Source organism: Myxine glutinosa, unplaced genomic scaffold (assembly GCF_964187855.1).
Source record: "Myxine glutinosa unplaced genomic scaffold, kmMyxGlut1.1 SCAFFOLD_479, whole genome shotgun sequence".
Lineage (NCBI taxonomy): Eukaryota > Metazoa > Chordata > Myxini > Myxiniformes > Myxinidae > Myxine > Myxine glutinosa.
Window position 1 is genome coordinate 86,394 of NW_027616576.1, and position 72,089 is coordinate 158,482.

General features: G+C 46.9%; 1 protein-coding gene and 2 pseudogenes across 1 annotated transcript; 1 reads left to right on the forward strand and 2 right to left on the reverse strand.

Annotated features, from left to right (window-relative positions):
- The first annotated feature begins 8,249 nt into the window (after positions 1 to 8,249).
- On the forward strand, positions 8,250 to 48,215 carry LOC144888992 (uncharacterized). The gene is made up of 11 exons (XM_078768795.1): positions 8,250 to 8,388; positions 15,886 to 15,951; positions 16,056 to 16,115; positions 16,204 to 16,269; positions 16,375 to 16,434; positions 24,077 to 24,171; positions 30,760 to 30,848; positions 42,793 to 42,879; positions 43,633 to 43,674; positions 43,936 to 43,984; positions 47,529 to 48,215. The coding sequence occupies exons 1-11, from the start codon at positions 8,357 to 8,359 to the stop codon at positions 48,044 to 48,046; spliced, it is 1,164 nt and encodes a 387-aa protein (XP_078624921.1). The 5' UTR covers positions 8,250 to 8,356; the 3' UTR covers positions 48,047 to 48,215.
- Positions 19,088 to 19,918, reverse strand: LOC137434392 (uncharacterized; annotated as a pseudogene).
- LOC144888995 (uncharacterized) lies at positions 21,230 to 22,246 on the reverse strand (annotated as a pseudogene).
- Positions 48,216 to 72,089: the final 23,874 nt, after the last annotated feature.

Sequence of the window (72,089 nt, forward strand, 5' to 3'; positions counted from 1 at the left end):
GGCGGTAATTACACCTTTTGGCCTCTTCGAGTTCCTTCGCATGCCGTTCGGCCTTAAGAACGCGGCCCAGGCCTTCCAGCGGCTGATGCACAGCGTGCTGCGCGACCTCACCTTCCTTTTCGTCTACTTGGACGACATTCTCGTCGCCAGCACTTCCCGGGCAGAGCACCTCATCCACCTGTGCATGCTTTTTGAGCGCCTCAGCCAGCACGGCCTCATCATCAACCCGGCGAAATGCCAGTTTGGCATAACGGCCGTCGACTTCCTGGGGCACCGCATCACGAAGCGCGGGGCCGTCCCGCTGCATACCAAGGTGGAAGCAGTCACAAGTTTGCCGCGCCCCCGCTCCATCATGTCCCTAAAGGAATTTTGGGGGATGGTAAATTTCTACCACCGGTTCGTGCCTCGCGCCGCCCAACTCATGCGCCCCCTGTACGAAGCCCTCCAGGGCAAGCCGGCCAAGCATGACGTCGCCTGGACCACAGAGATAGATGCGGCATTCACCGGCGCTAAGCTGGCCCTCGCCAACGCGACCATGCTGGCGCACCCGGCACTTGACGCACCCATCGCCCTCACCACGGACGCTTCCGACTACGCGATGGGCGCCGTGCATGAACAGTGGGTGAACTGGGCTTGGCAACCGCTGGCCTTCTTCAGCCGGCAGCTTCGCCCTAACGGGCGCAAGTATAGCGCTTTCGACCGCGAGCTCCTCGGCCTATACCTGGCCGTTCGCCACTTCCGCCATCTTTTGGAGGGCCGCCCGTTCACGGCGTTTGTGGACCACAAACCCCTGGTCTTCGCCATGGCCAAGGTTATGGAGCCGTGGTCGGCCGCCAGCAGCGCCACCTCTCCGCCGTGTCCGAATTTACGACGGACATCCGGCACGTCGCGGGCAAGGACAACGCTGTGGCCGATTGCCTCTCCCGGTCCGGCGTGAATGCCGTCCACCTGGGTGTGGACTTCGCCCGCATGGCGGTCGACCAGACCGCCGACCCCACGGTGCAAGCCCTCCGGACAGCGGACACAGGCCTGCGGTTGGCCGACGTCCCCTTCGAGGACACAGGCACAGTTCTCCTGTGCGACGTTTCCCTGGGCCAACCTCGCCCCATCGTGCCCACCGGATGGCAGCGGCACATTTTTGACGCCCTCCATGGCCTTTCCCACCCGGGCCGGAAGGCGTCGCAGAAGCTCGTGGCAGAAAAGTTCGTCTGGCATGGGCTCCGTAAAGACGTCCGCGACTGGGCCAACGCCTGTGTCGCCTGCCAGCACGCGAAGGTCCACCGGTGCACCCAGACCCCGTTGGCACCATTCGACGTGCCCCCGTGGCGCTTCGACCACGTCAATGTGGACCTGGTGGGACCCCTTCCCTCCTCGCGGGGCTTCACCCACCTCCTCACGATGGTGGACAGGACCACCAGGTGGCCGGAGGCTGTCCCGCTGGCATCAACAACATCCGTCGACGTGGCGTAGGCCTTCATTGGCACTTGGATTGCCCGTTTCGGTGCCCCCTCGGACATCTCCTCCGACAGAGGCCCGCAATTCACCTCCGAGCTTTGGGGTGCGGTCGCCCAGGCCTTGGGGGTCAAGCTTCACCGCACCACGGCCTACCACCCCCAAGCTAACGGCTTGTGCAAGCGGTTCCACCGCTCGATGAAGGCCGCTCTCAGGGCCAGCTTCCAGGACGACGGTTGGGCCGACAGGCTCCCGTGGGTCCTATTGGGCCTCCAAACGGCCTCTAACTAAAGAGGACCTCCAGGCTTCCACCGCCGAGCTGGTCTACGGCCAGCCACTGCGCGTGCCGGGCGAATTCATCCCTGATGCCACCGACCCCTGGTCCACGGCTCGCCAACGCTCGGTCCTCCAGGAGGCCGCCAGGAGATTTGCCCCCGTGCCCAAGTCCCACCACGGCTGCCCCCAACCCCACATCCCCCCAGCACTTCGCACTGCGGGGTACGTTTTTATCCGGCACGACGCACACTGGGGACCGCTCCGGCCGCCGTACGATGGACCTTTCCGGGTCCTGAAGAGGGACGACAAGTCGTTCATCATCGACATCGGCGGAAAGCCGATCGCATCTCCGTGGGCCGCCTCAAGCCGGCCCATTTGGACCTCGACCAACCTCCACGGTTGGCCCTTACTCCACGACGGGGCCGTCCCCCGTCAACCAAGCCCCCCGCCCGACCATCCACCGCTACGCCACCTACCACCCCCACACGAATCGCCAGGGGTCGTTTCCGGTGCATGTTAATTCTGGGGGGCACATGTAGCGGTTACCGGTCGCATGACACAATTACCTTGCCCCGGCCGATGACGCAACCGGCGAGCGGTCACGTGTCCGGACTCGCCCGGGCGTGTTCAGACTTGCCTTTCCCGGGCGAACACTTGTCTTGCATACCACGCCACATTGAGAGGCGTGGCTTACCTGTTTGCATACCACGCCCCACCTGAGAGGCGTGGCTTTTGTGTGTTTAGTTTCTCTTATAAATTGCTGCCCGTTCGATGGGCGGATTCAGTGCTTTTGAGTTATTTTGAGTGAGCTTGAAATAAATAGCTCAAGGAAACTTCATTCCTGGCGTCGTCCATTTTGTCCGGTTTTATCATGCGAGCACAGCTCCCACAAAATCGAATAAGAGCACTATAAAGTGCTTCTTACAATAGTGTTATGTTTTCATCTCTGTTGAAGCCTACACGTGTGTTCAGTCTTGGCAACCAAGATAAATAGAGGTTTCCTTTTTTTTTCTAAAAATGTTTTTGAGGCTTATGGCAGAGTATAAAGATTGAGTTTTTGAGGAATTCTTGCAGAAGTATATGAAACCCCAATACACACGGATAAGTGAAATAGAAGCGTTAAATACGTCAAAATAGATCCAAAGATAAATTCATGTCAATGGATATTAAAATGTTGGTGCACCGACACCTCATAAAGTAAATGTGATGCTGTGGCGGACACGAAAGCTCACTGGCGTGAGAACATCATTCCGCGCGCCAAGTGGGCGGCGGCCACGCCCGAGGGGTAGGCGTGGCCACGGGATATACACCGGGCGCGCAGCCCGGAACGCTTCAGTGTTACAGTGAGCTCTTGAATAAAGACTCTTACAAATTACCGCGTTGTCCGCTTCCTCCTTGCTTACAAGCAGCGCGCGTAACACCGCGCTTTATTGGTGACCTCGACGTTCTGGTCAGCCGTCACTGACCACCCGACCCCGCCACAGCCATGGCAACCAACGCGCTAGCGATGAAGCTTCCCGAGTTCTGGGAAGCTCAGGCGGAGATCTGGTTCCTGCAGGCCGAAGCCCAGTTCAGGCTTCGAGGCATCACGGCAGACGAGACACGCTACTGCCACGTGGTCGCCTCCCTCGGGGCCGGCACGGCCGCCCGCGTCGTGTCGGTCCTGAGGAACCCACCGGCCGACGACAGGTACGAGGCGATCAAGCATCTCCTCCTCGCCACGTTCGGCCTTACAGTGGACGCCCGAGCCGATCGTCTTCTGGACCTCCCCGACCTCGGTGACACGCGACCGTCGGTCTGTATGGACCACATGCTGTCGCTCATGGGCGGCGAAACCCCGAACGCTCTATTCCGGGCGTTATTTCGATGCCAGCTGCCGGCACGGGTCCGCCTCGCGTTGGCCGGTTCCGTGTTAACGGAACCCCGAGCGCTCGCTGCCGAGGCCGACAAGTACTACGCGGCGTTGGACACGCAGGCGAGTTTTGGCGCGGCCGTGGCGCATCCCGAGGCAAATGCGGTCCCTGATGCACACCTCGCGGCCACTGCTACGCCCCGCCCACCACCACCACCGCCGCCGCGGAGAAAACCGCGGCCGCTGCCGCCTCCGCCGCAAACCTGGTGTTTTTTCCACGACCAGTTCGGCCACGAAGCTCGGCAGTGTCGCCCGCCGTGCTCATTCAGCAAGTCGGGAAACTCCCGTGCCGGCGCTCGGTAGCGTCCCTGAGCATCGGCCGGTCGAACAGCCTGCTGTTCATCAAGGACACCTTGTCCGGGCGCCGTTACCTGTGCGACACAGGAGCGCAGGTGAGTGTCGTTCCTGTCGGTACATCTGACAAGCAAACCGCGGGCTGGGGTCCCGCGCTGCTTGTGGCCAATGGTACGTCCATACGCACGTACGGAAAACGCTGTCTCTCTCTGCGGTTCGGAGGGCAGGTTTTCTGGTGGTCCTTCGTCACAGCCGACGTGCCCATGGCATTGCTCGGCGCGGACTTCTTATGTGCTCATGCACTATTGGTGGATGTACAGCACAGAAGGCTTGTCCAGGCTGAGACGTTCAGCTCGCTCGCTTGCGCGCTGCCCCGCTCGTTGAGCAGCTCACAGAGCGGCTTGCTGAGCGGTTCTGTTCCGGCCAGGTTCATCTGTACGCTTCCGGCAGGGGACGAATTCACCCGCCTCCTCGCCGGCAACCCGGCCCTCACGCGGCCCACCTTCTCGGCGGGGACCGTCAAGCACGGGGTGGAACATCACATCCCCACCGCCGGGCCACCGGTCTACGCCCGGGCACGCCGCCTCGAGCCGACGAAGCTCGCGGTTGCTAAAGCAGAGTTTGCTACGCTGGAGCGGCTCGGCATCGTGCGGCGCTCCGAGATGTGCTTGGGCATCGCCGCTCCACATCGTGCCCAGGCCCGGCGGGGGATGGCGACCGTGCGGGGACTACCGCCGTCTCAACGACGCCACCACCCCCGACCGCGACCCCGTCCCCCATATTCAGGACTTTTCCGCCTGCTTGGCGAATATGTCCTTCTTCTCGAAGGTGGACCTCATACGCGGTTACCACCAGGTCTCCGTCAGGCCGGAGGACATCCCGAAGACGGCTGTCATCACGCCGTTCGGACTTTTCGAATTTCTTCGGATGCCCTTCGGTTTGAAGAATGCGGCTCAGGCGTTCCAGCGCCTCATGGACAGCGTCTTGCGCGACTTGGATTTCGTCTACGTCTATCTGGATGATATCCTCGTCGCAAGCGCGTCCCGCGAAGAGCACCTCCACCATCTCCGCACGCTCTTCGAACGCCTGGGCCAGCACGGCCTGATAGTGAACCCCGCCAAGTGCCGGTTCGGTGTCACTGAAATCGACTTTTTGGGTCACCGGGTCACCAGGCACGGGGCCGTCCCCCTACCGGCCAAGGTGGAGGTGGTGAAGGGGTTTCCGCGCCCCCGCACGATCAGGGGGCTTCAGGAGTTCCTGGGCATGGTAAACTTTTACCATCGGTTCCTGCCCCGCATCGCCCAGCTCCTGCGCCCCTTCCACGAGGCCCTCCGAGGGAAGCCAGGCAAAGGTGACGTTACCTGGACCGAGCAGATGGACGCGGCGTTCGTGGGCGCGAAGCTCGCCTTGGCTAACGCCACCATGCTCGCGCACCCGGCGCCCGATGCACCGATCGCCCTCCCCACCGACGCCTCGGACTATGCGGTGGGCACGGTGCACGAGCAATGGGTGCGTGGCGCTTGGCAACCGCTGGCGTTCTTCAGCCGGCAGCTTCGCCCGCCCGAACGCCGGTACAGTACCTTTGACCCTGAGTTGCTCGGGCTCCACCTGGAGGTCAGGCACTTCCGCCATCTGCTCGAGGGCCGTGCGTTCACGGCCTTCGTCGACCACAAGCCATTGGTGTTCGCGATGGGCAAGGTCGCCGAGCCGTGGTCGGCCCGGCAGCAGCGTCACCTCTCGGCTGTGTCCGAATACACGACGGACATCCGGCACGTCGCGGGGAAGGACAACCCAGTGGCGGATTGCCTTTCCCGGTCCGTTGCCCATGCGGTCCACCTCGGCATCGACTATGCCCGGATGGCGGCGGACCAGGCCGCCGACCCCGACGTCCAGGCCTTGCGGACCGCCGTTATGGGCCTCCGTGTCACCGAGGTGCCATTCAACGGCGCGGGCACGGCCCTCTGGAGCGACGTCTCCCTCGGGCGGCCTCGCCCCATCGTGCCCGTGGGCTGGCAGCGCCAGATTTTCGACGCCATCCACAGCCTCCCACCCGGGCACGAGGGCCTCCCAGAGGTTGATCGCCGACAAGTTTGTCTGGCGTGGCCTCCGGAAGGCCGTCCGCGCCTGGGCCAGGACGTGCCTCGCGTGCCAGCGCACGTAGGTGCACCGACACACCCAGGCCCCATTGGCCCCGTTTGTGGTGCCGGAACGGCGGTTTGACCACGTTCACGTGGACCTGGTGGGACCTCTGCCCCCCCGCGGGGTTTCACCCACATCCTGACCATGACGGACCGCACCACTCGGTGGCCGGAGGCCGTGCCGTTGGCGTCAACGACGGCGGCGGACGTCGCGCAGGCGTTCATCGCCACCTGGGTCGCCCGGTTCGGCACCCCCTCGGACATCTCGTCCGACCGCGGCCCCCAGTTCACCTCGGAGCTCAGCGGGGCGGTCGCGCGGGGGCTCGGGGTCCAGCTGCACCGCACCACGGCCTACCAACCCAGGCTAACGGCCTGTGTGAGTGGTTCCACCGCTCGTTGAAGGCCGCGCTCCGGGCGACCCTCCGTGACGGCGGCTGGGTCGACAGGCTCCCCTGGATGCTGCTGGGCCTCCGAACGGCGCCCACGGACAACCTGCGCGCATCCGCGGCGGAGTTGGTCTTCGGGCAACCGCTGCGGGTGCCGGGTGAGTTCCTCCCCGACTCCACGGCACCATGGTCCGCGGCGCAGCAGCGCTCGGCGCTGCAGGAGACCGCCCAGAGGTTCGCCCCGGTGCCCACGGCGCACCATGGGCACCCACCTACGCACGTTGCCCCGGAGCTTCGCACCGCGGAGTACGTCTTCGTCCGGCACGACGCCCACCGGACACCACTGCGGCCCCCGTACGACAGGCCTTTCCGCGTGCTGGAGACCGGGGTGAAACATTTCACCTTGGACATCGGCGGCACTCCTGACCGGGTCTCCATAGACTGCCTCAAGCCGGCCCACCTCGACGTGGACCACCCACCGCCGATGGCTCGGCCCCCGCGTCGGGGCCGCCCCCCGGCGGGCGGACCCCCGGCACCGCCCGGCCCCGCCGGCACGCCGCCCCCCGAGCCTGCACCCATCCCGGGTGCAGCCGGAGGCATCCCAGCGGGCATCCCTGCACCCCGGACGCCGCCAGTCGCCAGAGGGCACTTCGGCCGGGTCATACGTTTGCCCCGCAAACTGGCCCTCCAGGTGCGCGGGAATTCTGGGGGGGGGCACGTGTGGCGGACACGAAAGCTCACTGGCGTGAGAACATCATTCCGCGCGCCAAGTGGGCGGCGGCCACGCCCGAGGGGTAGGCGTGGCCGCGGGATATACACCGGGCGCGCAGCTCGGAACGCTTTAGTGTTACAGTGAGCTCTTGAATAAAGACTTTTACAAATTACCACGTTGTCCACTTCCTCCTTGCTTACAAGCAGCGCGCGTAACACCGCGCTTTAATGCCAATTATTAAGTATGTAAAATTTTGAAAATTGCTCCTCTTCTTCCTGTACTCTCCTACCTTTGCCCTCCCCAAACCAACCCAGCGGTGACACGTGTTCCGATAGAAACCCTCACCTGCTCGACACGCGCCGAATGTTTCGCATTTTGTTCGTCCATAGCCCACTGTAACTCGATATATTGCGTTTTTCTTCCGTTCCTCTTGGATGGCCAACCTCACCTCCTCCTCCTCCCATTTCACCCCTGCTGTCCCCCACCCCCAAGACCCTTTTATGTTCCCTGGGAACGTAAAACAATTTCATAATATTATTTTTGCAATGAGTGTGCAGATGACTATAAGTTAACACTGGGTTGTTCCCAGTGAACATAAACTGCCTATACACTGCCCAAACAGAGGGACAGTTTTCCGTGGAACCCTGTGGTAATCCAACATGGCGGATCAAGTATGGTGACGTCACATGCTGATTATCGCGGCAGCGGTGTTCCTGCGTGCGGGGCGGTTGAGGAGGTCAAATGGAAATAACATCTATTAAAACAATTACAATGTATTAGTTCAAGAAAGGATTTTAAAATCGACATTACTATTATTATGATTAAAATAGAATCAGAAAATCGACTTCCGGTGTCCCAAACTACCCCTAAAGCAACTTCCCGAAAATAAATATAAAACGATTGCTTTATTTTAAAAATTAATAAATAACGATGATGAAGACTTCAAATCTACCAATTAAACTTTACTCCTCATTATTTGAGGATGAGGATGGCTGACGTCACAAATGTATCACGTGGTAACGGTGTACGACGGTCGACGACGAAAACATCATATCAATGCACATTGTCGATGAGCTGGATGTTTTGTTTTCTCGGGAGCTAGCGAATTTTTCGTTGAAATTTTCTCAACACACTCCTCCTCCTTCTCCTATTCCTCCCCTCGTTCGATCTGTCTTTGTTTCCCAAGATGCGTCTTCGTAAGAAGACATCGCAACGAAGGTATCTTATCGTTATACGGGTTTTCACAACATCAAGTGAATTTTATCTCCAAGTCGAGTATTGCGTGCTAATCGATGTACGTCCGGCATCACCTCCTCAGGAAAATGACGCAGTGGCGACTGGCGTTTATTATTTATTAATTACGAGTATAAAGCCCGCCAAAAATGACGGGTTGGAGCAGTTTTTGACGGTGCAGCAGCGGCGTGAGCGTGTTGAAGTCTGGGCCAACTGGCCAAGTGGCGGTGTCAGGGCCCACGGCCCAGGGGTGCTTCGTAGGGTGCCTTTCTCATCTTTTTTTATTCGACGTTCGACAGACGTAAATGAACACTCGTTTTACTCTCCGCACTTTGCACGTCACTTTCAGCGAATGTCGTCTCCCTGTGCTTTGTATTTATTGTGATTTAAAAAAACGCTTCCATACACCGACCTTGAGGCTCGGTTTGCAAGCCACCGTCTACAATTCCAATGTAAGAGACATAATTACTCTTCTTTTGGGTCTTCAGAGTCCAAAGGGTCTCTTGGGTTGGGTCCTCTGGTTAATTTGGGTTTGTTGGGTGCCCAAGCTCTTTTGCATCCTTGGGATCTTCAGGTTAATTTGGGTCTTCAGGATGTTTTAGGTCATTTGGGTCCTTTGGGTCCTCTGCCTCTTTGGGGTCCTTGGGTCTTTTCAGTCATCTCGGTATTTTGGGTCTTTGGGTTCCACTGGGTCCTCAGGGTCTTTAAGAGTCTTTTTGGTGTTTTGGATTGTTTGGTTCTGTGGGGTCATTAAGGGTCTTCGGGGTATTTTGGGTTTTCAGGGACTTTTTGGTCTTCTGGGTCTTTTAGATTTTTTGGGGGTCTTTGGGATATTTTAGGTCTCTGGGGTCTTTTGGGTTTTGGGGTCTTTTTGGTCTTCTGGGTCTTTAAGGGTCTTTGAGATATTTTGGGTCCTTGAGGTATTTAAGGGTCTTCTGGGTCTTTTGGATCTTTGGGGTATTTTTTTAGTTTTCATGGTCTTTTTGGTCTTCTGAGTATTGAAGGGTCGTTTGGGTCTTTGGATCTTCAGGGTCTTTGGATCTTCATGGTCTTTTGGGTATTTTGGTCTTTGGGGTAATTTGGGTGTTAGTGGTCTTTTGGGTGTTTAAGGGTCTTGTGGTATTTTGGGTCTTTTGGGTCTTGTGGATATTTAATGGTCTTTGTTTTTTTGGGGGGGTCTTCATGGTATTTTGGGTGTTCATGGTCTTTTGGGTCTTTAAGGGTCTTGGGGTCTTTTCAGTCTTTTGGGTCTTTGGGTCTTTATTGGTCTTTGGGGAATTTGGGGTCTTCAGTGTCTTTTGGGTTTTTGTGGTCTTTTGGGTATTTAAGAGTCTTCGGGGTCTTTTGGGTGTTTGGGGTCAATTGGGTTTTCAATGACTTTTCTGTCTTTTGGGCCTTTGGGGACTTCTGGGTCTTCATGGTCTTTTGTGTCTAACAGTCTACGGGGTATTTTGGGTGTTTAGGGACTATTTGGTCTTCGGGGTCTTCTGGGTCCTTGAGGTCTTCGGGTCTTTTGGGTCTTTCCAAATTTTTGGGTATTTGGGGTCCATTTGGGTCTTTAGGGTCTTTTCAGTCTTTTGGGTCTTTCGCGTCTTTTGGTTCTTCAGTGTATTTTGGGTCTTTGGGATATTTTAGGTCTCTGGGGTCTTTTGGGTTTTTGGGTCTTTTTGCTCTTCTGGGTCTTTAAGTGTCTTTGAGGTATTTTGGGTCCTTGAGGTATTTAAGGGTCTTCTGGGTCTTTTGGATCTTTGGGGTATTCTTTTAGTTTTCATTGTCTTTTGGGTCTTCTGGGTATTTAAGGGTCATTGGGGTCTTTGGATCTTCAGGGTCTTTGGATATTCAGGGTCTTTGGATCTTCAGGGTCTTTGGATCTTCATGGTCTTTTGGGTATTTTGGGTCTTTGGGGTATTTTGAGTATTTTGGGTGTTAGTGGTCTTTTGGATCTTTAAGGGTCTTGTGGTATTTTGGGTCTTCTGGATATTTAAGGGTCTTTGTTTTTTTTGGGGGTCTTCAGGGTATTTTTGGTGTTCATGGTCTTTTGGGTATTTAAGGTTTTTTGGGGGTCTTTTGCGTCTTTGTAGTCTTTGTAGTCTTTGTAGTCTTGGTTCTTTAATGGTATTCGGTGTCTTTGGGGTCATTTGGGTCTTTAAGGGTCTTGGGGTCATTTCAGTCTTTTGGGTCTTTGGGGAATTTGGGGTCTTCAGCCTGGTGTTTGCTTAGCGGTTAGGGTGCTGGCTTGGGATCCTAGAATCCTGGGTTCGAATCTCGGTCGATCGCTAAATGAACACCAGGGGGGTTGGCACAGCCTGTCATCCTTCCGAGGTCAGCAAATTGAGTACCAGTTTGTTGGGATGAATGATCCCGGTGTGTACGCTGGTTTAGAATAGGTACACCGTATCCCTGCGCATCGTAAGAGGCGACTAAGGGTTGGCGCCAGGAAGGGCATCCGGCCATAAAACCATTGCCTCAAACACAGAACCATGATTGTCATGGGACCCGCAAGGCTAACCCCCGCTCTAGCGGGGAAAATGGCCTTAAAACGATCATTCATTCATTCATTCAGTGTCTTTTGGGTTTTTGTGGTCTTTTGGGTATTTAAGAGTCTTCGGGGTCTTTTGGGTGTTTGGGGTCAATTGGGTTTTCAATGACTTTTCTGTCTTTTGGGTATTTAAGGTTTTTGGGGGTCTTTTCAGTCTTTTAGGTCTTTCGGGTCTTTTGGGTCTTCAGTGTATTGTGGGTTTTTGGGGTTTGGGATTTTTGGGGTATTTTGGTGGTTTTCTGAGTCATTGGGGCTTTTGGGTCCTTTTTGTCATTTGGGACCTTGGGGTTGTTTGGGTCTTTTGGATCCTCATGGTCTTTTGGATCCTCATGGTCTTTTGGATCCTTGGGGTCCTTTGGGTCTTTGGGGTATTCGGGGTATTCAGGGTATTTTGGGTCTTCAGAGTCCTTGGGGTCTTTGAGGTCTTCGTTAGCTTTTGTGCCTGTTACAGTCTTCAGGATATTTTGGGTCTTTGGGTATTTTGAGTGTTTGGGGTCTTCTGGGTCCTTGGGGTATTTTGGGTCCTCAGAGCGTTTTCGGTCTTTTAACCGGTGGACACACAGTCATGTTCAAAGATTGCCCCTTAACCCCCCCCCCCTCCCCCCACTCATATCCCTCCGAAAGCACTACTCAAAGCCTTCAAAACCTAGCCTTATGAAGGGGGACAGACACACAAACACACACACATTGTGTTTTAGATGGTAGATCTCTGTGAGGTGGTTTAGGATGAGACACCCGAATTGCGTACGTACTAAATATGTAGATACTTTCCAAACGCTGCAATCCATCGAATAATCCGATTTTTCAATCCCTCATCAGAACCCTTGTAATTCCAATTGGGGAAAGCGAACTCGGTGCTTTAATGATGAGTGTCCGCTACAAATGAGGGGATGTCGGTGGATCAAAGCCTGACCGAGTCATGCCATAGACTTTAAAAATGGTTTGTGCTGCTTCCTCTGTTATCGTTCAGCATTTAAAAGGATGAGAAATACGGGGCCTTCAGGGGCATTGACAATTGTCGTCCGCTCACAACCCCCTCCCACTTCGCACGTTTCCGCCCCTCCCCTACCTCCCACCCCCCGACTCCCCATCCCCCCATACTCCCTCTCCCCTCTCCCTTCCCCCCTACCCCCTCCCCCCTACACCTCCTCGCCCCTCCCCCTTCTGCCGTACACGCCCTCTCACATTCCCACACCCCCTCTCACACATTCCCACACCCCTTCTCACACATTCCCACACCCCCTCTCGCACATTCCCACACCCCACATCACACATTCCCACACCCCCTCTCGCACATTCCCACACCCCACATCACACATTCCCACACCCCACATCACACATTCCCACACCCCACATCACACATTCCCACACCCGCTCTCGCGCATTCCCACACCCCATCTCACACTTTCCCACACCACATCTTGCACTTTCCCACACCACATCTCGCACATTCTTACACCCCCCTCTCGCACATTCTTACACCCCCCTCTCACACATTCCCCCACACCCTCTTACACATTCCCACACCCACTCTCGCACATTCCCACACCCCCTCTCACACATTTCCCCACCCCCTCTTGCACATTTCCACACCCCCACATGCACATTCCCACACCTCTCACACATTCCCACGACCCCTCGCACACATTCCCACACCCCCTCTCGCACATTCCCACACCCCCTCTCGCACATTCCCACACCCCCTCTCGCACATTCCCACACTCCATCTCGCACATTCCCACACCCCCTCTCGCACATTCCCACACCCCATCTCACACATTCCCACACCCCATAACGCACATTCCCAAACTCCCTCTTGCACATTCCCACACCTCCTCTCGCACATTCCCACACCCTCTCCCACACCCCCTCTCACACATTCCCACACCCCCTCTTGCACATTCCCACACCCCCTCTCGCACATTCCCACACCCCCTCTCGCACATTCCCACACCCCCTCTCGCACATTCCCACACCCCCTCTCGCACATTCCCACACCCCCTCTCGCACATTCCCACACCCCCTCTCGCACATTCCCACACCCCTCTCGCACATTCCCACACCCCCTCTCGCACATTCCCACACCCCCTCTCACACATTCCCACACCCCCTCTCGCACATTCCCACACCCCTCTCACATTTCCACACCCCTTCACACATTCCCACACCCCCTCTCGCACATTCCCGCAACCCCTCTTGCACATTCCCGCAACCCCTCTCGCACATTTCTGCACCCCCTCTTGCACATTCCCACAATCTATCTGGCACATTCCCGCTCCCCTGCTCGCACATTCCCACATCCCCGCTCGCACATTCCCACACCCCCGCTCGCACATTCCCACATCCCCGCTCAAACATTCCCACACCCCTGCTCGCACATTCCCACACCCACGCTCGCACATTCCCACACCCCTGCTCGCACATTCCCACACCCCGCTCACACATTCCCACACCCGCTCGCACATTCCCACACCCGCTCACACATTCCCACACCCCCGCTCGCACATTCCCACACCCCCGCTCGCACATTCCCACACCCCCGCTCGCACATTCCCACACCCCCTCTCGCACATTCCCACACCCCCTCTCGCATATTCCCACACCCCCGCTCGCATATTCCCGCACCCCCGCTCGCACATTCCCGCACCCCCGCTCGCACATTCCCACACCCCCACTCGCACATTCCCACACCCCCGCTCGCACATTCCCACACCCCCACTTGCACATTCCCACACCCCGCTCGCATATTCCCACACCCCCGCTCGCATATTCCCACCCCCCCCCCCGCTCGCACATTCCCGCACCCCCGCTCGCACATTCCCGCACCCCCGCTCGCACATTCTCGCACCCCCTCTCGCACATTCTCGCACCCCCTCTCGCACATTCTCGCACCCCATCTCTCACATTCCCGCACCCCATCTGGCACATTCCCGCACCCCATCTGGCACATTCCCGCACCCCATCTGGCACATTCCCGCACCCCATCTGGCACATTCCCGCACCCCATCTGGCACATTCCCGCACCCCATCTGGCACATTCCCGCACCCCATCTGGCACATTCCCGCACCCCATCTGGCACATTCCCGCACCCCATCTGGCACATTCCCGCACCCCATCTGGCACATTCCCGCACCCCATCTGGCACATTGCCGCACCCCATCTGGCACATTCCCGCACCCCCGCTCGCATATTCCCACATCCCCGCTCACACATTCCCACCCCCCCCCCCCCCACCCCCTCTCGCTTGGTCCCACCACCCCATCATTTCAGTGAATTCATCAGTTTATTACCCCATGAGCAAAGTGCAAGGTAAGGTTAAGCAGTTGGTTCACTCTGTGTCTATGATCGGGGAGCAAACTTCATTTCAATTTCACTTGATATTTTGATCACGACAACACAAATCGGAACATGAAACGGCAGATTAGCAGTAGTTACCCTGCGCTCGCGAACTTAGGTACAGTGCATTCAGAAAGTATTCAGACCCCTTCACTTTTTTCACATTTTGTTATGTTGCAGCCTTATGCTGAAATCGTTGAAATTCATTTTTTCCCTCATCAATCTACACTCAATACCCCATAATGACAAAGAGAAAACAGGATTTCAGAAAGTTTTGCAAATTTATTAAAAAGAAAAAACTATAGGAGCGCCTCCTCCTTTAGCATATTTTGATGATAATCATGACGTCATAGGTCATGTGTTACAGGCGCCATCTTGGAAAAACCAAAAAACGTTGCACCTCTGTATCTCCAAAACCGCTCTATGGAAAAAAAATTGAAACGCAGCTCATTGTAAATAACTCCATATGGGGAATAGGTGTTAACGATGATGTCATTGGTGCCATAATTATGACGTCATAATTCGACATGGACAACGCTTAGTCTGATCAGTTTGAAATATATCGAGCATGATCTATGCAACAATTATTTAGAGATTATACATTTATGTTGTTATCGCTCATGTGGTCTGGCAGCTATATTGGATCAAAAAAAAAAGAAACGTTCTAAAACAGAAGAGTTGGCTCACACCAAGTTGACTGCACAGTGTAAGTATTCTATGAATACCACCTCGTTTGACTCTGAAATTGGTTCGGAATCTTGTCCCGAGCGCACAGAGGAGTAAGATAATTGTTTTAGTCTGTCTGCCTGTCTGTCAGGAGGATGAAATTGAAAATCATTCCAAACATGAAACTTCTTGTTTTTGTGACGTCATAAAAAAAACACAAGCACCAGGCACAAATAATGAATTCAACGTGTTAAATAAGGTGGTGTAAAAATATCAATGGCGGTAAACTTCTGAAAATATTTTTTCTAGAGCCTTCAAAACATTTTATTTCAAATGAATTAAATACTCGAACACTAGAACACAAATCGCCTTTTTGACCTCCAGTTTTGAAAAACCTCCAGTTCAGCAGTACTTGGACAAAATATTACCCCATCTCGACCAATCAAATTTGATGAGCTCATGCTCTCAGCTTTGGGTAAATCAAGATTTGGACAAAATCCCGGCTCGTAGGAAACATAGATCGTGCTAGGAAAGGCAAAGAAAGATTTGAAAAGACGCATCGTATGTCCTTTTTGTCAAGACTGTGGGGAGTAAGGTGTTCTATGAACTCTCCAGTTTACTTATTATCACTTGCCGGCGGGAGGAAGGAGTGGTGCGAGAGTGCGCAGGACGTACAGGAGCATCATCAGGGAATGAGGTGTGTCAGCTGATGGATGAACAAACATTGAGAGCACATTCATTTGTCCACCTGCCCATCTCAACCAAAATCATGGGGGGTTTTTTTGTTATTTTTTATGCACATTTTCCCAATATTTTTTAATTTTATGTGATGTTTAGTGCAGGGGAATTGTGGTGTCAGTTGTTGAAATGGAGAATGTATATACATCCGGTTTAGCACATTTGTATTCAGTTGTGGATGAAGAGTTCTGTTCTTTTGCAGGGAACCAAAGATGAACATGTCGTTACCATCCAAGACAAAGAAAATCAGTTGTTGGAAGCGTCTGAAGTAAATAATTTTATTTTCCTCCTCTTGACTTTTTAAACTTGTTTTAGGATGTATCTACCGCATCACATGTAGAAGAAATGACTTTTCAATCTTTTTCAACCTAGGCAAAAGTTTACCACACATGATGAGAAGAACAAGTGTTGTGGTGACACTGCACCTGACGTGTGAGTAAGAGAAAATATCCCTTTGGAATGATATCCGATTTAGCACATTTGCATTCAGTTGTGGATGAAGAGTTCTGTTCTTTTGCAGGGAACCAAAGATGAACAAGTCTTTACCATCCAAGACAAAGAAAATCAGTTGTTGGAAGCGTCTGAAGTAAATAATTTTATTTTCCTCCTCGTGACTTTTTAAACTTGTTTTAGGATGTATCTACCGCATCACATGTAGAAGAAACTGACTTTTCAATCTTTTTCAACCTAGGCAAAAGTTTACCACACATGATAAGAAGAACAAGTGTTGTGGTGACACTGCACCTGACGTGTGAGTAAGAGAAAATATCCCTTTGGAATGACCTGGCATGAAACGTGCTCGCAATAGAAATGGTATTCCTTTAAGGAAATTCAAACTCTCCCTGTCGTATCTCGATCACATTTTGCTCCTTAAATATTTTCTGTACCATTGTTTGGAGGTTTCAGGGCTGAGTGATTCCCTGAGCTCTTTAACCTGGGTTGACACGTCTCTTGTAAAGAGTTGACAAATTATCGCCGGTACCCTGAACAAATGACAAATTCTTGCCAGTCAACAAAACGATTGGTCAACCGATCCGTGAAAACCTTGTGCCACACCTGGTCCCACAGCCAGACTAAAAAGTTAGGGAGAGGTATCTGAAGAAGAAGATGAAGTTTAAGGTTGTAAGAATGTCCATCGAGAAGTGCAAATGACAAGCGTCAGGAGGTACCTGATCTGAGGAGAGGGATGTGATACACGGAATACCACTTCAACCAGACATATCAAAATATTAATCTTCGTTTGCAAATATTTGATCCATAACAAAGGATGCAACGACTTCTTTGTTCAATATTATAGCAGAATAATACGAACAATACTGTCAACCAATACAAGGAACTTTGAGGAGGCCATTTTTCCCATAATGCCTGCTCTCAATGAACACCACATTCATTAAATTAATCATTTCATGTACTTGTCACGGAGAAGGTGTTGGGTGTTGAGGTAGTGTTGGGCTGGTGTTGGTGTGCATGGAGATGAGAATATTGTGGAGGAGGGGCAGAAACATCACCAGTGGATGAACAAACATCTGTTGTGGGTACATCTCCTGGTATGGGGTGGCTTCTCTCGGAATGCTTCCTGACGTAAGACCCTGAAGCCGACGAGTCGTGGACAACTCCGCCATCCAAGGTGATTAAAATCTGGCAGAATCCCTGCGGCTAACTGTCACTTTACTTTCTCGGTGACTAATTAGTTACGTCAGATAGTGACTGCTCTCGGTTCCCACCTTTATCTTTTTGTTACATACGGCTGAGCGAAACTGTATGTGGGATTCCGGCTGGACTAGCATAGTGAATCAGTGGGGCACAACCTCCCTTCTATTTATTGTATGCTATGTCTAACCAATGAAGGAAAGACAATCGAGCAGGTTTGGAAACAAGAAATCTTGCATTAAACAGGCACTTATTTTCAAGAGAATGCAGTGTGACATAAGAAACAATCCTCTCCTTAGCATTCAATGAAACCCCTTGTACAACCGGCTTTAAACAAAATACAGGTGGGCGCCACGTTCATCCGGGGGAATTATATAGAAAAGGGGACATAAAGGAAGAAGTTGGTGCGTGTTGGTGACTCGTTCCTCACCCTCATGTAAACAGGCTTGGCCCCGTAGGTCTCAATGAGGTGTCGATGCAGGTGGATGCACGGTGTAAGTGAGATGTGTGCTGTCGTGGAGTGTATTGTGTGGTGCTTAGCTCTGAAAAGAAATGTTGGAATTCTTGTGTCGTTCATTTAACGTTTGCTGTTGCTGTTTTTGTTGAGCACATGCACTCCCAGGAAATTGTGCACAGGGATATAAAGGTAACCAACTACCCCAGTGCAGACCGTGATACGTTCTGCGTAACACTGCAATGAAAACCATTTTTTGATGGAGGAAAGGAAGGAATGGGAGTTGGAAGTGGGAATCACTAGAATGCACATTATCAAGTTGATTAAACATTCTTTATTCAAGAAGAAGAAGAATTGTCATACCAGATACCGATACCACGGGGTGGGACTAAACATTTACGGAGAGAGAATTGGGGTCTCCTTCTCACTCTGAATCCACTCCCACAGATATGCTACCCAGACAGAAACCATACTTGGGGTACCCTTAGGCAACATGCAAACTTTGAGTATTTTTTTTAGTTTTTGAAGACTATATATAACGAGAGCAATGTGACTGCGTCACCAATATGCCTCCAAGTAGTTCCACAATGGGTAGATGCCCTCGTTCACTGTCCTAAAAATGAAAAAGTTTGATTTAAATCCCTTCAGCTGTTTTCAAGTATCACATTTTCACCAGCCATGACAGGTTTCACATCGATCAGTGAAGCAGTTTCAGAGAAGGATTTAAAAAAAATATTGGCTTCAAGCTAATATGGCTGCCACGCCACGTTTTTCTATCCAAGATGCTGCCAAACCACGTGACCTACGAAATCGGCATTTTCAAACTATATGCAACAATGGTGATAGGTGATATTTATAAAATTTCGCATCGATAGGGTAAGCGATTTCAGAGATATAATTATTTAATATTTTCCTTCAATCCAATATGGCTGCCACACCATGTGACCAATGATGTTTTCTTGATTATCCTTTAATCGCAATGCCTAGTCAATGACACACGTAAAAGTTTGAGTCAATTGTTTTGGTGGTTCGGGAGATGTTGTTTTTTTTAAAGGTTTTAGGTTAAATCCAATATGGCTGCCAAACCATGTGACCTATGATGTCACAAATTTAATATTTCAATAAAAATGGGTCATAGATATTGCACATGCAATTTCAGATTTAATAATAATAATACACTTATTTTGTATAGCGCTTTTCAAGAAACCCAAAGACGCTTTAACATGGTACATAAAACAAAGACAAAAGAGACAAAAATACATAATTAAAAAACCAAACAGAAAGGAAGGAGAAGAGACGATCAGGGGTTGAATGCAGTGTTGAACAGGTGGGTCTTGAGTGATGATTTGAATGTGGTGAGTGAGGAGGAGTCTCTGATGGTTTGAGGTAGTGAGTTCCAGAGTGTGGGAACAGCGATGGAGAAGGCCCTGTCCCCCCAGGATCTGAGTTTGGTCCGGATGGGGGGGGGACAGGAGGTTGGCAGCAGCAGAGTGGAGGGTGCGTGTGGGAGTGTGTCTGGGGAGGAGGTCAGTCAGGTAGGATGGGGCCAGGTTATGAAGGGCTTTGTATGTCAGAAGGAGGATTTTGTACTGGATTCTCTGGGAGATGGGGAGCCAGTGGAGCTTGTGAAGGACGGGGGTGATGTGGTCCCGGGCCCGGGAGTGGGTGAGTAGACGGGCAGCGGAGTTCTGAATGTATTGAAGTTTATTGATGATATTTGAGGGTGAACCATAGAGGAGGCTGTTGCAGTAGTCCAGACGGGAAGTGATGAAGGCGTGGATGAGGGTTTCTGCAGCTCTGGAGGAGAGGGATGGACGGAGACGGGCGATGTTTTTCAGATGAAAGAAGGCTGTCTTGGTGATCTGTTTAGTGTGTTTGTCGAAGGAGAGGGTTTGGTCAAAGATGATGCCAAGATTCTGGATGTGAGGGGAGGTGGTACTGGGATACCGTCGATGTTGAGGGTGAATTTGTGGGTGGATTTGGTGAGCGTTTTTGGTCCAATAATGATTATTTCGGATTTATCACAGTTTAGTTTGAGGAAGTTGATTTGAAGCCAGTATTTTATTTCAGTGATGCAGTTTGTCAGGATAGAGTGGGTAAAAAATAAAATATAATCACCTTTAGAGGCCATTTTTCCCCGCAAAGCGGGGGTTGGCCTTTTTGGGCACCGTGGTTGTTGTTGTTTTTTTGGTCCCCTTTTTGAAGCAATGTTTTACGGCCGGATGCCCTTCCTGCCGCCAACCCTTTTTGTCGCCTTTTTACGACAAGCAGGGAATTACCAGTGAACTGGTACTCAATTTGCCGACCTCGGAAGGATGACAGGCTGAGTCAACCCCCCTGGCGTTAATTCAGCGATCGACCGGGATTCAAACCCAGGATCCTAGGATCCTAAGCTGGCACCCTAGCCGCTAGCCCAACACCAGGTCTCAGAGTGGGTGACGGTGGAAATTGACTTGGCAGAAATGAAAAGCTGGATGTCATCGGCAAAGCAGTGGAATTGGAGACCATGACGACAGATTAAGTGACCAAGGGGGAACAGGTACAGGATGAAGAGGAGGGGACCGAGAACTGAACCTTGGGGGACACCTTGGGGGAGGGGAGCGGTGGGGGATTTGCAGTTATTGATGGAGATGAACTGGTGCCTGTCGGAGAGGTATGATTTGATCCAAGAAAGGGCAGTGCCAGTGATGTTAAAGGTGGTTTCAAGTCGGGTAAGGAGGCTGATGCGATTGATGGTGTCAAAGGCAGCGCTGAGGTCGAGAAGGATGAGCATGTTGAGGTTACCGGCGTCGGAGGAGAGAAGAAGATCGTTGGTGATTTTGAGGAGTGCAGTTTCCATACTGTGGTTGAGGCAGAATCCGGATTGGAATGTTTCATACAGGTTATTGGCAGAGAGGTGATGTTTGAGTTGAGTGGCTACAGCGCGTTCCAAAACTTTTGACAGAAAGGGTCGGTTGGAGATGGGTCTGAAGTTATTTGGGGTGTCAGGATTGAGTCCAGGTTTTTTCAGAATGGGGTGACAGCAGCGATTTTGAGGGATGGTGGGACGATGCCAGTAGACAGGGAGGAGTTTATCATTGCAGTGATAAGTGGAGAGAGAGCAGGAAGGCAAGCCTTAACAAAGCTGGAGGGGATGGGGTCCAGAGTGCAGGTGGCAGTTTTCATTCCTGTGAGGAGTTCAGAGAGGTCAGTAGGGGAGACTGGGGAAAACTGAGATAGGGGTTGGCAGGATAAAGGGGGGGCAGATGGTTAGAGGGGGAACAGGTGCGGTGGTGGTTAAGCTGCTGTAGATGTTGTCTATCTTGCTTTGGAAGAATGAAAGGAAAGAAATGCAGTTGTCGACTGTGAATGACTGGGTGGTGGTATCCAGGGGGCTGAGGAGTTTGTTTATTGTGGAGAAGAGTGCTTTTGGGTTTCCAGAGCCAGAGTGGATTATTTGAGATTAGTAGGTGGAGCGGGCGTGGGAAAGGGCATCTTTGTAATGCTGCAGGTGGTCTTTGTAGGCTTCGGAGTGGATTGTGAGACCTGTTTTATTACGGAGTCTTTCCAGTTGGCGGGCACGGGTTTTCATCAGGCGGAGTTCAGGGGTAAACCAGGGAGCAGAATGGGTGAAGGAATCTGTTTTGGTTTTTATAGGCGCAAGCTGGTCAAGGCAGGAGGAGAGAGTGTGGTTGTAGTAGTCAGTGAGGTCAGAGGGGCTGTGCAAATCAACGAAGGGAGAGGTGGACAGTTTTTCGGAGAGGGAAGATGAGAATGAGGTAGGTGAAAGAGAGTTTAGCTTACGAAAGTTGATTATGCGTTTTTGCCTTAGTGCTGGGGTGGGAATGTTGATGGTCATAGTGATGGCTAAGTGATCGGAGAGAGTGAGGTCAGAGCCAGAGAGATGGTGTAGATGTAGTCCAATAGAACAGACAAGGTCCAGAATGTGACCACGGTTATGGGTGGGAAAGTTGACATGTTGAGTGAGGTTAAAGCAATTAAGAATATCAATGAAGTCAGCGGTTATTGCGGAATCAGTGGAGTCCATGTGGATATTGAAATCACCGAGGAGGAGGGTTGAGGGGGAGAAGGAACAGAGCTGGGTCAGAAAGTAAGAGAAGTCAGACAGGAATGATGGGTGTGGTTTGGGAGGGCGGTAGACAACTGCCATGACTGACTGTGTGTGACCAGAAAGTTTAAAAGCCAGGTGTTCAAATGATGGAGCAGATGAGATGGAGACGGGGCTGGTCTTGATGTCCTGTCAGTGTATTACAGCAATTCCACCACCTCGGCCCTCCGAGCGTGGTTTGTTGATGTATGAGTAACCATTGGGTGTAGTGAGGTTGAGTGAGAGGTAGTCCAGAGGTTGTTGCCAGGTTTCAGTCAGACAGAGAAAGTCCAGTTTATTGTCCAGAATGAAGTCGTTTAGGATGTGGCTTTTATTGTTGAGGCACCGGGTATTGAACAGAGTAAGCTTCATATTGCTTTGTATGGTGTGGATGGACTCGGGTGATTTTGCCAGGGCTTGCAGACAGGGGGCGCGTTCGTGTATGTTGTTGTGATGACGTAGTCGACGGGTGAGAGTGCGCTCAGCTGACCAGAGTGAGGGGATGGAGTGACCTGCCTGGGAATATACAAACTTGCGACCGGAGCCTCTATGGATGTATCTGGGTCGTCGTAGGAGTCCGTGGTTTTTGATGACAGAGATGCATGGCGGAGTGGAGTGGTTGTTGAGTTGAAGAAGCCTAGCGGTGGAGTACCTCAGAGCCATGCCAGGTAGGAGTGAAGGGGCACAGAGCCCGGAGAGGTCCTCTCACAGATCACAGATCACAGATAAGGATAAGGAATTCAATTAATTATATTCTTTATAGGATAAGGAATTCAATTAAAACATTTTTGGCTGGGATACCACTTCACCAATGATGACATCATTATCATGCTTTTGTTCTCCATTGGGAGTACTTGACAATGTGCCAGGTTTCAAATTTTTCCATTCAGCGGTTTCTGGGAAATAATTTTTTAATTACTTGCGTTTAATCGAGGATGGCTGCCATACCACGTCACCTATGACGTCACAATTATCATAAAAAACATTCTGCATGGGTGCCACTCCTACCCTCAAAGTTTCGTCTCAATCGGGCACGTGGTTGCTGAGAAAAACAAGGTTTAGCCCGTACGGATGGATGGACGGACAACCCGAAAACATAATGCCTCCGGCCACCTTCAAGGGCAGAGGCATTAAAAAAACTATTTTCCCAAAACAAGGCTGAAAGCCACTACATGGAAAGAGCTACAAGGAAAAAGAAAAGGAAAAACTGGCAAAACCTTCATCTAGTCCTGAAACGAGGAAACGTCTTCACAGGACCACTGTGCAGGAGGGGGTATCTAGGCCAGTGGAAAAATTAATTTTCCTACACCCATTGGGTGTATTTCAAAAGACCCCATATCCGTACTGGAAGGCTGGTGGCTACTGAAGGGAGCTCATCGACCCTTTCTCAGGTGTTGTTTTTAGTCCTTGCAGGGTGTCACAGTCACCCTTCCCGCTAGCAAAGCCCTCAGGTACTCAATGACTTGCATCCTTCCAGGCAGACACTTTCCCATTCACAGCCACTCTTGGGTTCCTATCACTCCTCCAGTTAGTTCTTAGTATAAACTTCTTAAAGTTTAGATGCAGTACATGCATTACACTTTCCTCGTGCATCCAATCTTGAACTTTCAAAGTCAGCGCTCACTAATGTGGAGGATTGCTGGAAGTGAGCACTGTATTTGAAATTTGCATTTTGATTAAATGTTGGGCTGTTTCGACTCCCCATTAAAGCACTTCCTTCTTTGAGATGCAGATAGATCTTCTTTAGTACAATGCACGTGGCTGTGGAAAGCATCATTTGCAGGCAGGTTCAACGTACATCCGAAGTAAGGCACACATTGACGAATCATCCTTTCTGTGAATTACCAGGATGGCAGCATATTGCTGACCCGGGATTCTATCCCAGGCTACACAGCTCAGAGGTGAGTGTAGGAGCTTGCGACACGAAGGGGAAAGAAAAAAGTGTGGTTAAAAATATATATTTGGTGATCTTCACCCCCTCTTTACACGTGACATTTCTTGGCTTCATTGTCAACTGTATTTGAAGATGCTTGGTGGGGTAGCACAGTGTAGTTAGTGGTGGTGTTTGCTGTCTGAATGTAGAAAACACAAATACCTGATGCAGTCTGATTTTTCACCTGCCTGACTGCATTTTTATTCTCACATTTTCTTATTTGTGACATTTATTTAACGACAGCTTTACAAAATCTTTCTTTTCTGCAGGAATGCTGAGCTTAAAGTGATAAATGAATCTGTTGAGGAAGAGTATGCTGAACCCCAAGTAACAAATGTATCTGCTGGGGAAAAGCTGCGAACTGGTGAGTTTTGAGAAATAATCTTTTCACAAAATATATTATCGTCTCATTTACAAGTACAACAAGAGTGACCTGAAAATGTTTGTTGTTGATTTGTTTCTTTTTCAATTTGCTGGTGGTGCCTGCTTGTTCCTCATGACAGTGATACAAACAACTTCCTCTCATCACAGTAATCTTTCCCGTGAATGCTCCAGACTTTTTGTTTTGATCCTCCAGGAACGCCATGGCGGTGTTTTAGTAGCTCCACTCGGTCACAGGTGTAACTTTAGTGCAGAGGCATCCGATGTGTAATATTTGGCCAAGCTGAGCATCACCTCAAGCAATACAAAACAATACTGATTGGTGATATTGATGGAAGAGGAGGAAGACAAGGATTAAAATGGACAGACAAGATGATGGAATAGATGAGGAAGTTAAAGATACAGCTGCTGAATAAACATTTGAATGGTGTTCCGTAAGAGGCAATCTCTGGATTGTAGACGGTACCAGATGATGGTGAGAGAGCAAATTAATTTAAAATGAAAATATAAAACGGCATGATCACTGAGGTGGAGGAAACGCTCAAAGGAAGCAAGTAATAGGTTTGGGTTGGGAAGGGTTAATGCGGTTCAGAAAGATCATGGTCAGGAGGATGGATGACGTGAGATGGTGGTTAAACTGGGTGTCCCGTCTGCCAGCATGAGGTGGTGAGTGTTAAAGATCACATAGTGTCCTTCACAAAGAGGAGGGAGCTATCACTGGCACCTTGGGCGAATTCCAAATTCCTCTCATCACCAGCTGAGGACACTGCATCAACGGTACATCTGCCTTCTTAGCCAATGATGCTTGGTACTCCACAGTCTTGTTTGTGCTAAATAGAACATGGAAAAAGCCTGCTTTGTCTGATTCGAAAATATAAATCCCATTAACATCCTTCCACAAACATAAATTTGCCTTCTTTGTTGTTGTCCAACACCGTTTCAGATGCATATTTGTGTGTTTTTTCCACCATTATTCCTTTATCCTTTTCCTGGAGAGAATCCACCATTTATAAATTACTAGGGCATGCCCGTACGTGGGTGCAATGCCCGTACGTGGGTACGTGGGTACGTGGGTGCGAGTACGGTGACAATCCCCCCCCCTCTATTTACATGAAATGGTTTGGTCCATGAAATGTTTTGGTCCATTCGCAACGCCAAAGCGAACGGCGAACGCTTTACATGAAATGGTTTGGTCCATGAAATGTTTTGGTCCATTCGCAACGCCAAAGCGAACGGCGAACGGCTTGCGAGTACAGTGACAATCCCCCCCCTCTATTTACATGAAATGGTTTTAATTAGTTTTAAAACATAGTTTAACGCCAACATAGCGGCAACATAGTTTGCCAACGTGAAATAAATGAATACGCTCTCAAATGTGCCGTCCGAGGCAGAGTGTGTTCGCCACGTTCGGCACACGCGATAACTCGCTGCTCTCTGATTGGTTGAATCGTTTTTTGGACATAGCTCGGTAAGTACTTGTCCGATTAATATGAAACCTTGAAAAGGCACATCCTCGGGTCCCCAGCAATATACCTGGCAAGTTTAAAGTATATCGGACCCGTGGTTGTCGAGAAACAGCGGTCACAGACATACATACAGACATACAAACATACAAACATACACACAGAGATTACCGGAATTATAGATAGACTAGGGCATGCCCGTACGTGGGTGCCCGTTCCTTGCCAAAAAAAAAAAAAAACGCTACCCGTACGCTCTACCCCGCCCGTACGCCCATAAACAAAAAAAACAACGCTCTTCGCTTCCGCCCTTCGCTCTGGGAGAAATAATGCGCATAAGAAATCGAGAAATTATTATTTTCTCCGGAAGAAATCGAATTACGAACCGTAATGGCGCACGCGCTCGGCTCGGCTCGCAACAACGCGTTCTGTGATTGGCTGCCGGAAGTGAAGTCTTCACTGTCCGGAAGTTCGCATGTCGCAGTTACGATTATTCGCAAATTAGTTTTAATTAGTTTTAAAACATAGTTTAACGCCAACATAGTTTGCCAACGTGAAATAAATGAATACGCTCTCAAAAGTGCCGTCCGAGGCAGAGTCTGTTCGCCACGTTCGGCACACGTGATAGCTCGCTGCTCTCTGATTGGTTGAATCGTTTTTTGGACATAGCTCGGTAACTACTTGTCCGATTAATATGAAACCTTGAAAAGGCACATCCTCGGGTCCCCAGCAATATACCTGGCAAGTTTAAAGTATATCGGACCCGTGGTTGTCGAGAAACAGCGGTCACAGACATACATACAGACATACAAACATACATACACACAGAGATTACCGGAATTATAGATAGATACTGTGTCCAACAGGGCTGTACACAACAACAACAACAACAAACAACAGGCATTTTAAGGCCATTTTCCCTGCAAGAGCGGGGGTTAGCTTTGCGGTCCCCATGACAATCTTCTCCATTTTGCCCTATTTTCTGCATCTCTCCCTGTTAACCCCCTCACCCGCATTTCTTCTTCAACCCTCTTTAGCCAAGTCTTTCTCGGTCTTCCCTGTCCTCCATTTCCTTCTACATTCATTTCCATCACTCTTCTCAACCAGTCACTTTCATCCTTCCTCAACACATGACCAAACCATCTCAAACTGTTTCTCTTCACAGCATCCATCACAGGCTCTATTCCCATCATCCTTCGCAATTCATCATTTGTCTTCCTCTCTCTCAACGATATTCCACACATCCACCGAACCATTCGCATTTCCACCCTTTCCAGCCTTGGTTGCTGCTCTATGTTCATTACCCATGTCTCGCTCCCATAAATCATAACACTTCTCACACATGCAGCATACACCTTTCCCTTCATCTTCAACGACACTCCCCTCCTCGTCAGCACGCCACTCAGTTCCCGAAACTTCTTCCATGCACATCTCACTCTCGCAACCGTTGCCGAGTCTGATCCACCTTCTCCATTCAGCATGTCTCCGAGGTAGCAAAATGTTTTCACACCTTCCAGCTTCACGCCATCTCCAAGATCCAACTCAACATTTCCTCCATCTGCAGCTCCCTCTGTGCACACCTTACACTTGAATGTAGCTGCCACACTGGTTAATGACCCTCTCAAACCACTACATTTTTGATGAACCCACTCAGCGCACATTGTACATTGAATGGAATTCACTCCGACACCCTTCCTGCACATAGCACACGGCCACTTCCCAGTTCTTTCTACCTCACCACATGCTTTACCACTTGCCATCACCTTCGTTTTTCTGATATTCACCTTCAGACCTTTTGTCTCCATACATTCCTTCCACTTGTTCATCTTCTCCTTCAGTCCATCCATACATTCTGCAATCAACACCAGATCATCTGTATACAACAACTCCCACGGTAAACCCTCCTTTACGTTCCGAGCCAGCACCTCCATCACAGCTACAAGGCTGTACAACCACCGTTTAGAGGCCATTTTTCCCCGCAAAGCGGGGGTTGGCCTTTTCGGGGACCGTGGTAGTTGTTGTTTTTTGGTCCCCTTTTTGAAGCAATGTTTTACGGCCGGATGCCCTTCCTGACGCCAACCCTTTTTGCCGCCTTCAACGACAAACAGGGAATTACCAGTGAACTGGTACTCAATTAGCCGACCTCGGAAGGATGACAGGCTGAGTCAACCCGCCTGGCATTAATTCGGCGATCGACCGAGATTCGAACCCAGGATCCTAGGATCCTAAGCCGGCACCCTAGCCGCTAGCCCAACACCAGGGCTAGGCCCAACACCAGCTACAAGGCTGTACAGATGTAGTAAATTTACCTCTGAACTGTGCAGTCTGCTTTGCTTCTCAAACTGATCGTGCACTTTCGAATAAAGAGCTAGTCTTGCACGTGAGGCCCTGTGTCGGACTGTTGTACACCGCACCTTTCCTATGCCATCTCCAGGCGCTGCATAACCTCATTTCCGGGCACCGAAGGGGGCTCGGTAATGACGCCCGCTAAAAGGGAGTACTCCGTTTTCACTCTGGTTGTTTGTTTTCTTGCTTTCTTGTTTGTTTGTTTGTTTGTTTGTCTGGGCGATATCTCAGCCATCCTTTAAGCTGGGAAGCTGAAATTTCAGCACAATAGTGAGCAAGTACTTTGTCAAAAACGGTATTTTTTGTTTTTTGATTAATCAATCAATTGATGAGTTATTTAATTATTAGCGATTAATTGGCACTCTTATACATTTACTTTCTCTTCTGACCATTATCTCAGGCACCTTTTGAGTTAGGAAGCTGAATTTGGACATGCCAAGGATCCTGGGTTTGAATCCTTGTTGATCGCTGAAGTAACACCAGGGGGGTTGAAGGCCTGTCACCCTTCCGAGGTCGGCAAATTGAGTACCAGGTCACTGGTAATTCCCTGTGTGTCGCAACAGGCGACTAACAGGGTTGGCGGCAGGAAGGGCATCCGGCCATAAAACATTGCTTCAAAAAGGGGGCCATGGTGCCCGAAGTGATTTGGCTGCAAAGGCTATTTTTGATTTATTGATTAATCAATTAATCGATTAATTATTTGATTAATGACTAATGTTTTAATTTTTTTTGATTTACAGATTCGGATGAAATGGTGGTGCTTTATATGTTCTATTGGCGAATTGATTAATTATTTATTTATTTTTTATTGTTCTTTATTTATTTTTCTTTATTAATTATTATTTATTTTCTTTCTCATCTGGCCAATATCTCAGGCACCTTTTGAGCTAGGAAGCTAATATTTGGACATGAGAGTGACCAGGTGATGTGGCCATAAAGGATATTTTTGATTTATTGATTAATCATTGAATCAATTAATTATTTATTGATTAATCAATTAATTATTAAAATTTTTATTAATGACTTTCATTAAATTTCTAAAAGATTCATCTTCGGATGAAGCAGTAGTGGTTTTGTTATGTTATTAGCCAATTGATTAAGAAAATATTTTATGATAATTGCACACCGCACCTTTCCTATGCCATCTCCAGGCGCTGCATAACGTCATTGCCGGGCACCGAAGGGGGCTCAGCAGTGACGCACGCTGAAAGGGAGTACTCAGTTTTCACTCTGGTTGTTTTCTTTCTTTGTTGTTTTCTTGTTTTCTTGTTTGTTTGTTTGTCCGGGCGATATCTCTGCCATCCTTTGAGCTCGGAAGCTGAAATTTCGGCACAATCGTGAGCAAGTCCTTTGTCAAAACTGTATTTTTTGTTTTTTGAATAATCAATTAATTGTGGAGTTTTTAAATTATTAGCGATGAATTAAGTACTTATTTAATTAATCAAATTTCCTTTCTCTTCTGACCATTAACTCAGGCGCATTTTGAGTTACGAAGCTGATATTTGGACATGCCAATGACTTGGTGATTTGGCTGCAAAGGCTATTTTTGATTTATTAATTAATCAATTGATCAATTAATCGACTAATTATTTAATTATTCGATTAATGACTTAGATTTTTTTTTTTTAAGTTACAGATTCTGATGAAATGGTGGTGGTTTATGTGTTCTCTGACCGAATTGATTAATAATTTAATTTTTTAATGATTATTATTTATTTATTTTCATTATTAATCATTTATTTATTTTCTTTCTCATTTGGCCAATATCTCAGGCACCTTTTGAGCTGGGAAGCTAATATTTGGACATGACAGTGACCAAGTGATGTGGCTATCAAGGATATTTTTGATTTATTGATTAATCATTTAATCGATGAATTATTTATTGATTTAATCAATTAATTATTTAATTTTTTATTAATGACTTATTTAATTAAATTTCTAAAAGATACATCTTTGGATGAAGCACGAGTGGTTTAGTTTTGCTATTCGCCAATTGATTAAGAAAATATTTTGTGATAATATTTTATTGATTTTAATTATACAATTAATCAATCAATTTATTGTACACCTCTCCCTTGCAATGCAGTCTCTATGAGCTGCACTGCGGTATTGCCGGGCGCCGGAGGCACCCCAGCAATGCCGCACCGTAGGATATTTAATTATTTGGCATGGGGGCGGTGTAGTTTGAATCTATCTGTACTTGTTTTTGGCTTTTTTGGTCCGACGAAGGGTTGATGCCAGAAATGTCAACTTCCCCTCGCTTCCAACTGTGGAAAGCATTGCTCGATCAATGTCCTTCCTGGTGATTCCATCCGTTCCAGTAAATCAAATGGTGCTTCACAGGTGGTGTGTTTGCTCACAAATGTGTGGTCCCTCTGAAGGAACTTGTGCTGGGTATTCTGTCTGGTCACATTAGTTTAGAGACATTAAACATCTCATGGTGTCTTTCATGACGAGTTGGCAAGTCAACGCCGGCACCCTGAGCAAATTACAAATTCCTGCCTTTACCCAATACAATCATGTCAGGCCTCGCCAACCAGTTCCTGAAAGACTTGGGTCAATTCTGCATGTTCTGAGCCCTTGACTTCTTAGGAAGGGATATGGTTTGTGAACATTTGGCTGGCAAAGAATAAGACAAAGACTCATTGATGAAATTGATGTCTCATTTCCACAATGTACACACATCTGAACACGGTGATATTCTCTCCATTGATCTTTTTCTGTCTCAATATCTGTTTTATGTTCATTTTGCCTCTTCTTTCCAGGATCTTCTCTCCGTCATGGTGAAGATGATAAGCGTACTTTCAGTTATAAGAATAGAGTACTTCCAGAGTTCGATGTGGGGCATGTCGTGGTAAGCAAGACATTCAATTACCTTTTTCCAGTAATTGCTCGGTTTGTGTCACGGATGCTTTCCTGAAATGTCCGACGATTATCAAAACGATTTAAATCAAAATAATTTTTATTCCTCCACCGACGAAGTCGCCAGAGACATTATGTTTTCAGGTTGTCCGTCCGGATGTCCTTCCGTCCATATGACCATACGTACGTCTGTGGATCCGTCCGTGATAGGATTTCGTTACTGCGTTAACTTAAGAAGGGTTGAAGGGATGTTAGTCAAACTTGGTGCAGGTATGTATAATGAGTTAAAAACGAACTGATTCGATTTTGGGGTCATGAGGTTAAAGGTCATCGGTCATGTTAGGTAAAAATCCTGTTACCGTGATAACATGTGAACCAGTGATGTGATTCTGACCATAGGTGGTCCAAGTGCGTATCGTTTGATACAAAGATGAACTTATTTGATTTTGGCATCAAGAGGTCAAAGGTCAAAGTCTGTGATAGGTGTCGAACTTGAGAACGACGAAAGCAATCTAATTCAAACTTGGCACAAGTATGTTTAATGATTTGAAGATTTATTGATTCGATTTTTGGGGCAAGAGGTCAAAGGTCAGAGGTCCCGTTAAGTAAAAAAAATCTGTCACTGTTCTAACTTGCGAATCGGTGATGGGATTTTGCCTAAACTTGATATAAGTATTGTCATGTGAATCCCTCAGGGTTAACACCAAGGACCGCGGATGGACCAAAATGGCTTTACTGGAGGCGACGATCAAACACGGATTTTACTTCTGTAGCGCGGGAAGAAGAAGGGAAGTGGAAGCTGCGGCAAAAGCGCTTACCTTCAGCGAACCGACGGCAGCTTCGATCCTGCAGGAAAATTAATGAACTCGAACAACGAATTAGAATGTACAAAAATAGAGATTTATTCACGGACCCGATACAATGAAACGTGACGGCAATCAAATAAACTAAATCCTATATTGGGATCCCACACACCAGAATCAACAACAGGACACAGGAATGAATGAAAGGAAAATAAGCATTATGGTGTGTATTTGTGAAATGTGGTGCATCTTAACTGTCCGTCTGTAGTCGTGTCGTATCCACCATGGCTCCAAGCTCCGGTGCGGAGAAACCCTCCGTCCGCCTTGCACGCTTCGCTAGGCCCAAGCCAACGCCCTCGCTCCAAACCCCTCGCCGTTCGCACACGAGGTCCCGCCCGTTCACAGCACCGAGCCTCGCTCCTGCACCACGCATATGGTGAACCAACGACCACCAGGACCTCTCAAGACCAAGGAGAAGCGCAAGAGCTTCAAGCACAGAGAGATATCGTGCAAGAGACAGAGCTAGAGCTGGAGTTGCTGAAAAATGTCCTGCAGCGCCCTTTTATAACCTGGGCGGTGACGTCAGCCTTGGCGCGCCACCAACCAGTGCCTTCCACCGAACCTTCTATCGCCTTCCCTCCAATCACACGTTCCCTGTGGCGTGGTCATAGCTCGTGTCACGCGATGTTGCTAGGCCTAGCTGGTGGTGTAGCTGACGGCGGCCACCCGGCGGTGCCCCGATCTGGCTTCTTCCAAAGTCGTTGTAAGGGAAGGGGATTTAATTACTGTGTGCGCTAAAGGGCCTATCTAAGTGTTTACGGGTGTGCGTTGCCATAAGGGACAAAGGTTTGACGACAGAGGGGACGACGAACAAAGGAATCTTTATCCATAATCCCTGCACTATATAGCACGCCCTGCTCCCTCGTAGTGGGGACATCAATACAGCTTATCCCGGCAAACCTGACTAACATAGAACTTATTACAGGTAGATTCCTTATCGCGACAGTCGAATACCTTCCTATACAGATCTACCTGGCTCCAGATATTCCTCTACCCCACCGACATAATAGTATGTATAATGATGCGAAGATGCACTGATTACATTTTTTCATCAAATGTGAGAAATGAGGTGATTTTGTGATTTTGGTAAGGTCATATGTCATGTCAGCTAAAAAGGTGATACTTGAGAACAGCTGAATGGATTTATATGAAACATGGCACAAGTACTGTATGTGTAATGATGTAATAATGTGGGCGTATTGGTCGATGTCACGACGTCGAAGTGTCGTTCTAGTTATCATTAGCATTACTAGGATAAGCTTGTGATGCGTTCTTAATGTTGCCACTTCACATATTGTATTTCACTTTTTACCGATGATATTCCTCTGTTTTTGAGTAATGCCAGCTATATTCAAGTACACAAACGTACAGTAGTTCTGTCGACGATTTTGCAATCTTCCAATTTGGTACTTTGCGATGTATAATGGCATTTTTATCAGTCTTGCAAGTTCTGAAAATGTTCGAGAATCAAAGGTGTGGCTTATAAAGCGACGTAAATGTGAGTTGAGGCGACGCAAGTAGGGTATTGCTATAATCGCGTGACGACATAATGGGTGGTCTTACTCTATTTATTTATTTATTTATTATATCAATTATTTCCTTCTTTTTAGTTCCCATGAGATATCTTATAGTCGTTGATGTGAGATGCCTAGCCTGGGTTTGAATCCCAGCCCAGCTATAAACTGTCATTCCTGTGTTTCATAGGCAGGGTGATTCATCAATGTGTGTGCCCTCCCTCGGATGGATTTTAAACTGGTCATCCTTGTGCCGGAATTAGTTGTAGGACATCGAATATCCCATGGTGTTCACAAATAGGAGGCAAACTATCGCTGGCACCATGAACACATTTCAAATTCCTTTCCTAACTTCTTGAGCCGGAGTCGCGACTTCACCAGCATTGTGGCCAAATATCTGCTCTGCCTGGAGCAGGGGTTCCCAACCTTTTTTGTGTTATGGCCCCCTTGGCTCCCAGAGCACATCCCCAGCACCCATCTCCCTTTTTGCGAGGGTCGAGCGGCAGAGCGTGTGTAAGCAGGCTATGGGGGTCTGGGGGCAAGCCCCCCAGAAATGTTTTGATTTATATGTGCTCTGTGGTGCATTCTGAGAGGTGTTTTTTTTCCTTTAATTGGCTATTTTGCTTGTATGAGAATCGGTAAATTATTACACAGAAAATGAGGAATTCCAAGTGGCCAACATGAACATTTAGTTCCATAGTTTTTTTCTGTTCCTTACTGGCTCCCAACTACATCGTTTTTGGAAGAAGCAAACAAAGCAACGTCGCTCGAATGATGCATGTTTGATATGAGATTTTAATATTATCAGTAACAACACTATGGACAGCATATAATAGAACTGTCACACACGAAAACAGTATGAAAAGGTCCCAAGTCAAGAATATGTGAAAACTAAAAACCTCTGTTATGTCTGTATTTAACACAGTGTGTTATGATCACACAAAATGAAACTCAATTCGACAACAACTCAGGTAATCAAAACTCGTGACGCGGTGCATGCGCCGTAAAAGTGAATTAAAAACTCAGTGGGATGGCTTAAATTGCATTTTAGCTACCAATTGGGGTATCCATGGTTGAGTCACAGTCAGGGCACAGTGGAGGTCATCTTCCACGTGGATCCGATTACGCTGTTTCAATTTGATATTCAACAGCGTGGAAAACCCCACTTCGCAGAGATAGGTAGACGAGAATGGCAGAAGCAACCGGATAGTTATCTGGCTGATATTAGGGAAGCGACCCATTCCCTCCCAAAACTCCGTCAAGCTCTTCTCTTCTAATGTGTCTTTGGCAAATCAATCGTTTCGGAGATTCAGGAATTCATCTTGCATTGCCTCCGGCATGCTCTCCACGCAAAGGTTGACGGAAAAAGGATTCCTCACAATTTTTGCCTCATTCTTGTCTAAATCACAAAAATACTTATGAAATTCCAGCTCCAGTGACTGCAGATGCTCAAGAATATCATTTTTCAGTATGGGATTTTTTTTTTTTTTTTTTTGTATACAAGATCGAGGCTCGTGAAAGAGCGAACATTAATCACACAGAAAGACAAACCGACACATAAAACATATAACATCGGGAGCGGTAGACAAGATGGGGAGAGAGGGGGAAGGACACAAACACAACATTTGAGAGCAGGGACCGAGAGACATGGAGACATCGAGAGATCTGAGAGAGGGCGAGGGCTTTGGGGGGGGGGGCATGGGAAGGGGGCGGTGGGAGAGGTATAAAACATATGGACACTGCCAGGACTTCCAGGAAAGAAGTTGGAATTTCAAACAAGGTGGATCTGGGGTGAATTAGCGGGGGTAGAAAAGATCAAGGTTTTGGATGGGGGAAGATAAGAGATGGTGGTGAACAGCTGTTTTAAAGACCTGGAGGGAGGAGTGGGATTGAAGGGAGTGAGGGAGTTTGTTCCAGAGGCGGGAGAAAAGAGGAATGAAAGAGTGAAGGTGAGCAGAGAGCCGAGATTTCGGCAGTTTAACCATCAGAGGGTTGCTGGCAGATCTTGTGCGACCTGTAGGAATATTTGGGGGACAGAGCACAGAGAGAGCTGGGGGTGCAAGGCCGGAGAGGAGTCGGTAGAAGACAGAAAGACCACCTACCTGCCTGCGGTGAGTGAGTGAAAGGCCCTCAGAGATAGCTTCATCGCGGGAGATTCCAATAATTCTGAAAGCTTTGGTTTCAACAGCGTGAAGCCGAGCTAGGTGTGAGGCAGGAGCACCGGCCCATAGGGGAGAACAGTATTCCATTGAGCTGCGGATGAAAGCCTTGTATGTGGTGAGGATCTCAGGTGTGCCGAGGAAGGACTTCGCACGACGGAGGATGCCCAGTCGGCGACTGGCTTTGGAGGCCAGCTTGGAAATGTGGTTTTCCCAAGAAAGATCATGGCAGATAGTGAGACCCAAAATCTTGAGCGACAGAACTTCTTGGAGAGGATTGTTGAGAAAGTAGATGGGAGGGTTGTCCAGTCGATCTTTTCGGAGAGACATAGTAAGAGTGTGAGATTTGTCAGGATTGAAAGACATGTTCCACTTGTTTGACCAGTCTGTGATTTTGTCCAGGTCTTCAGAGAGTGAGGAGGCAGCAGACTCTCGATCTGAGGGAAGAGGAATGGAGCGGCAGAGAGTGGAGTCATCAGCAAAGAGATAGAGAGGATTTTCGAGAGAGTCAGAGAGATCATTGATGAAGACCAGAAAAAGCACGGGGCCCAGAACACTGCCTTGGGGAACTCCAGCCTGAACAGGAAGAGGAGATGAGAGAAACCCATTCAGGGCCACACGTTGACGACGACTAGAGAGGAAGTCCGCCAGCCATGCATGGAGATTTCCATGGATACCAAAGGAGGAGAGTTTGGTGAGCAGAGCGGGGTGCCAGACCGTGTCGAAGGCACGTGATATGTCGAGGGAGACAGCTCTAATTTCCTGTTTGGCATTGAGGACCTCCATCCATTGTTGAGACAGCAGAAGCAGCATGTCCAGAGTAGAGTGACCTGGTCTGAAACCAAATTGATGATCAGAGATCAAGCCATTGGAGAAGAGGAAAGATTTCATATCCGAAGCAATGATGGATTCCATGACTTTGCTGATAATTGGGAGAAGGCTGATTGGTCTGTAGTTGCTAGGATCTGTTTTTGCACCTTTTTTGTGCAAAGCGGTGATGTTGGCTGATTTCCAAGCAGATGGCAGTTGACCTTGAGCAAAAGAGAGGGTGAAGAGAACAGAGAGAGGGTGAGATAGAGCAGCAGAGCAGGATTTTAGGACCCGTGGGCTGATGCCGTCGGGTCCAGTTGCAGAATCAGAGTCGAGGGTTGACAGAAACTTTTCCACCTTGTCAGGAGGAAAGGACACGGAGTCCAGGAGCAGCAGGGTACAACTGGGTATGGTGGGTACAGATAAGGATGGGTTTGGGACACAAGATTTAGAGGCAAACACAGAGTTGAGGCATTCAGCTTTTTCACGTGCGGATTCAGCTGTGTAGCCGTTTGAGGTAAGGGAGGGGATGGAGGGGGAACAAACACCAGAAACGGATTTGACCAGACGCCACCAGGATTTGGAAGAGGGAGACAGATAAGAGAGTTCGGTCTTGAGAACGTGAAGATATTGTTTCCTGGCTCTCCTGAGGGTGGACACACACTTGTTTCGGGCTTTGTGAAAGGAAATGAGATTTCCTTCCGTTGGATTTGCTTTCCAGGAGACGAAGGCAAGTTGTTTCTGGGCAACAGCCTCACCACAAGATTCCGTGTACCATGGACGGGAGGAAGGGTATGACAACTGAAGACGAGATGGGATAAATCTGTGCATGAGAGAGAGCAATTTACTTTGGAAGAATTCCCAGGATGAGTTGATGTCAGAGGTGGTAGAGATGGGAGACCAGTCCAGATGATTGATGGCTGCTTGAAGACCGTGCCAGTTGGCCTGAGTGAAATGCCAGACTCGTCGACGCTGAGCAGGCTCCCTGAGGATGGTCAGAGAGATGTCCACTTTAACAAGGACATGATCAGATGATCCGATCAGCGCAGAAGAAGAGCAGCAGACATTTTCAGGGAAGTTAGTCATAACCAAGTCCAGAAGAGAAGATGTTCCGTTGACTGAGATCCGGGTCGGGAAATTGACAGATTGTGTCAGTCCCAGTGAGTCGCAGAAGTCCTTTGCTGAGGAGCCATGGCTGGTGAGAGAGGTACCCACACCCAGCCAACTGGCATGATGACAGTTGAAATCACCACATATGAGGAAGAGAGAGTTGGGATGAGTAGATAGAAGTTGGTCCATATCGTCAGACAGCGAGATGTAGATGGAGTCATCACTGTTTGGTGGACGGTACAACACACATATGAACAAGAGGTGGGAGCGAAGGGGAAGCCGTAGCCAGAGGTATTCCTGGGGGTGAGGTGGAGAGAGTGCAGTGTAGGGCGAGTGAGGAAGAGAGTTTTTGATAAAGATAGCAACCCCGCCTCCAGGACGAGGCTCAGGTCTATCACACCGGAGGAGGGAGTAGCCCAGAAGAGATACTATGGATTGAGCTCTTTTCCCATGCTGTCTTGCAATTCAGACATTCTTTCGAACATGGCAATGTTTCCTGTGTTCACATTCCTGTGCCAGTTTTGGAGCTTGGCAACAAATCCTCTGAGATGATCGTGGAAAAGAATAATATTAGTCGCTCTTCCTTGGAGCTTGAGGTTCAGCTGGTTCCGCTGCTCGAAAATGTCAGCAAGATAAGCAAGTTGTTCGTTCCACAATTCATTGTCGTAATGCTGCAGGAGGTCATGTTTTCCTTGAAGATTCAAGAAATGTTTGACTTCCGCACGAAGTTCAAAGACGCGGTTCAGAACATTCCCTTTTGAAAGCCAGCGTACAGCAGTATAGTACAGCAACGTTTCATGTTCCGCGTTCATGTCTTTGCACAGCTCCTTGAACATTTGGGTGTTGAGAGCCCCTGCCTTGATGTAGTTAACAATCTTGATTACGACTTCAATAACTTTCTTCAATGAGAGAGGGAGAGTCTTACAAGCCAGGGCGTAGCGATGAATCGTAGTGGGTTCCTTTCGCTTGTGGTGCCAGCATCTTCACTTTTGCTTGGAATCCGGATTTGGAACCAAGCATGGCAGGAGCACCGTCAGTGCAGACACCGCATACATTCTCTCACTGAATTTCTCCCGCATCGAAGAACGACTTCATTTTTTCCATGACGTCGTTAGCTTTTGTCATTGTTTCCAGGGCACTACAGAACAAGAATTCTTCCTTGATATCATCTTCCTTGACATAGCAAACGGATGCCAGTAGTTCGGAGCAGGAACTAACATCGGTTGATTCATCATGTTGAAAAGAAAACAAGCCAAAAGGCACCACCTTAATCTCATGGATGATCTGTTGTTTCACATGTCACGGATACGATGCTGCACTGTGTTATTCGATAAAGACACCTGTTCAACTTTGCGAGCCTCTGCCTTGCCGAGAACCCGTTCGACAATGAGGAGGGTACAAGGCTTGATGAGTGTCTCCCCAATTGAGTGGGTTTTTTTCTTCTTTGCAATTTCAAGAGAAACTTCATAAGAAGCCTGGACAGTTGCTACATTTTGTTGTTGAAAAGCTCCTCCCTCATCCAACTTCTGTCGCTTTAAAAATTTTCAAGCAGCTTGAAAAATTCGGGATCCTGCTTTGCATGTTGTGCGTGATTTGTCTCGAGGTGCAACTTCAACTTGGATGGCCTCATGGATTCAGGACTCAAAACCTTGTGACACAGCACACATTGTGGTTTCTCTTGGCCAGACACGGTAATGGATGTGAATCCAAGCTTTATGTATTCGTCAAGATACTTTCTTTTTTTACTCCCAGAAGCCATAACGTCAAATCTGTAATAAGTAAAAATCAAAACAATATCAAATTCAAAACAATAAAAAAAAAAAAAATATTGTAACGGTTTTGAGAACCTGCACTTAGTAAATTGTTTGTAAAGTTCCATTGTAAATAATTCCCTGTAAATACTCCTGTAAATATCCCCATTTCTTGTAAAGGTCAAAGGTCGCACCCAAGCTAGTCCACATTGCAACAGGCAGGACACCATAGGACCTCTCAATAGATATTTCCTTAATATGTGTTTAGTTAAGGCTGTGTTTCCAATAGTTGAATCGACGTTGCATTAATCAAATAACCTAGGCCCCTTGCAACCCCATTCATCTGGCGGCGCAGCCGCCCTTTCATTGGTGCCAAAGTTCTGCCAACTGGATCCACTGGCCCGTGTGAGACGCCATAAGCCATGAGGTAAAGCCCGGAAAAGGAGGCAGAGCGCCAAGATGGAGGTGTGGCCACGTCATCTCACCATCAAGGTCGTGGCCGGTAAGCCCTCGCCGGCTAACCAAGGCTGAGGGGAGTCGACCGGGAGGCGTGCCCTCAGAGACGCGGCTTGATTCGTGCGGCGAGCAATAAAAGCGGTCACGGGGACTGCTTACGGAGATGAGTGAGGGAGCACGCAGATGAGACAGGAGAAGAGCACGTAGAGGAGAGGGAGGAGCACAGACGTGCACGGAGAACCTTTTGTTGGCCCAAACATTCCTTTGTGCGTACGAGAATCGGTGCGCTCGCCGCAGCAATATCACCAGCGCTGCCGGCCGGGTTTTGCCGCTGAACCAGAGCGTGGGCGTTCGAGCGGGACCTCGACGTCGTGCCGTCATCCCCGGACCTTTTCCTGCTCCGCCAGCTCCTTGGACCGTCTCATCCTTCCAGCCATTCCTACCATTGCCATCTCCCACCCGTGTAAGTGTGTCTGTATTGTCCTGGGCGTATGATAAGTAAGACCGTATAGATAAGCTTGCCCTGTGTCCTGCTTTGCCTCTTTTGTATATTCTTGCCCTTTCGTTTTCCTCTTGTAGAAGAGAAATAAACCTGTGTTCCTTCTTTACCTTTGGTTTCTCTCTTCATTCGATCGCTCTCGTCCTTTCTTTCAATTGAATATCTGTGGCACGATTTGGCCAACCGCTATAATCGGGTGTAGTCTGTTAATAACGGCCCGAGTCGCAGCGCGCTTCGCTCGGCGCATCCATTGACGCTGCGGCCCGGGTGGAAATATCTCCTCGCTTACGGCCGGTCCTAGTACGCAGGTATTTGGGGATACCACCATTGACCCATGACCCTGGCTACGACCGACCGGAAGTGACGTCATATTTCCAGGACCGGGAGGATCGGCCAGTGAAAACGACCAGGGGATTGACCCCCAATTGATAACGGGAGTGCCGACCCCGGATCCGCAACAATATATATATTTTAGTATGGTTCAAATTACCCCATGGCCCCCCGAGAAATACACCATGGCCCCCAGGTTGGGAACTACGGGCCAAGAGTATGGTACATGAATATGAATATGAACATGATGATGATGATTATCGAGTTGATGTGAAATAATCATTTAAACATGGCTTTGTCATTACCCTTGCCAGAAGAGAGGGTATTGCATTTGAGTCTGTTAGTTACTTGGCAATTTTTTTTTTTTGGACAAGGATGTTGATCACGTGTGTGTGTGTGTGTGTGTGTGTGTGTGTGTGTGTGTGTGTGTGTGTGTGTGTGTGTGTGTGTGTGTGTGTGTGTGTGTGTGTGTGTGTGTGTGTGTGTGTGTGTGTGTGTGTGTGTGTGTGTGTGTCCGTCCGTCCGTCCGTCCGTCCGTCCACTCACTGATACTTGCCTGCATGTAACAATTTGAAACTGATCTTCACAAAATCGTAAAGTTTGTGGTCCGACAAAATGAAGTCAAATGGTTTCTTTTGGTCAAACACTTTTTTTCAAATCTCTAAAATCCTCAATTTTCATCCCATTGACTTGAAATTTGACGAGGATTTGTATATCTGGTCACTGAATTCAATCATCATGCATATTTGAGGTCAACATAGGCCAAAAGGTCACCAACGTTTCTCGGATTACTAAAATCCTCAATTTTCATCAGATTAACTTGAAATTTGAAAAGGATTTGCATATCTGGTCACTGAATTCAAACACCAAGTATTTTTGAGATCAACATCGGCCAGATTTCTAGAATCCTCAATTTTCATCCGCTTAAATTGAAATTTGGAGAGGATTTGTATATCTGGTCAGTTAATTCAACCACCAAGTATGTTTGAGGTCAACATCAGCCAAAAGGTCAACATAGGCCATAGGTCAACAAATAAGCTGCAATTTCTAAAATCCTCAATTTTCATACAATTGACTTGAAATTTGAAGAGGATTTGCATTTGAGGTCACTGAATATAACCACCAATTATCTTTGAGGTCAACATCAACCAAAAGGTCAACATAGGCCAAATTATTTAAAATTGTTAATTTTCATCTGATGACTTGAAATTTGAAGAGGATTTGCACGTCGGTTTACTGAATTCAACCACCAACTATTTTTGAGGTCACATTGGGCCAACAACCAATTTTAGGGATTTTGCAAGTATCGTGCCATGCACGACATATTTGTTGTGTGTCTGTTACTTGGCAAAAAAAAAAAAAATTGACGTTGAATGTTGATCATTCCTGTTTGTGTGTGTGTTTGTGTGTTTGTTTGTCTGTCCGGTCACGTATACTTGCCTGCAGATCACAATTTTAAACTGATCGTCACGAAACTTCACCAAATGGTAGAGTTTGTGGTCCGACAAAATCAAATTTATTTTGAGGTCAAAAGGTCAGCTTAGGCCAAAGGTCAAACACTTTTTTTTCAAATTTCTAAAATCCTCAATTTTCATCCGATTGATTTGAAATATGAATAGGATTTTCATATCAGCGAACTGAAACCAACCACCAACTATTTTTGAGGTCAACATGGACCAAAATGTCAACCGAGGCCAAATTTCTAAAATTGTCAATTTTCATCCGATTAACTTAAAATTTGAAGAAGATTTGCATATCAGGTCACTGAATTCAACCACTAATTATTTTTGAGGTCAAAAGGATGCACTACTGAGTGCCATTCTGCTTTGTTTTGTTTTGCCAAGTGTTGCTGCATGAGTGATTTTTCATTTGTCTGTCTCAGTCTGTCTGTCTGTTTGTCTTCACAGAATAAATATGATTTTCTCTGCAAGCGTTGGTCCGATTGGCAGGAAATTTTCACCATCGACATTTGACAGGAAAATTTCACTCCTTTTGCAGAGTTTTTAAAAGATAATTACGACATCATAGGTCACATGGTACGGGCGCCATCCTGGAAAAACCGAAAAACTTTGCATCTCCATATCTCCAAAAGCACTGCATAATAAAAATTGAGACATGGCTTATTGTAAAGAACTCTTCATGGGGAATAACAAATGTTAATGATGATGTCATAGGTGCCTCCATTATGATGTCATAATTCGATAAGTACTAAACTTAATCCGATCAAAATGAAATTTTATGAGCTCAATCAAGGGGTAAATTAGTGGAGAAAACAAAACGTCATCGGTCACGTGGTTCGGCCGCCATATTTGTTTTAACACAAAGCCTTAAAAACCACCAAAAACACGTCCTGGCGAGGGTCTGCAATCTCTGATTGCTCTTTCTTAATTCTATTTTATTTCAGAAGCAATGTTGTGAAGCTCTGTTTGTGCCTTTGTTTTCAGTTCGATGAGTGGGAGGTTATCTCCAAAATTGGAGAAGGAAGTACTGGATTCGTTTACAAAGCAAAGAATGTCAACTCTGCAAAAAAGGTACAAGCTGTGTGATGTACCTGCTATGTCTTCATTTCACTTTCTGGGAGATGGAACAGTTTGTGGGAGAGCGAGATAGAACACAGAACTGTACACGGTGGAAAATACAGACAGCAGGCAGTGTAGAGGGACACGACGGGGAGACACATGGAAGGACGAGAGCAAAGGGATCGGGAAATTCTGCATCTGAATGTATCGTATCTTCTCTATTTCTGATGAGATGAACGATGCTTTTTGTTTTGACTTGCAGGCCCCACATCACTCCTGCAAAAAATTACATCATAGATGTGATTGCAATGAACAAATAATGTGTAATCTGTGACAGATGATGGTTGAGTGTCAAATATCACCAAAAATAATGTGGAAAATCACTGGATGCAAAGTTGAGGGGGCTTCTTCATTCCTACCATTGATTTTTCTTTTCTTTTTTCCCCTCAATTCACACTTTGATGCCCATCACTGCTCCTCACCCCCTCCCACTCCCTCATCGCTTGTACCTCAATGTTTTGTCCTTCCAATTCTTAACACTCGACTAGATTCACTTGTGGTGTATTGATGTAATCGTTTACCTATTCCCCTTTTTATCGTCCGTCTATGTGAAATTGTTCCTTTCTGTCATTTATCTCCGACGTTGACTTTAGTATAAACAGATATAATAATTGTACATCACCACACACCAATATCATATATTTTACTCATTTTCCCAAATTGTAACTGAGATGTTGTAATACGATCTCTTGTCGCCTCTTTCAGGTTGCTTTGAAGTTGACAAAATCTGTGGGAGATGGAGACATTGTAAGTTTGTGTTTATATTGAGATATTGGTGTTTTTAACTGTTGAACTAACAACACAGTTTAACTTACCTCTGAACTGTCCTAGTAGAATCTTTGTCCGTTATACATCTTTGTCTCTTGGCTCCTGAGGCCGTGCATCTCTGTGTGAGAGTTACAATCTTGTGGTTTTGGTAATGGGGTGACCTAACCTGATTCCAGCTTATTGAAGGAATTTGTATAATTTTCTCTTTCTGTTTTCTGCTTTTATTTTTATTTTTTACAGATGTTGCATGAAGCATGCATAATGAAGAAGCTTCATCACTACAACATTGGTAAGTATGGATTTCACTCAAACTTATTGAAGTTTGATTGCAATATAATATATTTATATTATAATAATATGAATGCTTAGAATGAAATGCACCTCCTTAATATCAATTTCATTGACTTCAAGAATGAATTTGATCATGTTTATATAGCAGGCCTGTGGAAAATACTAAGATCTTATGGAATTACACAGAAGATGATCACTCCAACAAGCAAATTCTATAACCACTTTGCATACATTGTCATCCTGAACACCTCTTTATCACAGTGGTTCCCGGTAGAGTCTGGAGTTCACCAAGGTTGTATTATATCTCCTATCCACTTTCTGATTACAATCGACTGGATCATGAGGAATACCACATCATATAGACCTCGAGGCATCCAGTGGACCCTTTCCACCCAACCTGAAGATCGAGACTTTGCTGACGATTTTGCTGTTTTGTCATCAAGGGACACACATTTGCATGGACAATCTGACAGGCTAGCTATCCAGAAGAAGGACAGATCTTAATGTCCATACCACCAAGACAAAGGTGATGAACAGCAACACCGTACCTCCTGCATCCATTACTGTAAATGGAGAAGCCCGGGAGACTGTAGATGAGTTTACATACCGAGGCAGTCTAATCGGTAAAGACAATGGAGCCAAGAAAGACATCAAGTAAGAATCCGCAAAGCTTGCAATGCAATCGCTCAACTCTATTCTATTTGGAAGTCGAAGGAGTACAGCTTTTTTTTTTCTTTTTTTTTTGTATACAGAGTCGAGGCTCGTGAAAGAGCTAACATTTATCAAAGAAACAAATCAAACAAACAAGCAAACAAAGTATATAAAAAGGGGAGCGGTCGACAAGATGGGGAGAGAAGGGGAGGAAGCACACAAACACAACATTTGAGAGCAGGCTTTGCGCTTCGCTCAAGGTTTTTCACTTCACCTTAACCATTGTCACCGCATTCAGACGTGAATCTGGTGTGTGTGTGTGTAACGTGGCTTTTGAGTGGGAAATCTGCGGTTCGCCGGTTGGGAGCCGTGGAACATCCATACCCGAGGATGTGATTTCCCAGTCGCCTTGAGGGCACCTTTGTGCAGCTTTGGCCGCGTGACTGTGACTGTCATCCGAACGGTATTCTGATCTCGATTAGACATCGTTCTGACGATCGCTGGAGCGGATCGACTTTGGCTTGATGCCGGAATAGAGACATTGGGGAATGTTCTTCTTTTCACTCACTTGGAGCACAGTGAGTTATATTGTACGAACCTGATGGTACCATCATAGGAAATATATATTGGTTGTACAATTGATTACTATTGTTGTACTGTTATTCTTGTGTGATCTTGATACAATACTTGTTTGTTGGTAACAATTGGTGTGGTTTCACCATTGATCTTTGACATACAGAATAACACATCTTTCTGCCGTGACTCCTCTCGGGGCTCGGAGGTACACCGTGACCAGGGTTTGGGGAGGAGCACGTAACAGAAATTGGGGGCTCGTCCGGGATTAAATTGCCCAGCACTCTTCTGGGATAGAATACCTTAACATTCCCAAAATTCCCAAATTTGGAATTTTTCTAACATTCCAAAATTTTTTTAAAAAAAAATTGAAATATTTTGTGTGAAGGTTAACAGGTGTTCACTGATAGTCACCATGGTGTTTGACGCAGAAAAGTTTGCGGCGTCCCCTAATGAGGCACAGTTCCAAGCGTTAAAAAGATCGGAACTCTTGATATTGGCCAAACATTTTAACTTGGAGGTCCGAGTTAATATGAAGAAAGCAGAGATGCAGACATTGGTGGTAGAATCTCTGGTGGGACAAGGAACATGGAAAGAGGTAGCCTTGGATTGGTTACCAGAGGAAAAAAAAAATGTGGAGCTCCGGAAAATGGAGATGCAACTGCAGATCCAGGAAAGGTTAAAAGCAGAGGAAAGGAAAGCAGAAAAGAAAAGAGCAGGACAGGAACGAGAACTCGAGGAGAGAAGAGCAGAGGAAAGGAGAGCTGAAGAAGAAAGAAGAGCAGAGGTAAGAGCAGAGGAAAGGAGAGCCGAAAGGGAGTTAAAGTAACGTGGCATGGAGTGTCAGAAGGAACTTAAACTCAGGGAGCTGGAATTAATGGGAGAACGGAGAGAAGTAGTATCCATGCCGGCTAGTTCGACAACTAGTCAGAACACTTGGGATGTTGGTCGGCATGTGAGGCTGGATCCACCCTTCAATGAAAAGGAGGTAGCCAAGTTTTTTTTTACACTTTGAGAAAGTGGCTCAAATGCTAAAATGGCCTGTGGGGTCCTGGACTATGTTAGTGCAAAGTGTTTTGGTGGGAAAAGCTCAAGATATCTATTCGGCTTTACCGATTGACCAATGTGCAGATTATGAGAAAGTGAAGAAAGCCATTCTCAAAGCCTATGAAATGGTCCCTGAAGCTTACCGGCAAAAATTCAGTAATGCCAGGAAGAGGGAGAGTGAGACCCATGTGGAGTTTGCCAGAATGAAGGAAACCATGTTTGATCGGTGGTGTGACTCGAAGGGGATTTGGGAAGACTTCAACCTGTTGCGACAATTGATCTTAGTGGAGGAATTCAAACAGTGTGTCCACGCGGTCATTAAAGTACATCTGGATGAAAAGAAAGTACCAGAGTTGTATGAGGCAGCAACCGTGGCAGATGACTATGCCTTGACACACAGGATGGGGTTCCACAAGCCTAACCTCCCACCTAGAGTTAGCCAGGGGAGTTATGGTAAATCAAGGGCGGAGAACAAATATTCATGGAGGCGGCCTAGAGATGACTATGGGGACAAATCTGATACCGCGCATTTTATGGATCAGAAGACTACAGTTCCAAGACAGACTTGTCTTCCGGGGGGGCCCGAGGCAGACCACGAGTTTTTCCTCCGGGCCTACTTGCGCTTTTTGCAAGAAACCTGGGCATTTGATGTCCCAATGTTACGCCCTGAAAAGGAAAAATCAGGAGCGGAGTCAGACTAGTACAACTCCGAATGCATTGGCAAATGCGAGAAATCGTCCTTGGAGGACAGTGCCTTGTGAAGGTTCCCATGCCAAAGTTACGGCATCACAGAACGACCTTGTTCAAGCGGGTTACAAACCTTTTATTTCAGAGGAGTTTGTGTCACTGGATGGAGACTTAACGAACCAGAGACCTGTTAGGGTATTGAGGGACACAGGAGCACATCAATCTTTGATGCTTGAGGGCATTTTGCCATTGTCAGAGAAGACAGCAACTGGTGTTAGTGTTCTTTTACAGGGGGTTGATGGCTATGTTAAAGCTCCACTTCATGTCATCCATTTGAAGTCTGATTTGGTGTCAGGACCGGTCACCGTAGGTTTACAAGCCACTCATCCTGTAGAGGGAATCTCTTTTGTTGTCGGGAATGATTTGGCCAGTGGTCAAGTTTCTGATAATCCGATGTTTGTTGAAAAGCCTAGTATGGAAAATAACACCGCACAGTTAGAGCAGGAGATTCCGGGTATCTTCTCACAGTATTAGAAAAGCCTATTCTCACATCGCCCGTCTCCGTCCATCCCTCTCCTCCACAGCTGCAGAAACCCTCATCCACGCCTTCATCACCTCCCGTCTGGACTACTGCAATAGCCTCCTCTATGGTTCACCCTCAACAATCACCAATAAACTCCAATACATTCAGAACTCCGCTGCCCGTCTACTCACCCATTCCCGGACCCGTGACCACATCACCCCCGTCCTTTACAAGCTTCACTGGCTCCCCATCTCCCAGAGAATCCAGTACAAAATCCTCCTCTTGACCTACAAAGCCCTCCATAACCTGGCCCCATCCTACCTGGCTGACCTCTCCAGACACACTCCCACCCGCAACCTCCGCTCTGCTGGTACCAACCTTCTGACCCCCCAACCCCCCATCCGGACCAAATTCAAATCCTGGGGGGACAGGGCCTTCTCCATCGCTACTCCCACCCTCTGGAACTCGCTACCTCACACCATCAGAGACTCCTCCTCACTCACCACATTCAAAACATCACTAAAGACCCACCTGTTCAGCACTGCATTCAACATTCAACCCACAGCATTTAACCCCTGACTATCACTTCTCCTTCTCCCTCCTTTTGCTTTAAATATTTCCCTATTGATTCTTGTCTTTTTGCAATTGTTGTTTTCATGTTTTGTTATGCATTATGTTTTGCACTCTGTCAAAGCGCCTTTGGGCTTCTTGTAAAGCGCTATACAAAATAAATGAATTATTATTATTATTGTTATCTTTCCATCCTGTGCCGCGACTCGTGCTGTGGGTAGGAAGCGCTCAGAAGAGAAGGAGAAGGTACTGACGCGAGAAGGTACTGACGAGAAGGTACTGACGTCACGCTTTGCACAGGCACTTCTTGTCGAGTACCCTGAAACTAAGTGTCAGCACACACAAGTCATGGATGGAGGCAATGTTTGCAAGCTCTTTGTAGGTGAACTGAACTTTGACACAAGTGAAGATGTTCTGGACTCTATCTTTGGCAAATATGGACCACATTTGGAAGTGCTGCTGATAAAAGACAGGGAGACGCAAAAGTCGAGAGGGTTTGGCTTTGTCACGTTTGAAAACACAAAGGACGCCAAAGATGCAGGAAAGGATTTGGATGGTCGGACCATAAAAGTGGAGAAGGCAGGCCATGGGCGTCGTGGGGGCTACAGGGGAGGAAAACGTGGAGGTAGTTTCAGGGGTGGCTGTGGCTCCCGGGGTGGGAGTATTAATTTTGGTGGCGGCCGCAGTCGTGATTACTACGGAGGCTCCCAGCAGCAGCAGCAGCAGCAGCGCAGTTTTGGCAACACTCGATGGGATGACTATTACGGTGGTAGCCGAGATGGGGACCGCTACTCACGTGACTACAGCACCCGACTCAACAACCGTGATTATGATTTTTATGATCAAGAGAAGAGTTGGAAGCACTGAGTGCTCAGGAGCAGCCGAGCCAAGATTCCCACACGGATTAACCCATGAACTCCACGTTCCTAAATGCGTCCATGCAGTGAATACTTCCAGGCCTCACCACCCAACCACCATGAAACCTGGCTCTCAGCTCAGTCTCCTTCAAAAAGTGCTATAGATTTGCTTTGCTTTGGATTTTTGATCACAACCCCTTAACCTTCATTCAAAAAATGAAAAATAAAAACCAGAGGTTGATGAGATGGAGTTTGGCTTTGCAGGAGTTCAACTTGGAAATTGAGCATGTAAAGGGCAGGGACAATGTCGTTGCTGATGCTTTGTCCAGAATGAACCAACTTTGGAAATTTCTGCCGGTTGTTTGGAAGTTTTGTTGCTTTATTTTGGGGAATATTAATTATTGTTGCTCACGTGAATTGATAATTTGGGTGTGAGTTTTACTTTTGTTTGTTAAAAGAATTTTTGCCTGCAAAGAAAGTTTTCACTATGTTCAAACTTTCTTTCTTGAGGGGGGGTTAGTGTTACGGATTCGTCACTTCCGTTGTGGTTTTCATCCACTGGAAACATTTTTGATTCCATGTACTATTATTGTTGTCATTTGAGGGTAATAGATATTACTATTTTCAAAAGGTAAAAAAGTTAATGTTTTATATGAAACCGGAACCGGACGACGACGAAGAGGAAGGAGAGGAAGAGAAGGAGGAGCGAGTGAGTCGGAGAAGAAGCCTAGCTGCTTCGAGGTCTGGAGCGAACGATTGGCGAACGAGTCACGAGTGAACTTTGGGTTTCCCAGGAAAGGGATTCCTGCGACAGAGTTGTTATCGCTGTGACAGATCAACCTGCGTGTCAGATTTTGCTGTTGATTCCGAGGAGAATCATTGTCGTGCCGTTACGCATCGAGAACGGGCCGTCGGCCATTTTGACTCGCGTGCTTTGCGCTTCACTCAAGGTATTTCACTTCGGCTTCACCATTGTCACCACATTCAGACGTGAATCTGGTGTGTGTGTGTGTAACGTGGCTTTTGAGTGGGAAATCTGCGGTTCGCCGGTTGGGAGCCGTGGAGCATCCATACCCGAGGGTGTGATTTCCCAGTCGCCTTGAGGGCACCTTTGCGCAGCTTTGGCCGCGTGACTGTGACTGTCATCCGAATGGGATTCTGATCTCTATTAGACATCGTTCTGACGATCGCTGGAGCGGATCGACTTTGGCTTGGTGCCAGAATAGAGACATTGGGGAATGTTCTGCTTTTCGCTCACTTGGAGCACAGTGAGTTATATTGTACGAACCTGATGGTACCATCATAGGAAATATATTGTTACGGGACCGCGGCGAGGATGTTGTTTGCCGAGCGGATGGCCGCCGCGCCCGAACAGTTACCCCGACTAACCCGATTCCTGAATGTTGGCCGAATCGCGCCACAGATATTCAATGGGGAAAAGACTAAAACGAAGGATGTAAAGAAGAAAGAAAGACAAAGGGTAAGGAATACAAATATAATTTATTTACTATTTACACAATTGAAAGAAACCAAGGAAGAAGGAAGGATAAGAAAATAAAATACAGAAGAGGAAAGGTGACACAGTGAAATTCTAGCTTATCTATTACTGTCTTAATTAACCCAGGGACAGAACAAACTAGAATCCGGGCACTCGGTAGAGCGCATACCTTCGCCGCAGCTACTGTTCTGTACTTGGCATGGGAGTGTATGCGATGTGAAACTTTATGTGAAATGCGATCGATTTTTAAAAATCAGAATTTGAGCAAATCTGTTTCATTCGTCTGTTAATATGCCTCCCCGATTGACAAATCTGCAATTTGAATTTCATTTGAGGTTGAAATGATTGCGGGAGATCGCGTTATAGTGATGACGTCTTGGATGGACATCCTCTTCTTCAGTCGCTCATAACTTTGAGTGAAATACGATCGAGTTAAAAATAGTCAGAATTTGAGCAAATCTGTTTCATTCGTTTGTTAATATGCCTCATCTCTTGACAAATCTGCAATTATAATTTTTTTTGAGGTTGAAATGATCGCGGGAGATTGCGTTATAGTGATGACGTCCTGGATGGACATCTTCTTCTTCAGTCGCTCATAACTTTGAGTGAAATACGATCGAGTTAAAAATAGTCAGAATTTGAGCAAATCTGTTTCATTCGTTTGTTAATATGCCTCATCTATTGTCAAATCTGCAATTATAATTTTTTTTGAGGTTGAAATGATCGCGGGAGATCGCGTTATAGTGATGACGTCCTGGATGGACATCTTCTTCTTCAGTCGCTCATAACTTTGAGTGAAATACGATCGAGTTAAAAATAGTCAGAATTTGAGCAAATCTGTTTCCCAAAATCTAATCAAATGTGTCCCGTATAATAACCAATCATCCCACCAAATTTCATGCAATTCGGTTGAATACTTTTTGAGTTATGCGATTAACATACACACACACAGACATACAAATAAATACACAGCGATCAAAACATAACCTGCCGCTTTTGCGAAGGTAACAAAGACGGACTCACACGAATGGGGAATGGAGGCAGGAATGATTGGCTGGACCGGGAGGAAGGTTCAGCTCGGACCACAAGCTGGAAGGCTTGGCAGGGCGCACAGCAAGCCGGGCCTCGTCAGGCTGGGAGCGAGCAGGGTGACGTCGTGCACTTCTCTCAAGGCTTCCCCCACGCACTTGTGTTAAAGGCTTCCCCCGCGCTTCTGTCGCACTTGTCTCAAGGCTTCCTTCTCGCTTCTCTTCCCTCCTCGCGCACACTTCTTTTAAAAAGGCTTCCGCGCGCTTCTCTTCCCTCCTCGCGCACTTCTCCTAAAACGGCTTCTGCGCGCGCTCTTTATAACGCCGCGGGCAAATCAAGCCGCCGGCCTCTAGAACACGTCCATCGGTGAGATCGCCCCGGCCCTCATGATTTGAACCCGTCACGCCAGACCCCCCACCAGCAGCGTTGGCTCTACCAAGCAGCTCCGACAAGTTACCCCGCGCACACGACAGGATCGGTGGCATCGGCGGCCGTCGAGGTCCAGCCCGACATCCCGTGCGGGATCAAGCTCCAGCCAGCTCCGTGCCTGCCTCCCCCTCCAGCCACCCACCTCCTGTCATTCCTGCCTGCAATTTCCCCATTCGTGTACATGAGTTTGTTCTGTTTGTTTTGTCCCTGGGGATTTAGTTAAGCCTGTTTAGATAAGCTAGGAATTTTCACTGTGTCTCTAATATCTTCTGTATATTATTTTCTTATCTTTCCTTCTCCTTGGTTATTTTGAGCCTGTAAATAGTAAATAAATTTAGTAGTATTTGCCAACCTTTTCGTCTCCTTCCTCTTCACATCCGTGTCGCTTTTGTCTACTTTTGGGTCCGGCGTCTACTTTTCCGGCATCTACTTTTGGGTCCTCGGCATCTACTTTTGGGTCCTGGGCATCTACTTATGGTTCCTTAGCATCTACTTTTGGGTGTTCAGCGTTGTCTTTTGGTCCTCAACAGCTTGGGGTCATAGAGTCTCTTCAAGAGTAGGCCATTGGGTGCTGGTACCCTTGGCGGGTAAAGTCCCTGCTCACAGTTAGCTGTATAATCGGTATACCACTTCACTCAGGTGGATAGTCAAGTGAAAATCGCATGACTGGTACCCACCAAGTTAGGTCGTGCCTAAGTCGACGTAGGTGCGAATATACCTGGAACGAGTCATGTCGGTCTCCCATCTTGTCCACCCAGGACGCATCGTTCATCCGCACACTCCACCTCCCCAACCACCAGATTTTCTCACCCCAGCCCCACCAACCACGCTCCTTTGTGATGCGTTCAAAGGAGGCCAGCTAATTACACAAACGGAACGAGCGGGATGCAAACACTCTGCTAATCTGCCAGCGAGCTCCATTGCTACCCCTCCACGTGCAAAGCGCCAGCCCCACCGCGGCCATTCTGCGAAACCTCAAATGGCGCCCTTTATCCTGTCAAGGCTCAAACGCACACAAAGGGCCTTCCCCATTACAATTCGCCAACGATAACGAGGCACTGAAAGAGCGACGCGTCCAAACACCGAGCCATTCACCCCCGGAATGTTGCGGGTAACGCGAAATCGTAAGAAATTCACAGTAACGCGGATGCTGAGACTCGCTGAGAATATGACCTTCCTTTGCGATCTCTGCTCCGCTTATTTGGCTCTTCCTGGTGTCCTGGTGCTTCCCGGACATGGCGTTGCATCAACGAGCCCACTATCCTTGTAAGGGGGGGGGGGGGGATACGCTCCACAATGATGTCTCGAAATGAGCAGGCCATTGTGGTCCACGCCCTTGGCCAAATTCCCCACTTCCTGAACCAGAGGCTTTGGGAAGAATTGCGCCAATTCCATGCACTTTACGGATCGCCATCCTCGTGAAGCATATCAGGAACGTAGGTTTGACAAGGTGTGCTCACCCGAAGTTGGGGAGAATAAAGGGGGTTATAGCGTCTCGAAGAGTAGGCCATTGGGTGCTGGTTGCCTTGGAGGGTAAAGTCCCTGCTCACAATTACCTGTATAATCGGTACCAGCATGCCAGGAAGAAGTGGCAATGCTGGGAAGTGGAGATGGCACAGATATATTGGGTCAATGACCAAATTCCAAATTTCTTCTCCAACCGATATGGGGCACGGCATCAATTGCACAGTCACGTCCTCAGTAGATTATGTTACATTAAGCCCTGTATACATCTATTTCTAAAGTCAGTGTGGACGTGATTCAACCTCTTGAACATCTAGGCCTCATTGTCAGTCATGATCTTTCCTGAGCTGACCACATAGCAAAGATGGCCTCCAAATCCTTCCTATGTCAATCAAAGTCTGTCCTTAGAAACGTCACATGTACTCGGTCTATAAAGCTTTTTTTCTCCCCAGCTCAATGGAGTACTGCTCCCCGCTATGGGCTGGCGTCTCTGCATCACACCTGTCTCTCCTGGATTCTGTGGAAGAAGGTAATGTGTTGCTGAATTATAAGGCTCTCAACATTAATGGAATCTCCCATGATGAAGCCAAAGCACAAGGTCTGTTGCTTTCACATTGCAGACCGGTAGGTGGTCTCTGTTTTCCACCGTATCAGCCTTGCCCTTGAAGAAAAAAAGAATGTTGGCCAGTGTAAGGTGGTCATAAACAAACAAATGAAAAATCACTCATGGAGCGACACTTGGCAAAACAGGACAAAGTAGAATGGCACTCAGTAGGGCATCCTTTTAACCTCAACAATAACTGGTGGTTGAATTCAGTCACCTGATATGCAAATCGCCTTCAAAGTTTAAGTCAACCGGATGAAAATTGACAATTTTAGAAATTTGGCCTATGTTGACCTTTTGGCCCATGCTGATCTCAAAAATAGTTAGTGGTTGAATTCAGTAAGCCGATATGTAAATCCTATTCAAATTTCAAGTCAATCGGATGAAAATTGAGGATTTTAGAAATTCAAAAAAGTGGTTGACCTTTTGACCTCAAAAATAGATAGGATTTTGCCGGACCACAAACCCTACCATTTGGTGAAGTTTCATGAAGATCGGTTAAAACCTGTAACCTGTAGGCAAGTATAAGTGAGCGGACAGACAAACACACAAACAGGAGTGAGCAACATACTTGCAAAAAAATTTTTTTTTTTTTGCCAAGTAAAAAATCACTCCTGTCTGAAGGAAGCGGTTCAGTTTGGCATGTTTAATATGAAATAGGTAGGGCCTAGAAACGAACGAAAACCATTAGAATTACTCTAGAATTAAACGTGGTGGGTTAGAAAGGTTCCTCTTCTTCATTTTGTTGTGCTTCCTGCAGGAATATTTGGGGGACAGAGCACAGACAAAGCTGGGAGAGGAGTCGGTAAAAGACAAAAAGACCACCAACCTGCCTGCGGTGAGCGAGTGAAAGGCCCTCGGAGTTAGCTTCATCGCGGGAGATTCCAATGATTCTGAAAGCTTTGGTTTCAACAGCGTGAAGCCGAGCTAGGTGTGAGGCAAGAGCACCGGCCCAGAGGGGGGAACAGTATTCCATTGAGCTGCGGATGAAAGCCTTGTATGTGGTGAGGAGCTCAAGGTGAAAGCCTTGTATGTGGTGTGGTGAAGCCTTGTATGTGGTGAGGTGAGGAGCTTCGCATGACGGAGGATGCCCAGTCGGCGACTGCCTTTGGAGGTCAGCTTGGAAATGTGGTTTTCCCAGGAAAGATCATGGCAGATAGTGAGACCCAAAAGCATGAGTGACAGAACTTCTTGGAGAGGATTGTTCAGAAAGTGAAATTTTCTCTAAATTTCGATGTTCGTCAATGCTGAGAATGCGAACGGCAAATTTGATTGGTTAAGATGGCATAAATTTTGGCCAAGTACAGTACTGCTAAACTGGAGTTAATGGGAAGTGTCAAGAAGGTGATATTTGTTCCACAGTGTTTTCATAAATAATTCAATTGAAATAAAATAAAGATATTAAAGGTTGTAAAAATAATCCCGGAAATTAACCGCCCTTTATGCACCGTCTTTCACACCACTTTATTTAACGTGTTCCATTATTATCCATGCCTGTTGTTTGTCTCATTTATGACATCCCTAAAAACAGGTTTTCCTGTTATGAATGATTTTCAATTCTGTTGGACTGCCAAACATGCAGACAGACAAAAACAATTATCTTATTCCTCTGTGTGCATGTGAGTTTGGGACAAGTCTCCATACAATTTGCAAACTTCAGAGCCAATGTCCTACTAAACTGCAAGCTTGTGTTCCAATTTGTTCCGATTAGTGTTCTACAATATAACATTGAATTGAATCAAGTGACTCCTCGATCACAGAATGACATCTGTAGACAGACAGACAGACACAGACTAACCCAATTGCTTAACCCCGTTTTGTGCTTCGTGCGCGGAGAAACAATAGCTCCATCATATCATCTCCATTTTTCTTCTTCATTCATTCACAAAATGGGAAAATGTTTGCAACAAATCCATACAATGAAAATAATCTTCAGAATGTCCCGATCAGATCGAGTGTTCAATGGCAGTGAGAGCTATGGTTCTGACATCATCAGGTCGCCTGGGAGATATTCCATAGTAAGTCATACGTGACAAAACTGCCCTGCTGACTTTCAAATTATTCTTTTTACCTTCGCCTGAGGAGACAGTATTGAATTTGAGTCCGTTTGTTTGTTTGTTTGTCCACACAGAATAAATACGATTTTCTCTGCAACCGTTGGTCCGATTGACAGGAAATTTTCACCATCAGTGCAACTGCAGCTGTATAATTATTTAATGATAATTATAACGTCATAGGTCACGTGGTATGGGCGTCATCTTGGAAAAACAGAAAAACTTTGTACCTCTATATCTCCGAAAGCGCTGAATAGAAAAAAATTTACAGGCTCATTGTGAAGAACTCTCCATGGGGAATAAAATATGTTCATGATGATGTCATAGGTGCCTCGATTATGACGTCATCATTCAACAAGCCATATTTGTTTTAACACAAAAGCCTTAAAAACCACTGAAAACGTCCTGGCAAGGGTCTGCAATCTCTGATTGCTCTCTCTAGTTTTTTTTTTTTTTAAATATTGAAGGCTCCACTCACGGACTATATAATCCTCATCGAGGCCAGGCCTTAAATAAAATAACTGCATAAAGAGATATGAGAGAGAGAGAGAGAGAGAGAGAGAGAGAGAGAGAGAGAGAGAGAGAGAGAGAGAGAGAGAGAGAGAGAGAGAGAGAGAGAGAGAGAGAGAGACAGAGACAGAGACAGAGACAGAGACAGAGACAGAATGTAAAGGTGAGGAGTGAAAATGAGGAAGAAAAGTGTATGATGTTTGCTTGCGAGAAAGGGATTGAAGCTGGCCCGGTAGCTATAGTTTCAGTGAGACAGAAAGTAAGACCAGCAATCCTGACACGGAGTGTGTTAGATGGTTCCGGGCACCACTTCAACGCTCCTAAGTCAGAGCGGTAGTACTACCCTGGGCAGTTGCCGTCTTCAAGCAACTTCCTAAAAAACCGGTCCAACCAGATGGGTGTTTTTTTTAGTAGACTCCATCTCCTTACGGATGGCCGGCGTTGGCTCACGAAGGAAGCTCATCCGCCCGTTAACAGGTATTGTTTTTAGTCCTGCAGGGTGTCAGACACCCTCCCCACTGGTGAGGGTAGTCGGTGTAGTCGCAGACGACCTGACCATGCGGCAGATAGCACTGGGTTGCATGTGTATAAGTGGCAGTTAAAAAAGAGATTTTGTCCCGCTGACTGTGGACAGATGAGTGATGTTGCAAGATGGCGTCACTGATACCAGGAAGTTACATCACTCCCTGCAAGGTCACTGGGCTGTGTGCATCTGAAGTCAGGGCCAGCATTGCCCACAATCTCTGTCTGCATGCATGTGCGTGTTTTGTGTAGCAAGCTCCTCTGTCAGTCTGACATCCTGTTTAAAAAATAATAATAATAAAATAAATCCCCAAAAATGGTGTGTTGTATTTCCAGGATATTGATTTTGGATACTTTACATTTTGTAACCTTATTTGATGCATTGGCAAGTAAAGAGTACGCTTGAGCAGAATGCAAAAAAGAGAGAGGGAGTCAAAAAAATTGTCCCTCCCTAATCCAATCTTCTTACTTGCAGGGCACTGTATTTCCTCCCCTACTCTCTCTCTCTCTCTCTCTCTCTCTGTCTGTCTCTCTCCTCTTTCCTTGTTCATTCTTTCCGTTGCCTACCATGTCCAACTGTTGCCCCACATCACGTTGCCCATCCATTAGCCTTGATCTTGTAAAGAACAAAAGAACAGATAATGATACAAGTACCAATGAACGAGACCTCAAGTGTCCAGATTGCTGTACATTTGAAGTCGTTTCCAAAATTTTCTGTGGTGAGGGAGTTGGGGTGGAGGGGAGGGGGGGGGTCGCAGACAATCCGTTCCTCCTTAGCAGGCTGACTTGCTTCGATTGCAAAGGTTAGTGGTAAAGGGTCCAATAACATGCTGAGAAACACATTTACAATCACATTTATCTCAAATTTTTGCACATTGTGTCACAACAAACGAAAATACATAATTAACATTTTATTGGCTCTTCCTGGAGAATGCATTAAAACCAAATCATGAGAGGGTAAAGAAGTAAGAGTTCAGTCAAGGCAGAAGCAAAACAAATGAAATATCTACAACAGAGAAGTTGTTTTTGGAAGTTGCAAACTTGTAAACGTAAGCACTGGCCCCAGGGGTCCCAACTGAAGTGCAGCCAAAGGTTGATGCCTCCCGATGCCACCCCATTTCGAGTCCATCAACAATTCTCCTTAATAAGTGTCATTATAAAGGCAATCGGAGCAGTGGGATGAGCAAGGCAGAGATGGTTCAATCCAAGTGAGGTGGCACTCGCATTGAGACAAACTTGGACACTGGACTCATTCGGCGAGACCGATGGCGGGATTTCTTTTTCCTGGAAACTCAAAAATAGCACATTTTCCTCTAACATACTAGTTTTGGAACATTTCAAGCAAAGCCATGAAACCCCACAAGATGTATGCTTACTTCCAATGATAACTATTATTGGCACTGGCACTGAGGGCTGTGGAGGAGATAGAAACAAACAGGGCGACCCTGAGAGGTGGAAAGATGCGTCGATCCCACAGCTAAAGAGGTGGTGGGTGGGGGTAAAATCATCCCCATTGAAGTCCTTGCTAGCATCACAGCGAGCATGTGGTGAGCCTGCTATGCACCAGTGTATACGATGTTCATCAGATTGACCTTCCCATTTTCTCATGCAGTAGTACAGCTCGTCATATCATAATCATGCGCTCGATGATTTCATTGGTCCGTTTTACTGAAATGAAAGGAGGAAGTGAACAAGGATTTGCATGCTACTTGCCACACGAGTAGAAGCACTTCATATCGCTGCAGTATACTTCAATTTACAACCCCGACTGCAAGTTTGGCTTCCATTTAAACCTTCATGAAAAGATGATGAGGATTGAGAGAGTGTGGCACCAATTTTGACTCAATTTAAATACAGGTCCACATAAATCACAACTCTAAAGTCATCAGACGCCGTACGTCTGACCTTTGGGTTGCTAAGGTGGCTTCTTCTTTCGTATGCAGCACATCTTCCCTATGCAGCTGCACCCGCAACATCATTTGCTGGGGGTGCAGCTGTGCCACTGATGCAATACACCCTGTAGCTTAGTGTACCCTGCAGGATGGCCCAGAGGTACGCGCACTTGCCTCCAAGCTGTCTAGCTCGAGTTTGAATCCCGACCTAGCTATAAACTAGGTCACCCTGGTGTTTTACAGGTAAAGCGATTCATCAATGTCCCTTTGAATGGACGTTAAACTTGGTGTCACATCTGCTGGCATTAATTGGTGGTTGTCAAAGATCCCACGGTGTCCTTCATGAGCTGTGGGAAAGCTATCGCTGGCACCATGAACAAATTCCAAATTCCGGCCCTGACCTACAGAGGGCATTGCATCAGCGGCACAGCCGTGCCCTCAGCCATGACGCTGCTCCGCAACCTTGTGCTGCATCTCAAAGAAGAAGATTTTCTCTAAAAGAGTATTCCATTATGAGCCAATAACCTGGCAAAATTTACTGCCTGTGAATCTTAGAGAAACTTGTTGAGTTCCATAATATTAGGCTGATGGTAAGAATGGAGTTAGTACGAAGAAAACAAGTTACAATAGTATGTATAAAGCACAGGTATTATCAATCGGGCAAATGACATTCTCCTGTATTTGTTTTAACCCTCAAGTTTCTTAAACAAGTGTATGATTAATCAAACATCCACAACACAACTTTCTGCTCAAAATATCATGATACACAAAGAAAAATCACAACACAGAGATCAAGAAGGCAGAGAAAATAAAGGAAAACTGACAAATTAATCAATACATTCTCAGATGTAACACCATTGACTTCTGAATGGACCCAAGCAAGCAGAGGCATGCAGCAGACGCCCTCTAGTGTTGAACACCAAGCATCAATAACAGGAAATGGATTTCAGTGTGTATACCACGAAAGTCGAAGTACTTAAAATCTTATAAATCCAAAATCAACAGGAATGGCACTCAGTAGAGAGCCATACCTCCACCTGGTTGGCCATATCGCTCCCATAATCACTTAAAATTTTTACTAGCTGGATCCGGATCCAGATCTTCACCAAAATTGAATCGATTCTTCCTTGTAACACAAACAACCTGTCCAACAAGTTTCGTCCAAATTCATCCATAACATTTTGAGATATCCTGCTATGTATCGTTTTTGGCCCTATCTCCCAAAGGTGAAGAATCACTTAAAAAATTAAATAATTCTCATATCCCTATCCATATTCAGATCTTCACCAAAATCTAATCAAATCGTCCTTGTGAGACACCAAACCTATCCACCAAGTTTCGTCCAAAACCGTCCACAACTTTTTGAAATATCCTGCTATGTATCGTTTTAGCCCTATCTCCCAATGGTGAAGAATCACTTAAAAACTTATAGTAGCCGGATCCGAATCCGAATCTTCACCAAAATCGAATAATTTTGTCCTCGTCACATACACGACATCTCTGCCAAATTTCGTCCGAATCCGACCACAACCTTTTGAGATATGTTCACAAACAACGGACAAACAAACAGACAGATAGACAGGGATGAAAACATAACCTCCATCCACCTTTGGTGGCGGAGGAAATAAACAGGCACAGGTAAAATATGCCCATCTCGGGCTGATGAACTCTTAACAGAGCAAAACGGTGCCACAGATGGCTTGCCCGCTGAGAAAATTTCACCGATTGAAAACAAACACCAGTATCTATCTCCAGAAGGAGCGAGTCAGAATTTACCAGCCATTTTAAGCTGATATACAGGTAAACTATTGATCAATTGAAAGGAAACATCCAATTAGATACACAGTAGATAAGACTTACCACGAGGCTCGACCTCGATGTGGCTGCCAACCAGGCAATCTTTAAGCTCCACACCAGCACCCAGTACTGCACCTTCACAAAGCACACTTCCTTGTATGTTGCAGCTGCAGGGAACAATGCAATGGACAGCTTGCAACTCACCTTCCTGGTTAAGCGGCCCGACAACTTTGACAATGGAGACTTTCATTGTGGAATGGTTTTCAGGTAGGGGCCAAGTTCTAATAGTGAGGGCCGCACGGCCCCAGGCCTGACCCCTCTCCAATAGTGACACGATGCATGACGATAGAGCTCGTAATCTTGCTCCGCAGCCGGACGACACAGTAGTCACCCACCACGCTGCGCTTAACAGATGTGCGCTCCTCCACCTGCGTCTCTCGCCCAACCATGCTATCCGCACCCACCTTTGGAGGGGATAGTAAAAGCACAAGTAATTAATAAAAATAAATCGAGGAACCTTGTCATCAATATTTTCCCCAATTATACACATTTTTGTATTTCCCTCTTCAGATGAGACATTGTGGCATAATCGCTAGCACATCCATTCCAAGTCTGGTAGGTCGACGCTTCAATTCCGACTCAGACCAAGTCATACCAAAGACATTATAAATTATACACTTGATGCTCAACATTTAAAGGACAGAGCATGGACAAAGCTCACGGGTTGGTATCCCATGGGGATGGGGGAATTGTTCTCAATTAACCCTCTGATGGCAGAGAGAATAAATAGCACCGCAAAGTGGGCGTAACCCCTCAGCCCATGCATGGTGGAAAACAATTTCAAGATGGCTGCCGTGGCGGCCATAATGAAAATCGCAGCGCGCCCATTTTCGAAAGGAAACTTCCTCTACTCAACCCCAACACACACTGCAAAAATGGATTTAATCGGACAAGCCGTTCTGCTTGAAATTGACAGAAACCAATTTCAAGATGGCTGCCGTGGCGGCCATATTGAAAATCGCAGCGCACCCATTTTCGAAAGGAACCTTCCTCTACCCAACCCCAACACACACTGCAAAAATGAATTTAATCGGACAAGCCATTCTGCTCGAAATTGACGGAAACCAATTTCAAGATGGCTACCGTGGCGGCCATATTGAAAATCGCAGCGCGCCCATTTTCGAAAGGACCCTTCCTCTACCCAACCCCAACACACACTGCAAAAATGAATTTAATCGGACAAGCCGTCCTTGAAATTGACGGAAACCAAAAGTTGACGGACGCCCCCGACGACAATACCCCTTAGCCCAATTTGGGCTGAGGGGTGAAAACCACCTAACAAAGATAGATAGCATCGCTGGTACCCAGAATGCATGACGTGGAAGTTACATCAAGCTCAGTGACTTTTTTTTCTGAAGCTAATTCCATTGCTGTCTCCTGTGCGTGTGATTGTTCCTCCATAAGCCTTAGACAGTGTAGAAAAAAATACGACAAAAAGAAGCAATTTGCAGACCTGCTTCTTTAAAAGGTGGGAAAGCACTGTGGTCAAAATGTCTCCTGGATGTCTAGATAACATGTCGAGACAACCTTTGTTCTATACAAGATAGCCTGCATACAATGGGAAACCTTTGACTTATCAACTTCCTTAACTCCGACAGAGTTGAGCTCCATGGCCTGTATATTCACCATTGGATAACAGCGTTTCCAACCTTCACTCAACTGTCAAAGGCATGTCTAATTATTTAATGATGTGCAATATACGGTACATGACATGTTGGGGTGCGGGGAGGGGTTATACACTTACGAACTATGTCCTACATGACACAAAGAAAACTAGAATATAGAAATAGACATCTACCGATGGATATGCCTCCACCCACATTAAATGTGAACCCATTGTTACGTTTGACCTCAACTAAAGGTCACATGAGAGAGCGTGAGAGAGAAAAGAAAGATAAGTACAAGATAGGACAACATCAGATGCTTCCAATTTGAGTTATGATCTGCAAAATTGTTTTTCAAAGGGCAGATGACCTTTGACATGTTTAACCCAAAATTGAATCGGTTCATCTTTGCACTACAGTCCATACTTGTGCCAAGTTTGGTAGAGATTTTTTCGGTGTAAATAAGTTCTCAGATCCGGATCTGGGTTTGGATCTTCACCAAAAATAGCATTCTCGGATCCGGATCTTCACTAAAATCTAATCAATTCGTGATTGTCACACACCCAAACTGCCCACCAAATTTCATCCAAATATGTCCACAACTTTTGGAGATCCTGCACACAAACAAACAAACAGGAAATATGTCGTACATAGCACGATACTTGCGAAATCCATAAAATAAGTTGTTGACCTATGATGACTTCAAAAATAATTGGTGGTTGAATTCAGTGACCTGGTATGCAAATCCTCTTAAAATTTCAAGTCAATCAGCCTATGTAAATTGAGGATTTTAGAAATTTGGCCTATGTTGACCTTTTGGCCCATGTTGATCTCAAAAAATACTTGGTTGAATTTAGTGTCCAGATATGCAAGTCCTCTTCAAATTTCAAGTTAATCGGATAAAAATTGAGGATTTTAGAAATTTGGCTTATGTTGACCTTTTGGCCTATGTTGACCTTTTGGCCTATGTTGACCTCAAAAATAGTTGGTGGTTGAATTCAGTGACCATATATGCAAATCCTCTTAAAATTTCAAGTCAATCGGATGAAAATTGAAGATTTTAGAAATATGACAAAGTTGGTGACCTTTGGCATACGTTGATCTTTTGACCCCAAGAACAATAGGATTCTTGCTTATGACCAACTCTACAATTTGGTTATTGGAATCTCCCGCGATGAAGCTATCTCTGAGGGCCTTTCACTCACTCACCGCAGGCAGGTAGGTGGTCTTTCTGTCTTCTACCGACTCCTCTCCGGCCTTGCACCCCCAGCTCTCTCTGTGCTCTGTCCCCCAAATATTCCTACAGGTCGCACAAGATCTGCCAGCAACCCTCTGATGGTTAAACTGCCGAAATCTCGGCTCTCTGCTCACCTTCACTCTTTCATTCCTCTTTTCTCCCGCCTCTGGAACAAACTCCCTCACTCCCTTCAATCCCACTCCTCCCTCCAGGTCTTTAAAACAGCTGTTCACCACCATCTCTTATCTTCCCCCATCCAAAACCTTGATCTTTTCTACCCCCGCTAATTCACCCCAGATCCACCTTGTTTGAAATTCCAACTTCTTTCCTGGAAGTCCTGGCAGTGTCCATATGTTTTATACCTCTCCCACCGCCCCCTTCCCATGCCCCCCCCCCCCCCCAAAGCCCTCGCCCTCTCTCAGATCTCTCGATGTCTCCATGTCTCTCGGTCCCTGCTCTCAAATGTTGTGTTTGTGTCCTTCCCCCTCTCTCCCCATCTTGTCTACCGCTCCCGATGTTATATGTTTTATGTGTCGGTTTGTCTTTCTGTGTGATTAATGTTCGCTCTTTCACGAGCCTCGATCTTGTATACAAAAAAAAAAAAAAAAAAAAAAAAAAGATCGGTTGACATTTGTGACCTGTAGGCGACTGACAGACAGACAGACAGACAGGCAGAGGCAAACAGACAGACAGACAGACAGAAAGAAAGAAAGAAATAACACACAAGACCAACCAATATACTTGAAAAATCTTTGATTTTTCGCAAGTATCAAACAGACAGGTGAAAACATAATAACTGTCCATCGCAAATAGAGGCGGTAACAAGGTAACAAGAAAGATGTCGTACTTAGCATGATACTTGTAAAATGCTAATAAAGAATAGTTGTCATGGAAACAGCAATTTGCAATTTCTAAAATTTCACCTATTAAGTGTTTTGCATGATTGAATGTTGTGCAAAACAAATTTGGCTGATACATTTTATAACTGTGGCATAATTGGTGTTTTACACGCATCAGATGGCCGTCATCAGTACCTTTGACTAATTTGACGAAATTTTACACACATACACTAACAATAAATACAAATAAGCTATGTAAGTTTCAATCTCATATCTTCAAAAAATCCTGAGGTTTGGCAATAATAAAATCACAAAAAATCCCATTTGATTACAATGGGATAAAATTGTTGTCATGGAAACCATTCACATGTCAAAATGGCTACAATGATCGTTCTGATTTTTGGTGAACCAATTCAGTGAACCAATACGCAAAGACTGTTTAAATTTCAAGTCAATCAGCTGAAAATTCACGATTTTATTCGACCTTGACCTTTAGACGTCAAAAGTAAAGCTTCTAGTTTTTGATTGGTGAACCAATTCAGTGACAATATGCAAATTCTGTTCACATTGCAAGCCAATAGGATGGGAATTTGCCGATTTTACATGATTTGACCTTTAACCTCAACTGCTAAAGCCTTTGATTCTAGATATGTGAACATTGATGCTCACTGCTATAGGTGAACCAATTCAGTGACCCAATATGCAAATTGTGTTCAAACTAGCAGAGAACCCACCCTCTGGCTGGTGGGTCGAATTTGCACATTACCTACTGGAAAAAAGATGGCCTTATCCTGTCATAGGATGGTGAATGATGATGATTATGACTTGCTGAAAAAAGTATACATATTGTAGTCTGTATATTGCAAGAAGACTGTAGATGTTTGTGTGGTATGCGTCTAAACGCGGTCTAATGAGTCAAAGGTCGTGTCAATAAGGGGGTCAATGGGGTATGTTCCCAAAGTAGTTGTGGTTTAAGGAGGTATAAATAGTTCAAAGGGGTCAAAAGAGTATGTTCCAATCGTAGTTTGAGTCTACAGTTGGTGTCTAACTAGTAGAAAAGGGTATAAAGGGGTATACAGGGATTATAAGCGGATGAAATAGATCTTAGCGGACTGAAGGGGTCTGAGCAGACGAAAGGGTCGGAGCGGACGGAAGGGTCCGAGCGGACGGAAGGGTCCGAGCGGACGGAAGGGTCCGAGCGGACGGAAGGGTCTGAACAGATGGAAGGAGTTTGAGCAGACTAAGACTTAAGGGGTCTGTTACGACTAAAACGGTCCAAAGGGTATAGCAACGCCCAAAGGGTAAGAGAAAAGGGTCCAAAGGGCCTAAAAAAGGTCCGTAGGGTCTCCAAAAGGTTATACAAAATGTCCAAAAAAGGGCCTACAAAATGTTTAAAAAAGGGTCCATAAAAGGTCTAAACAAGGGTCCACAAAAGGTCTAAACAAGGGTCCACAAAAGGTCTAAACAAGGGTCCACAAAAGGTCTAAACAAGGTCCACAAAAGGTCTAAACAAGGTCCACAAAAGGTCTAAACAAGGGTCCACAAAAGGTCTAAACAAGGGTCCACAAAAGGTCTAAACAAGGTCCACAAAAGGTCTAAACAAGGGTCCACAAAAGGTCTAAACAAGGTCCACAAAAGGTCTAAACAAGGGTCCACAAAAGGTCTAAACAAGGTCCACAAAAGGTCTAAACAAGGTCCACAAAAGGTCTAAACAAGGGTCCACAAAAGGTCTAAACAAGGTCCACAAAAGGTCTAAACAAGGGTCCACAAAAGGTCTAAACAAGGTCCACAAAAGGTCTAAACAAGGTCCACAAAAGGTCTAAACAAGGGTCCACAAAAGGTCTAAACAAGGTCCAAAAAGGTCTAAACAAAGGTCCACATTGTCTAACAAAGGTCCACATTGTCTAACAAAAGTCCACATTGTCTAACAAAGGTCCACATTGTCTAACAAAGGTCCACAGGGTCTAACAAAGGTACACAGAGTCGAACAAAGGTCCAAGGGCAAAAAAGGTCCATAGGGTTGTCGAGGGGTTTAAAATGCAGGTACAAAGGGGTACGTTCCAATAGTGAGTAATAAAATAGATGTAGTCATGGTGTAATAATACTGTTACATGCAAAGGGGTGAGGGAGATGTCCATAATTAGAATGTAGTAAAATTTATAGTATGGCTCATGTGCTTCGTGTCATGGAGATTTACTCTGGTAAACAGGGAAAAGGTCAGAGTAAGACATCTTGTTAAACGTTTGTATGTGTTAAAAGGATAAGATTGTATGTGTAAAAAACTTCCTTTTAGTGGCAGGGCCAGGTGAGGATACTATTGTTAATACTTAGCTAACATGGGAGGACTGAACATAAAAAGTGCTATTTCCTCTAGTAGCTCATGGTGGTGTTGTATGCAATATTGTATGTCCAGAGCTAAACTCTTCAGGAATCCACTAAATGAGGTCCAGGAACAATATTTGGTTGGTAACACATTTCCCATTGTGGGCGAAATGGGTGAAATGACCACGCCCTTTTTGCACGAAGTACTACCATCCGCCGCGACTATCTCCAGAACCGTTGGACATAGGAGGTTGCCTGACCACTCAAAATGTGCGGAATGGCCACATTATGGGGGGTCAGTAATACATTGTCATATCCAAAAGTCAATGGTTTTTAAGATAATTACCAAAAACCGATTTCAGCATGTTACGCACCACAATTATTCCTATTGTTCCTGTTCCTATTGTTCAATTACTTGATTCCTGAATAGAAAAGTCTAGCAACAATCTGCATAAAAAACTACAATGAACCCTAATTTAGATGTTTATTTTTTGTTTCAGTAGGCGTTAAAGTGTTCTCTGATGGCAAGTAATTCTACTTTCGATCCCTGCTTGCTGTGACTAAAACATGGTAAGTTTTTAAGAAATAGTTGTATTGTGCACATTGTTTCACAATCCATCTGAAACAATATTTGTTCTATCATCAGAAATTATGCAAAAAATCTTTTTTACAGGAAACTGTAGTGTTTATCATCAGAAATTATGCAAAAAATCTTTTTTACAGGTAACTGTAGTGTTCTCAAGGTCAGCAGCCGAAGGAGTTTATGATGGGACTGCATGCGTTATATGCAACACTGCATCAGGGAAAACGTTAACAGGTAAATTTTACCATAATCTCCATTTTTACTATATCGTTACAAGTTTTATGTGAATTGTATGTATAACATGAACTGCTACAAGAGCAGTTGGCCATATAGATTTTACTCATGCTGAAACTTTTTTTCAGGAACTGATGATGGTCGTGCCAAAATCCGGATGGCAGCAGAACAATTGGATGATTCTTTCGTCATCTCAAGAATAAACATGTGCAGTAACACATTCAAGTACCATCAAAAGCCGAAAGCCTGTTATTCCACTTACATTCTGAAGTCGAAGAGATCAATGAAAACTAATAGTGAGCCAGAACTTGTTCAAATGGAGGTTGAAGAGGGAGAAAGCAGTGACAGATATGAGGTCCCCAAAAGACGGAAGAAGAGTACTAGTTCCAGTAGCAAAGCCGTAGAAAGGAAGTGTGTAATCTGTGACAGAGCAAGAGAGAGTAGTGGTGATAGGAATCGGGTGTGTGTGTGTGTGTGTCCGTCTGTGTGTGTGTCCGTCCGTGTGTTTGTGAACCCGTGTGTTTGTGTCCCCGTGTGTTTGTGTGTGTGTGTGTGTGTGTGTGTCCCCTTATGTGTGTGTGTGTCCCCTTATGTGTGTGTGTGTCCGCTTATGTGTGTGTGTGTCCCCTTATGTGTGTGTGTGTCCCCTTATGTGTGTGTGTGTCCCCTTATGTGTGTGTGTGTGTCCCCTTATGTGTGTGTGTGTCCCCTTATGTGTGTGAGTGTGTCCCCTTATGTGTGTGAGTGTGTCCCCTTATGTGTGTGAGTGTGTCCCCTTATGTGTGTGAGTGTGTCCCCTTATGTGTGTGAGTGTGTCCCCTTATGTGTGTGAGTGTGTCCCCTTATGTGTGTGAGTGTGTCCCCTTATGTGTGTGAGTGTGTCCCCTTATGTGTGTCAGTGTGTCCCCTTATGTGTGTCAGTGTGTCCCCTTATGTGTGTGTGTGTCCCCTTATGTGTGTGAGTGTGTCCCCTTATGTGTGTGAGTGTGTCCCCTTATGTGTGTGTGTGTGTGTCCCCGTGTGTGTGTGTGTGTGTGTCTGTGTGTGTGTGTGTGTGTGTGTGTGTGTGTGTGTGTGTGTCCCCTTACGTGTATGTGTGTGTACCATTATGTGTGTGTGTGTATGTGTGTGTACCCTTTCGTGTGCGTGTGTGTCCCCTTATGTGTGTGCGTGTGTGTCCCCGTGTCCCCTTATGTGTGTGTGTGTGTGTGTGTGTGTGTCCCCTTATGTGTGTGAGTGTGTCCCCTTATGTTTGTGAGTGTGTCCCCTTGTGTGTGTGTGTGTGTGTCCCCTTGTATGTGTGTCCCCTTGTATGTGTGTCCCCTTGTATGTGTGTCCCCTTGAATGTGTGTCCCCTTGTATGTGTGTCCCCTTGTGTGTGTGTCCCCTTGTGTGTGTGTCCCCTTGTGTGTGTGCGTCCGTGTGTGTCCGTGTGTGTGTGTGTGTGTCCCCTTATGTGCGTGTGAGTGTGTCCCCTTATATGCGTGTGAGTGTGTCCCCTTATGTGCGTGTGAGTGTGTCCCCTTATGTGTGAGTGTGTCCCCTTATGTGCGTGTGAGTGTGTCCCCTCGTGTGTGAGTGTGTGTGTCCGTCCCCGTGTGTGTGTGTGTGTGTCCATCCCCGTGTGTGTGTGTCCGTCCCCGTGTGTGTGTGTGTGTGTCCATCCCCGTGTGTGTGTGTGTGTCCGTCCCCATGTGTGCGTGTGTCCCCGTGTGTGCGTGTGTTTGTGTCCCCATGTGTGTGTGTCCCCGTGTGTGAGTGTGTCCCCGTGTGTGAGTGTGTACCCGTCTGTGTGTATGTGTGTGTCCCATCCCCGTGTGTGTGTATGTGTGTGTCCCGTCCCCGTGTGTGTGTATGTGTGTGTCCCGTCCCCGTGTGTGTGTGTTTGTCGCCGTGTGTGTGTGTGTGTCCGTCCCCATGTGTGTGTGTCCGTCCCCGTGTGTGTGTCGTTCCCCCCCCCCCCCCCCCGTGTGTGTGTCGGTCCCCGTGTGTGTGTGTGTCGGTCCCCGTGTGTGTGTCGGTCCCCGTGTGTGTGTGTCGGTCCCCGTGTGCGTGTCGGTCCACATGTGCGTGTCGGTCCCCGTGTGTGTGTGTGTGTGTGTGTGTGTGTGTGTGTGTGTGTCCCCTCCCCACCCGAACCCCCCCTTCCACCATGTGTGTGCATGTGTGTCCGTCCCCGTGTGTGTGTGTGTGTGTGTGTGTGTGTGTGTGTCCGTCCCCGTGTGTGTGTGTGTGTGTGTGTGTATGTCCGTCCGTCCGTGTGTGTGTCCGTCCGTGTGTGTGTCCCCGTGTGTTTGTGAACCCGTGTGTTTGTGTACCCGTGTGTTTGTGTCCCCGTGTGTTTGTGTCCCCTTGTGTGTGTGTGTGTGTGTGTGTGTGTGTGTGTGTGTGTGTGTGTGTGTGTGTGTGTGTGTGTGGTGTGTGTGTGTGTGGTGTGTGTGTGTGTCCCCTTATGTGTGTGTGTGTCCCCTTATGTGTGTGTGTGTCCCCTTATGTGTGTGTGTGTCCCCTTATGTGTGTGTGTGTCCCCTTATGTGTGTGTGTGTCCCCTTATGTGTGTGTGTGTCCCCTTATGTGTGTGTGTGTCCCCTTATGTGTGTGTGTGTCCCCTTATGTGTGTGTGTGTCCCCTTATGTGTGTGTGTGTCCCCTTATGTGTGTGTGTGTCCCCTTATGTGTGTGTGTGTCCCCTTATGTGTGTGTGTGTCCCCTTTTGTGTGTGTGTGTCCCCTTATGTGTGTGTGTGTCCCCTTATGTGTGTGTGTGTCCCCTTATGTGTGTGTGTGTCCCCTTATGTGTGTGAGTGTGTCCCCTTATGTGTGTGAGTGTGTCCCCTTATGTGTGTGAGTGTGTCCCCTTATGTGTGTGAGTGTGTCCCCTTATGTGTGTGAGTGTGTCCCCTTATGTGTGTGAGTGTGTCCCCTTATGTGTGTGAGTGTGTCCCCTTATGTGTGTGAGTGTGTCCCCTTATGTGTGTGAGTGTGTCCCCTTATGTGTGTGAGTGTGTCCCCTTATGTGTGAGTGTGTCCCCTTATGTGTGTGTGTGTGAGTGTGTGTGTGTCCGTCCCCGTATGTGTGTGTGTGTGTGTGTGTCCCCTTACGTGTGTGTGTGTCCCCTTACGTGTATGTGTGTGTACCCTTACGTGTGTGTGTGTATGTGTGTGTCCCCTTTCGTGTGCGTGTGTGTCCCCTTATGTGTGTGTCCCCTTATGTGTGTGTGTGTGTGTGTCCCCTTATGTGTGTGTGTGTGTGTGTGTGTCCCCTTATGTGTGTGTGTGTGTGTGTGTGTGTGTGTGTGTCCCCTTATGTGTGTGAGTGTGTCCCCTTATGTGTGTGAGTCTGTCCCCTTATGTGTGTCAGTGTGTCCCCTTATGTGTGTGTGTGTGTCCCCTTATGTGTGTGAGTGTGTCCCCTTATGTGTGTGAGTGTGTCCCCTTATGTGTGTGTGTGTGTCCCCTTATGTGTGTGTGTGTGTGTCCCTGTGTGCGGATCTGTTTCGTGACACCGGAATTAGTTGATGGATGTTAAAGATCTCACGGTGTCCTTCGCAAAGAGTTGGCGAGTTATCACCAGCACCCTGAACAAATTACAAATTCCGACTTGGGTTTCTTTTTTTTGTATTCTGAATCGAGGCTCGTGAAAGAGCTCACATTTACTTCACAAACAAATCAATCAGACAAACAAAATATATAAAAAGAGGGAGCGGAAAACAAGAGAAGGGGAAGCACACAAACACTTGAGAGCACACAACATTTAAGAGCAGGGAGATGTGTGGGAGGGAGAGGGCTTGGGGGGGAGGAGGCGTGAGAAGGGGGGCGGGGGGGGTGGGAGAAGTATAAAACACAAGGACACCAAGGACTTCCAGGACAGAAGTTGGTAAAAATTAGAGTTGGGTTGTCTGTTGGTACCAAATGTCCGTTTCAAGGTACCGCAAAAACGAGTGAACCGATCGCATCGATATTTTGGGTGGATAATCCTGGGATCTCCTGGAGTAAAATAGGCCATATTGTTTTTTCCAATTTCAGCTTTGGCCTCCAGCATTTTCAGGTTTGGACTCCTGCATAACGTTATTTTCCCGGGTGCCGCACAAACGGCTGCACCGACTCGATCACCCATTCTATCTATCCGATCACCCATTCTATCCATCCGATCACCCATTCTATCCATCCGATCACCCATTCTATCCATCCGATCACCCATTCTATCCATCCGATCACCCATTCTATCCATCCGATCACCCATTCTGTCCATCCGATCACCCATTCTATCCATCCGATCACCCATTCTGTCCATCCGATCACCCATTCTATCCATCCGATCACCCATTCTATCCATCCGATCACCCATTCTATCCATCCGATCACCCATTCTGTCCATCCGATCACCCATTCTGTCCATCCGATCACCCATTCTGTCCATCCGATCACCCAATCTATCCATCCGATCACCCATTCTATCCATCCGATCACCCATTCTATCCATCCGATCACCCATTCTATCCATCCGATCACCCATTCT

Coding starts and splice junctions, on each gene's coding strand:
- LOC144888992 (XM_078768795.1), top strand. CDS start 8,357: ATGCGTCTTCGTAAGAAGACATCGCAACGAAG. Junction 15,952..16,055: donor AGTTGTTGGAAGCGTCTGAA/GTAAATAATTTT, acceptor TTTTCAACCTAG/GCAAAAGTTTACCACACATG. Junction 43,675..43,935: donor CTGTGGGAGATGGAGACATT/GTAAGTTTGTGT, acceptor TATTTTTTACAG/ATGTTGCATGAAGCATGCAT.